General features: G+C 39.4%; 1 protein-coding gene and 2 pseudogenes across 1 annotated transcript; 1 reads left to right on the top strand and 2 right to left on the bottom strand.

The window, feature by feature from the left end:
- The first annotated feature begins 11,797 nt into the window (after positions 1-11,797).
- LOC135272041 (electrogenic sodium bicarbonate cotransporter 4-like) lies at positions 11,798-68,830 on the top strand. The gene is made up of 6 exons (XM_064370180.1): positions 11,798-12,129; positions 15,603-15,763; positions 16,595-16,747; positions 27,402-27,491; positions 66,941-67,094; positions 68,581-68,830. The coding sequence occupies exons 1-4, from the start codon at positions 12,122-12,124 to the stop codon at positions 27,407-27,409; spliced, it is 330 nt and encodes a 109-aa protein (XP_064226250.1). The 5' UTR covers positions 11,798-12,121; the 3' UTR covers positions 27,410-27,491; positions 66,941-67,094; positions 68,581-68,830.
- On the bottom strand, positions 35,064-40,778 carry LOC135272016 (fibrous sheath-interacting protein 2-like; annotated as a pseudogene).
- Positions 40,910-51,431, bottom strand: LOC135272014 (fibrous sheath-interacting protein 2-like; annotated as a pseudogene).
- Positions 68,831-72,089: the final 3,259 nt, after the last annotated feature.

Below are 72,089 nucleotides of genomic sequence, written 5' to 3'. Positions count from 1 at the left end.
TCAGGAGGCTGAGGCAGGAGAATTGCTTGAACCTGGGAGGCAGAGGTTGGAGTGAGCCAAGATAGCGCCATTGCACTCTAGCCTGAGCAACAAGAGTGAAACTCTGTCTTTAAAAAAAAGTCTATATAATGTCCTCTTAGCATCATTTCCCATCTTAATGTGTGGCAGTAGGCATCCCCAGCCCTTTGTCTCACACCCATCTGGAATCAACCTTTTGCTGGAGCCAGAGCTGCCTGCTTAATTTAAAGGGGAGTAGGAAGCTGAGAGCTCCCAGTGCAGAAATCAACAGTTTGTTCATTCATTCAATTAACATTTATTATCTGCAAGCCCTGAGCCTGCTAGAGATATAAAAATGGAACATGGCAAATGCTGCCCCTGCTCTCTTGGGCTCTCAGTCTCATTGGACACAGAGGCAAATAAGGGGGCATTTGGTAATGGGGGCACTGTGAAAGCAGAGCATAGGGGCATCTAATCCAGACAGGAGGGGTCCAGGAAGGCTTCCAGGAGGAAGAGATGTTCACATTGAGACCTGAAGCATGGGTCAGAGTTAGCCAGGAGAGGGTAGGGAAATGGAAAGAAGTCCCTGGAGCAGGGCAAACAGACACATAGAGGAAGAGGCATAAGTTCTCTGTGGCTGGACTATAGACCAAGAGGCTGGGAATGGCAGGGCTGGTGATGCAGGTTCTATGCCAGCCATGTTGTAGTGTTTGAACTTGGTGCTGAGAGCTTCAGAGGACCACTGAAGGGTTCTAGGTGGGAAAAGGACAGAATCATGTGTATGCTTGAGAGAGATCATCTGGGTTTGGTGTGGAGAATGGATAAAAGCGGGCAAGACATGGCCAGTTAGGAGGCTGGTCCAAGGGAGAGATGCTGGCATTGGCAATAAAGAGAAGGGTGGACTTGAGACAAAATGTAAAAGGTAGAATTGACAGGACTTGATAACAGATGACATGTGGGGGCAGATAGTCAGGGAGACTCCCAGATTTCCAGCCTGAGCTAGTGGATGCCTCATGGTAGCAGCTTAGGAAACACAAACGTAGTAGTAGTTTTGTTACATTGGGTATTTTTTGTTTTGTGTTGGGGGTAGTTGATAATGAATTCCACTTTGGATACGTTCTATTTGAGGAGAAACTCCAAGTGGAGATGTCCAGAGGCCATCATGCAGCCACCATGTCTGGAGTTGAGTAGAGAAGCATAAATTTGTGAGGCATCAGAATCTACATGGAAATCAAGCCCACAGAAAAGGATAAGGTTGCCTTTGGGTCTGTGAAGTGAGAAGAGAGCCCAGACAGAGTCCCCAGGAGCTTCAGTGTTTACAGGATGGGCAGAGGAAGAGGAACCCACAGAGGAGACTCAGAAGGGGCAACCAGGAGGTTAGGAGGGGAATGGAAGGAGGGCTTCATTCTGGAAACAAAGGGCAGAGAGATAGTCAAGATGGACCCGCTTCTGCAGGATGGGCATCACAGTCTGGGGAGGGGTAGGGCAGAAGCTAGAAGGCAGTAAGTTGAGAAGAGTCAAAAGTAAAAAACTGGGTTCACTTGGCAGTTGTTCCAAGATGCTTGTCTGTGAATGACAGGAGTGAAAGAAGCCTCTTAAGGGAAACATAGGCCAAGGGAGATCCTTTTGTTTTTGAAGGTCAGCAAAATCAGAACATACTGTAGGCTTACAAAAAGGGGCCGGGGAAAGAGAATGATTTAAAGGGAAAAGCAGCTCAAGGAGGCTGCTGGATGGAGCAAGGTGGCCCTGGGCGCAGGTGGAGAGGCTCCTAGCAGGGAGTTGAGAGAATTCCAGGCCGGTCTCTGGTTTGAGGAGACAGGTGGGGTGGAAAAGCAATTGTAGGAGCTGTGGATGGCTGGTATACATGAGCCAGCCAAGCAGCTCAGGCCTAGCAGCCATCACTCTCCTGTTTTATTGCAGTGGAGTCACACATGGAAATTTGTGGTCAGATGAAGGTTGTTAAGGTTGTTTGACTTCCACCTTCTGCTGATCTACCATTCTGAATAATGATACTCTTTGTCTTTATCAAGCTGCTTTTATGTACAGTATCTAACTTGGTCCTTCTCTCTCTCAACACTAGTCCAACACTGATACTTGAGGCTTATGTTGGCCAAGTAGGAAAAGGGATTTTTATATGAATCAGAACCTGGATCAAGCCCCAGATAAAAGGCTCCCTGAAGCCTCAGAGACCCTGGGTTCCAACCAGTGCTCTCATGGCTGGCAGTGTAAACACAGAATGGGGGCTATGCTAGGGGTTTTCATCCCTCAGGGACTTAGGATAACTTACAGTTAGCACAGCCCAGGGTGGGGCTGCATGAGAGACCATCAAAGTCCTGCAGTTGGACTGGGGAAGCACAAGTTCACACTCATGGGGACAGCCAGGCAGTAATTAAAGGCCATCACATGGTTGACCCAGGATAGAACGATCAGATTAGTTGGCCAGTGAGTGTGATTGGAAGGCTAATTAAGTGGCGAGAGATGGCAGGGGCTTGAGCACTCAGGGAGCTCTTCCCAGATAGGGCAAAACTGGCTGGCAGCTCCTTAGAACCCTTGGAGGTGGTCTGCAGGAGCAAATACCTCCCCCACCCAAGTCATCCCTGGATAGCTCGCTCAGTTGCAGCTGTCAGGAGGGGAATAACTCCACCATTAACCACCTTCATGTCAAAACCCCTACTTGATTTACCTAGTCATATATATATATTTATATACACAAGTATATATTTAAACTTTTTATTATGAAAACTTTTAAACATCAAAAGTAGAGAGAATGGTCCCCATCACCGAGCTTCATGAAAGATTCATATTTATCTATTTTCAACACTTTTTGTGTGTGCTTTTAGGGATTTTTTTGTCAGACTCCAGAGGTGCCAATGGAAGAGTCCTGCCTAAAAATCCTTTGGCAACAGTACTTTCTGTTTTGAGATAGGGTCCCACTCAGTTGCCCATCCTGGAGTGCAGTGGTGTGATCTCAGCTCACTGCAACCTCCATTTCCTGAGTTCAAGTGATTCTCCTGCCTCAGCCTCCTGAATTGCTGGGATTACAGGTACCTGCCACCACACTGGCTAATTTTTGTATTTTTGATAGAGACAGGGTCTCACCATGTTTGTCAGACTGGTCTCAAACTCCTGACCACAGGTGCTCCACCCACCTCAGCCTCCTAAAGTGCCAGGATTACAGGTGTGAGCCACTGCCTCCAGCCAGCAACAGTACTTTATGCTAGAGTCAAGAGCCCCCACCCAGCATGTCGACCTCTGGCTCCCATAACCTAATCTTAAGTGAGCTCTTGGGACCTGTGTGCAATGCCCAAGGGGAGAGAAATGCCAGTTACAGAAGCCCACTCAGGCTAACTCTTACAAATGGAGGGAGCATCACTGGGACACTGGAGTGACTTCATGGTCCCCAGGGGCATGATCTCTCAAGGGCTGGGCCTGGGAAGCTGGCTTGTCCTCTCTCTCTCTCTCTCTCTCTGCTTCTGGTCTCTGCTTCTCTTAGGGCATCTTCTTTACTCTTGTGCAACCAGCTTCTTCTGATTCTCCCTGCCTGTGGCCAATCCTAAGCTTCCATGTTTACATTCACCCTACTCGAGGGACCATCCCACAGCAGGTGGCTGTCTCCCAATCCCAATTCCAAATTCTTCATGGAGAATCTGATCTGTCCAACTTTGATTGTTCTATCACTGGGACCCAGATCAGAGGACTGAGGAGGTATGGGGAGGCCTTGCTACATCCTGGAGAGCACATCCCCATGGAATACAGGCAGAGCAGACACCCCAAATATGTCTTTCATACATTGATAGTAATGAACTTCCTTAATGTAAGCAATCCTTTGGCCATGGTTCTGCCTCTAATACCAACCAGAACTTTCAGAATTCTTCAAGTTGCCTATGAGAGTATAGGTAGTGCGATTTTACAAACTCATCCTCCTCTTGGAGAAGAGAGAGACCACTCCCTATCTTTGTCCATGGAGATCTGCCGATGTCACTGCAGCACTACATCAATCCCTAGAGCAGTGGAAAGGTGGAAGTTCTAGCCTCTGAGTCTAGGAGAACTTTGGAAAGGTTGTTTTACCCACACCTCTCTTCTTTCATTTCAAAAACAGTTGAGAAAATGTTGTGTTAGGTCCTGCGGGAGAATTAAAATGAGTAAATTATGAATCTGTTTTCTTTTTTTTTTTTTTTGAGACGGAGTCTCACTCTGTTGCCCAGGCTGGAGTGCAATGTCACAATCTTAGCTCACTGCAACCTCCGCCTCCCAGGTTCAAGCAATTCTCTCCTTCAGCCTCCTGAGTAGCTGTGATTACAGGTGCCCACCACCACACCCAGCTAATTTTTTTTGTATTTTTAGTAGAGACAGGGTTTCACTGTCTTGGCCAGGCTTGTCTTGAACTCCTGACCTCGCGATCTACCTGCCTTGGCCTCCCAAAGTGCTGGGATTACAGGTGTGAGCCACCATGCTCGGCCTGAATCTGTTCTTAAAATGCTTATGATCTAGTACAGGTATCAGTAAATGTGTTCTGTTAAGGGCCAGACAGAAAATATTTTAGGCTTTTTGTGCACAAATGATCTCTTTCCCTGCCCTTTTATTTTCCCTCCTCTCTCCCACTCTTTTTCTCCTCTTCCTTTTTCTCCCTTTCTCTGCTCCTTTGTCTCCTCTGCCTTTTCTTTCTCCTTCTTTTTTTTTTGAGATGGAGTTTCGCTCTTGTTACCCAGGCTGGAGTGCAATGACACGATCTCGGCTCACCACAACCTCCACCTCCTGGGTTCAGGCAATTCTCCTGCCTCAGCCTCCTGAGTAGCTGGGCTTACAGGCATGCACCACCGTGTCCAGCTGATTTTTTGTATTTTTAGTAGAGACGAGGTTTCACCATTTTGACCAGGATGGTCTCGATCTCTTGACCTCGTGGATCCACCCACCTCAGCCTCCCAAAGTGCTGGGATTACAGGCATGAGCCATTGTGCCCGGCCTCTTTCTCCTTCTTTACAACTCTTTAAATATATAGAAACCATGTTTAGCTAGCTTGCCAACAAAAACAGGCTGTGGGGTGCTTGGAGCCTATGAGGCATGATATTTCAACCCCAATCTGGTATAAAGCAGGCATATGCTTATACACACAGGTAACTAAAACCTAGGTGGATGTACAGAGACAAAGTGGTGGGAACACAGGCTATATAGTCTAAAGACGTCCCTTCAAACCCTGTCTCTTATAAGCTACATGACCTTGGGCAGGCTCCTTATCCTGTAAGGATCTCAGTCTCATCACCTGTACAATGAGAATAGTCACAGATGTACCTCATGAGATAGATTTAAGGATTAAATGAGATAATACATGTTAAGTGCTTAGCATAGTGCCTGGCACATAGAAAGTACTCAGTAAGCTTTAGCTGTTGTAGTGATTAGGAAGTGTTCTGTGATAAATGATTAAAAAAACATGTAATGAGAGTCAGAGGAAGGAGAGGTCTCCTCAACTGGGCCCCTTGGGAAGACATTGTCATGGGAGAGGTGGGCTTTGAGCTTGGCCCAGAATAGCAGAGGTGAGGAGAGGGCCTAGGTGAGGAGAAGGCCTCTCCTGGGAGCCACTGAAAGGAGGTACCAGCAGACTCTGAGGGAGGCAGACAAGTCTGTAGATGACAGTCCCATAGGACAATTACAGGGACTTCTGCATACGCAGTCAGGTGGCCCTCAGAGAGATTTTGGCTTCAGAAGCCTCTCTCTCTGAAGGAGCCTGTTCAGAATTTGCCAGTAACTTTGTCTGATAGCATTCACTTAGCTGTGAGCTCCCCTTCAACTCTGAATGTAAGGACATGATGTGCAGGAGGATGGACCCTTTACCAAATGCATGAGCTTGGGAGCAGAGGCCACCCCCATTCTGTTCACAAGAGCTCCCTGGAATGCCACACCTCTCCCCCATCACCACTAGCTGTGCCACTGCAGTTCAACACTGTCTGGGAAGGAGTGGTTCTCCTGTAATGCCCAAACTGCACTGCATCACCAAAGGTCCTCAGCAGAGGTTCCTAGGCCAGCAAAAGGAAAGACTTTCATTCAGAGGGAGTCAGTCAACCATGGGAGGAAGTGGGGTTCATTACAGAACAATCTAAGATAGAAGGCCTCATCTATCTGGTCCCAGTCCCAGGCATATCTCATCTGTAGATATGAAAGATTCCAGGCCTCTCATCCTGAGTCTAAAAACCCTGGAATAACTTAGCTAATGATTAACTCATTCTGATTCTATATTCAGCAATTTTTTGGTGATAATTTGGCTTATCCTGTATATGTGCCCATACGGAGAGAATGCAAAGGCTAGAGGATGAGTGTAACTAACTCCTATAACTATTGTAAATCTCATTGTAAATTAAATAATTTGGCCTTCAGGTTTATGCATCAGCCTTCATGATCTGGGTTAGCATTAGACAGTGTCACTGAACCTAATCATCTTTGGGACACAAAAAGATATAATGTCTGAGCCTGGACTGGGGTGGGTGCCCCAAGAGGCCTGTGAGGCCTTTCTGGTACTCATCAGCCCCTTCTGGTACCTTCTGAACTTCTCCATATGTGGGCTGACCCTTGACCCATGCCTACCATAATCTTTCAAATTCACTGCCAAATTTGGTTTATAAACATATATACTGGATGCAAAGTCTTAATCAGTTGTAGAAAAAACTTGTACTATCTCACATACATATTTTCATGAATGTGATTTTATGTAGCATGAATTCAACAAATAAATTGTAAGAATGGGCCAAAATTTGCTTAGGTGTTCCCCCCATTTTTTTGAGGTGAATTCTTGCTCTGTTGCCCAGGCTATAGTGTAGTGGCACAATCTTGGCTCACTGCAACCTCCACCTCCTGGGCTGAAGTGATTCTCCTTCCTCAGCCACCTGAGTAGCTGGGATTAAAGGCACATGCAACCACACCCAGCTAATCTTTGTATTTTTAGTAGAGAAGGGTTTTCACCATGTTGATCAGGCTGGTCTCAAAACTGACCTCAAGGGATCTGCCCACCTCAGCTTCCCAAAGTGTTCACAGGTGTGAGCCACCAGTTCCAGCCTCAGGTGTTCCCCTTTTGAAAAACCTTCCTCCCACAGATCATTTCTTGGTGACTCTGTCAAAGACAGATGCACGGGAGCATCTGATGATTCCTCAGACATCTCTAGGAAAATTCGTAATGGGCTTGTAAGTGAATTAATACTGGTCTTCAGTTTCTGTTGGAAAATTCAGTGTCCTGATATGACTCATATGAAGTTAAAAAGCTTTGCTGGATAATGAAGAAAAACTTAACATTTCTTACTTTTAAGAAATAAATTTGTTAGAGTCACAAAATGTATTACAGACAGGCCTTAGGCAGAAAGCACAAACATGTCTTGATGCTTTGTAACTAATACACAGAAGTCAAGCTTTTGGGTAATGGGGTGGCATGGGAGAGTTACAGAATAAAGTCAGTGAGGCCACATAGAATCACCACAGTGTGAATATATACTTTACAGATTTTAGCTGAGTAAACTTAACTTTATGTAAGAAATGAATTCACACAAATGTAATTCTTAAAACAAATGTTTAGAGGCAAGGTAGCCTTAGCATTAAAGGTTGCATACAATGGAAGATTACACTTTTAAAAACATCTTTAAAATTAGAATGTCCTAAGGGGGATTTTGCAAACAAATGAACCAGGATACAATTTAATTATGACGATATTCAAAATAAGTATAGGTAGAAAGAAGCTTCTCTTCAATCACAATGTTTTTATATATATCCTCCAGATTTATTCTTATCTAAACACACAATAATGGGCAGCCTGTTGTTTTATCATCTCAAAGATCTGTGTCTTCCTTTTAAAAAATATTGACATCTTGTCTCAAGAGTTCTGATAAATTTAAAACAAAAAAATACCCACAAAGATATTGACGTCTGATTCTCAGTCCCCTGAGATTCTGATGTAATTAGTCTGAGATTCAGCCTGGGTTTTAGAATTTGTAAAACACTCCCAGATGATCCTAATGCAGCTGTTGGAAACTGCTGATACTTACCCTGCCCCAGCAAGATCAGTGGGAGTTAATTTAAGTTTCCATCTGAGGAGAGAACTAGAATTCAGGTCTCTTGGTTTTCAGCCCTTTCTAGATCCTCCTTGAAGGAGAACCTCCTCTTCTCCCATCCTGTGGTTTGAGCATTGGAAGCCTTGGCTGCACCTGGTAGCTAGCCCCATCATGCTTTCTCCTGCTCTTGTTATTAATTGAACAGCAGTGTCCTCTAATCATATCTCTGACCAAGTTACTAGGCACAGAAAAGGCCTCAGTTCTGGCACTGCTTTGTGTGACAGAGAGTTGCTTTCTGTGACATGTGATATTTTGAGGTTCCTTTTAGCTCCATTCCAGTCAGGAGGGGGGCACCTGGCACCTACCCTGGCATGCACAGAATTGGGAGTCTACACTCAGGCTTGTGCAAAATCCCTAAAATTAAAGCTTTGCTGGATAATGAAGGAGAACGTGGAGATTTTCTTTCCACTTGACCTGCTTCTCCAGCTCTAATTTCTACTTTTTGAAGCCAACCACAGTATAAAGTTAACTTTGCAATGAGTCATTTGGGATTACACATGAACCTTTTTATCAGGCTTCCACAAGTTTTTAAACCTGTCTTTGTCCAGAGGCTTTTTACAGAGGCCATTCCTTTTTTCATTCTGGAAAATGTTTGATTGTGGAAAATTCAAATTTATACAAAAGTAGTATGTAGTGTAATGAACCCTCACATGCCCATCACCCAGATTCAACAGTTACCAGCTAACTCATAGCAAATCTTGTTTCTCTGTCCCCCACCTACTACCCCAGACACACACATTAGATCATGTTGACACAAATCCCAGACACCACATCATTCTATCTGTAAAATATAAGGCCTCTTTCTTTCTTTTTAAAGATAGGGTCTTGCTCTGTCACTTAAGCTTCAATGCAGTGGTGCAATCACAGCTCACTGCAGCCTCAAACTCCCGGACTTAATCCTCCTACCTCAGCCTCCTGAGTAGCTGGGACTACAGGCATATGCCACCACACCTGGTTAATTATTTTATTTTTTGTATAATGGAGTCTTGCTTTGTTTCCCAGGCAGGTCTCCAGCAATCCTTCCACCTCAGCTCCCAAAGTGCTGGGATTACAGGTGTGAGCCACCATGCCCAGCTTCTGAATATTTAAAAATATATTTAAACAAAATGAGCTTCAAGCTTTTTTTCCCCAAGTCATTTCCTCATAGGGAGATCTCACCCAAAGTGATCAGCGAGGTCTTGCTACCCTCAAGCAGGAGGGAGCAAGCATTTAATGAGGTTGATCTGGGCAGGAGACCATAAAGGGGCAGCAGAGAGGAAGTAATGGCACCTGTCCTCAAGAAGCTTAATGTATATTTGGCATTTGTTATATACCAAACCAATCATAAAACAAGATTGACTATAATTATTAATTGAGGCACTGAGCCTGGATTAATTAATTATTTTAGGCTCTGAGCCTGAGAAGTTAGAAATTTTACCTAGAATAGTCTGGAGCACAGAGTTGCCTGGATCCCACCCATTTTTATTCTAATGTCAACTGGTCTAGGATATGACTGAGACATGAAGATTTTAAAGGCATCTAGGGTATTTCTGTATGCAACCGAGCTTAAGAATCACTGTCCTAGAACAGTGTTTCCTAAAGTGTGGTCCTAAAGGCATGTAATTCTAATGCATGCTTCAGTTTGAGAACCATCCTAGTGTGTTATAGGAGAAATAAGCAGAATAACTGGCAGAGGCTTTGTGGAGGAAGGGGCAGTGAAAAACAGAGAGGAAAATAAGACATTCTACAAGATGTCAGAGGTGATCTGCAGACCAGCAGCATGAGCACACCTAGGAGCTTATTAGAAATGTAGAATCTTTGACCTCATTCCAGACCTGCTGAATGAGGATCTGCATTTTGACAAGATCCCCATGCACATTAGAGTTTGAGACACACTGATGTAGTAGTATATACCATAAATGGACTTCCATTATAAAATCAGAGAAAATAAAGCATAGCCTGACTGTGCTAGAAAGGAGAGCCTTTCAGCTGGTGTTCTTGGAGCCATTCTAAGGGAAAGGGGCCATATTCCTTTGTATAATGAGAATCAGACCCATGTGAGCTATGTTTGCCTGCATTGAGACCCCATGTAAGTTGAACTATCCCAGCTGGGTGCGGTGGCTCATGCCTGTAATCCCAGCACTTTGGGAGGCCGAGGCAGGTGGATCAGGATGTCAGGAGTTCGAGACCAGCTTGGCCAATATGGTGAAACCTCATCTCTACCAAAAATATAAACATTAGCCAGGCAACTGCTTGAATCTGGGAGGCGGAGGTTGTAGTGAGCCAAGATCACACCACTGCACTCCAGCCTGGGTGACAGAGCAAGACTCCATCTCAAAAAAAAAAAAAAAAAAAAAAAAAGTTGAACTATCCCTTAGTCACACCTTCCTATGTGCCTACAGAGCAGAGGTTCAGGTGCAGTCAAATAACCTGGGAGTTTCCATGGCAGGGCCACCCTCCTGGTGGGGTAACCATCCAGGCCTTGGTATTTTTATAAATCTCTCCAAGTTATTCTAATGGACAGCCAAGGTTGAAAACCACTGCTATGGATCTTTGGTCCTCCACGTTTCCTTGTTTCATTCAAGGTAAAAGTGAGCTAAATTTCTAGCTGTAGCCATTAAAAACACAAAATTAAGTTCCAGGTGGCAGGCTTAATGGTTCAACATCTGGATTCCCAAAATAGGTATAGAGGGGACTAGAGAGGTGTTCCCAGTTAAGTGGTTTTGTATTCTGGAATTTCTTAAATTCTCTGGATTCTGAGTGTAGTTCTGGCATTGGCTTAAACCTGGAGACAAGTAATTTAGTGTCTCTGCAGGCTGTTCTCATGTGGGTTAGTGCCCTTGTCTGTGTGTGTATGAGGTTAATGTTTGGTGTGTGCCTAACACAGTACAAATAGTTGAAGTCCTGAGAGGTGGAGAGGACTGCTTGTCTTTGCTACCTGCTATCTGGAGTTAGTAGAGGATGTTTCAAAGAGAAAGCATGCTCTTATCACTCCTTCAGGTGGAGTTACATTTGTATAGGCGGAAGACTGAAGAATGGGATGTCAGGGGAGAGAGCTGCCTGAGAATGTCCAGCCTAGGGTGTTTGTGAGACAGTGAAGAGAGAAACTCACCCAGGTGGCCCTGTGCATGGGCCACATCACACCTTTAGGTAGATGGGGTAAGGCCATGGAGTAGCAAAAGAGTCTTTGAGAGCAGGGTGACAATTCAGTTTATCTTGTGTATTATTTTTGAGCAAAAAAAAAAAAAAAAAAAAAAAAGGCAATCTGAATAGGAAGTCAGTCCTCATGGAGAAAGGTTGAGCATCCTCTCAACTAAAACATTTGGACTGGCTGGCACAGTGGCTCACGTCTGTAATCCCAGCACTTTGAGAGGCCGAGGTGGGTGGATCATCTGAGATCAGGAGTTCGAGACCAGCCTGACAAACACGGTGAAACCCCATCTTTACTAAAAATACACACACACACACACACACACACACACAAATTAACTGGGTCTGGGGGCAGGTGCCTGCCTGTAATCCCAGCTACTCAGGAGGCTGAGACAGGAGAATCACTTGAACCCAGGAGGCAGAGGTTGCAGAGCGAAGATCACACCATTGCACTACAGCCTGGGCGATGAGAGTGAAACTCTGTCTCAAAAACAAACAAACAGACAAAAAATTTGGACTTATCCTTCGGTATATTCCTTGTAAACTCTTATGTTAATATACCCTTTAGACACATCTTACTCTCGACATCACATAGTCTTGGATCTGCCATAATTTAAATGATGTTTCCCAAACAGATTTTCCCATGGAAAGGTCAGCTATGACTTGTCTGCCTGGTCTCTGGCTCCAGCCCCAATGTTTTAGTTCTTTACCTCCCAGTCCTTCTCTAATTAAACCTCCCCATCCTGTGTCTGTCTGATCCCCCAGGGTCGCACCAGGTGCCTGGTTAACTTGTCTCAAATAAATGTATGGAATGAAGATATTAACCATCGATAATGCAAAATATACAGTTATGTGAAGAGGAAATCTGACAAAGGAAAAGATGTTCAATCTCACTAGCAATCAGAAAAATGCAAATGTGAGATAATTTTTCAATCACCAAATGAACAAAGGTGAAAAAGAATGAAAATACCAGAGTCTGGGAGACTAGGGAAATGGAGTATCTCATTGGTAGCAGTGGTCAGTGACACCAACTTTCTGGAAAACAGTTTGGTAATGTTTGTTATAAATGTAAAAATGTGCAGACATAGCAATTCCACTTCTGAGAGTTTATCCTGGAAAAATTGTTGAGCAGGGACCAAGGATGTTCAGAACAGCCTTAATTGATAATAAAGAATAATTAGAAATAATCTAAATGTCCACCAATTGAGAAGTGTTCATATCAATTATGGTATGTTCAGACAGTGGAATACTAGAAAGACTTCAGAATGATGTTAGTACTAATAGACATGAAAAGATGTCCATTAGATATTATGCCCTTATGGTCCTTGTGGTGCCATTAATGTAAAGTTAATGCAAGCTTGGGCATGTGTGCATGTATGCACAGGGACATCTAGAATGGCAGTTACCAAAACATCAACCCCTCCTGCTTGGAGGAGCTTTGAATGACTTTACTTTCTTCTTTTTTATTGTTCCTAACATTGAAAATTTTATTTTTAACTTAATAGCTAACATTAGCAGAGTATATCTTATGTGCTGGTCACTGCTCTAATTCCTGTACACTATTATTATTACTGAAGAAATCAAAGGTGATGAGAGATTAAGTAACTTACATGAGATTCTCAGCTAGTAAATGATAGAGCTAGTATTCAAAACCTGATAGTGTTGCTTCATAGACTGCACTCTTAAAAAAAAAAAAAATTCAGTTAGAGTCTTACTCTGTCACCCAGGCTGGAGTGCAGTGGTGCAATATCGGCTTGCTGCAACCTCTGCCTTCCAGGCTCAAGTGATCCTCCTGCCTCAGCCTCCCAAGAAACTGGGACCATAGCTGTGTGTCACCATGCCCAGCTAATTTTTATGTATTTTTTGGTAGGGTCAGTGTTTCAACATGTTGCCCAGGCTGGTCTCGAGCTGCTGAACTCAGGCAATCCACCCACCTGGACCTCCCAAAGTGCTGGAATCACAGTCATGAGCCACCTCACCCAGCCTAACAGACTGCACTCTTGCTACACTAATTAGTTTCAGTAGAGTGAAAGTCTTAAATCCCGCCCAAACAACAATCCTACTCCTCTGCTCAAAGTAGTCATTGTTTACCATTTGACATGGATTCCTCCAAAACTTTTGCTTTCTCCAGACACTTGTGCACACACACACGTGTGTTTTTCTTTTTTATAAAATGGGATGGTAGTGTCCGCCCTGTCAGTATGTAAGTTCACCGTCATATTTTTTATTTATCTCTGGGGAATACTCCACAGCATGACCATACAGAATTGATGTAATCATACTTCTACTGAAAACCTGGTCATTTCCAGTTCTTCAGCCTAACAGACAAAGCTTCATCGAGCATTCTCATATACATATTTCAGGGTGTGGCAGTGTAATTATATTCCTGTGATCATTTCCTAGAAATGGAACCACGGGTCAAAAGGCATGCACACTGAATGTTGAAAGAGGCTGCCCACACCAGGAAGGCTGTGTCATTACACCTGCAGGAGATGAGAGGCCATCTCCCACATTTTCACTGACACAGGAAGTTGTTGATCTTTTTAACTGATGCTAGTATAAGAAATGAAGAATATTATTTCATTTGTAGTAATTTAAAAGTTCGTGATTACTGGTAAAGTTGAGCATATTTTCACATGTGTATTGGCCATCTTCATTTCTTCTCAGAATTGTTTACTTTCTATAGGATAATTTGAGTTAATTGGATAATCTTATGAATTCAAAGGAGCATTGTTGTATTATAAATAGTAGTCTTTTGATGCTTTCTTGTGTTGCAGATATTTTTCTCAGTACATTACTTTTCTTTGAACTTGATTTATATGTTATTTACTATACAGAAGTTTTCATTTATTTTAGTTTTGGGTAATCAAATCTGTCCCTTTTTTTTTCTTTATGGTTTTATACCTTGTTTAGGAAGTCTTTCTCTACAATATTCTCCAAGAATATAAGAATACTCTCCTATAGTCTCTTCTAGTACATTTGCATTTTTGCTTATAGATTTATTTTTATGTTTAGACTTTAATCCATGAAGAACTTAGTATTGTGTTTGGTGAAAAGTAGAGATTTAACTTTCTATTTTTAGGTTGGTTGTCTTTAAGCAACTCCTTCATCAAAACCCAAATTCCGTGATGGGCATGGTGATACATGCCTGTAATCCTAGCACTTTGGGAGGCCAAGGTGGGCTGATGACTTAAGCCCAAGAGTTCAAGACCAGCCTGGGCAACATGAAGAAACCCCGTCTCTACAAAAAATACAAAAATTAGCCAGGCGTGAGGGCATGTGCATGTAGTCCCAGCTACTTGGGAGGCTGAGGTAGGTAGATTGCCTGAGCCCAGGTGGTCGAGGTTGCAGTGAGCTGAAATCATGCCACTGCACTCCAACTTGGGTGAGACTCTGTCTCAAAAAAAACCTGAATTCCCATAGATATGCAGGTCTGTTTCTGGACTGTTGCGCCATTGGTCCCTTGTCTATATCTGACCTGTAATCACACTGCTTTAATTATTGAAGCTTCTCCACAAGTTTTTTCATGTGCTAAGCCATCCCCATTTCTCTTCATTTTTGAATGTACCTCAACCATTCTGATACTTTTCTTTTTTAAGAGGATCTTTAGAGTTAGATAGTCATGGTATAAAAGTCCTCCCTTGGGATTTCAGTTAAAATAGATTGGAGCTACTCATGCATTTGTGGTTGGTTGACATCTTACAAAGGGGAACTCTCTGAGGTCTTTCTTCTTGCACACCTCCACTCCAGCCTATGATTCCAAGGCTTCTAGAAAGGACAGATCACTACACATCATTGATTTAATTTCTTTCCTTCCCCGGATGGCCTGTGGATTTTTACATGAACTTTCAGAGGGAAAAGAGTGAAAAGCATGGAAACCTCAGACCTTGCAGAGAAACTCAGAGAGAAATACTTTTCATCAGGGAATATTTTTTCTGCTCCTGGCAGACCACACTGAACACTCATGTGTGAACAGCCTGGGGTAATCAGGTTCCAGTTGAGGCTTTTTTTAAAAAACAGCTTTATTGTTCTAGAATAACTTAAAATTCTCTCATTGTTAAGTGTACTGGTAAATGATTTTTAGTAAATGTATGGAATTATGCAACCGTCACCATAATCCAATTTTAGAATATTTCCATCACTCCCAGAAGATCCCTTGTGCCCTTGTATAGTCATTCTCTGGATGCCACTCTGTCCTTAACATGACAGCATCAGAAGTGGGGGACAAATGAGGGCATCCCCAAGAGATCCTCTGCCTGTGAGTCTAGGACCAACACCATAACCACATACATAGCATGACCCCACATGATACCACTCTCTTGGGGAGACCCAGGTGGGGCTTCCTCCTGAGGGCCCTGGTCACACTGAGCCCCATCCTTACCCTTCTAGGTGGATAAAGTTTGAAGAAACGGTAGAGGAAGGCGGCGAATGCTGGAGCAAGCCCCATGTGTCCACGCTCTCCCTGCACAGCCTCTTTGAGCTCTGTACCTGCCTGCAGACGGGGACGGTGCTGCTGGATTTGGACAGTGGCTCCTTACCACAGATCATAGGTGAGGCAGGGGCCACTGTGTGCATCTCTCCTGTGGTTCCTTGCAAACCAGGGCAGCTCCCCTGACCTCGTGCCTGCCCTCGAGCCTGTGTGACTGGCCCATCTCTGACACCTGATTCTGCAGAGACCAGCTTTGACTCTGTTGCTCCCAGGGCAGAATCAAAGCTGCCCCAAGTTTCAGTTCCACAGAGACCTCCAGCAGAGAGGAAAAGACCATCCTCCAAAATGCTATCCAGAAATGTAGCAAAAGGGGAGAGGGCCTCTTGGCATGGTCAGAGACACCTCTTGCCATGACAACCTGTTTCTTTTCAGGGTAAAATGGGTCATTATCTTCTTTAGGAAATTAGCTATCATTTAATGGTGTGTCAAAGGGAGGAGGTAGCTTGCCTTAACGCCTCTAAAAATTTTTGTCAGTTTTGTTCCAGCACATTGGGTTTTTCCAGAAGTATTTTACCCAAAATGCTTTTCTAAAAAGAATTCATTTTAGGACTAAAATCATTGAACACAATACCTTTATGCTTCCTAGGGCAATTTCGTATGGACTGTTTATTTTACTTTTCATAAGAACATTGACAGAGCAGAGTCTTACATACACACACACACAGACACACACACACACACACACAGACATGCATGCGCCCTTGAACAGGAGGCCAAGAGTTGGTGATGCACCCAGTTTTCCACAGTTAGTGGCAAAGCCAGAAGTATTTCCACACTCCCGCTGACACCTCCAACTCACATTTAATTCCACTCATAACAGGTGAAACTGAACACCCCCACACCCTGGGGATGTTCTGTCCACAGGGACGAAGTATGTTTGTTTTCCATGCAGATGATGTCATTGAGAAGCAGATTGAGGATGGTCTCCTGTGGCCAGAGCTCTGGGAGAGGGTCAGTTACGTCCTCCTGAGGAGGCACCGTCACCAAACCAAGAAGCCCATCCACTGCTCCTTAGTCGACACTGGGAAGTCAGTCTCCACCACAAGTGAGTTGGGGTTTACGCTGCTGGGCATGGGACATGCAGGGCCAAGTATCAGGCCCTGTTATCCAGGTGAGCCCACTTTAGGGGCTGGGAGTTTCTGGAGAAATTCTGATGTTTGGGGATCCCTCAGCCTCCTTCTCTGGCAGGCCTGCAGGGATCCCAGCCACACTCCCATGTTGTTCCCACCACCAGAGCAGAACACTTTCTAGGAAGAGAGTTGGTTCTCAGCCAGGGCTGCACATTGTAAATCATTTTGGGGCTTGAGATGTGTCCTAATGCCTTGGCCCCATCCTGGAGAATTGGAGTCGGTTGGTCTGGGGTATGGCCTAGGAAAGGAGAGAGAGGTTAGAACATACCCCAGGAGATTCCCATGTCACACAGCATTGGGAAATGCTGGTAGAGATGGCTTGCTTATTCAAAAGACCCAAAAGTTTCACATCAAACCCCCTGGAGAGGTCAAGAGCCTCAGCAGAAAATGGAACACAACAGGGTGATAGAAGGGGCTGGGCTTATCTCAAGAGTGCCAGGGCTTGTAGACCGGGTGGCTGATGTCACTCTGATTAACAGGATCTGGGACCATTTAGAGAGGGTGGATTGTTCCATGCACACATCTGAAATATCCAACACTCCACTATCCTATTTGAGCCTAGATGCCCAGAGACATTAGCCCTGCTGAGCCTGTCAGACAAACACAGTAACCAGAGCTAAGTTGCTAAATTAAAAACACTGAGGAACCTCTTTAAATGAATTACTTAAAAATGGGAAGTGACCTGGGCATGGTGGCATACACCTGTAATCCCAGTACTTTGAGAGTCCAAGGTGGGTGGATGGCTTGAGCTCAGGAGTTTGTGACCAGCCTGGGCAACATGGCATACACACAATCTCTACAAGAAATACATAAACTCTATGGTTTAACCCCATCTTTACAAAACCCCATGGCATAAACTCCACCTCTACAAAAAATTAGCCAGGTGTGGTGCCACACACCTGTAGTCTCAGCTAATCAGGAGGCTGAGTGGGGAGGATCACTTGAACCCAGGAGACAGAGGTTGCAGTGTGCTGAGATCATGCCATAGCACTCCAGCCTGGGTGAGCGAGCAAGACCTTGTCTCAAAAAATCCCCCAATAAACAATGGGAAGTGTTTAACATACCATAATAACAATAGTTACATACTCAGCACTTACCACATTCTGGGCACTATTCTGAGTGCTCTTCCTGTTTTAACTCACTTCATCCTCACAAAAACACTGTGGTGTGTAGGTACAGTTCTTGTCCCCATTTTACAGATGAGACACCTGAGGCACAGAGAATTTAAGTAGCTTGCCTAAGGTCACACAGCCAGTAAGTGGTAGAATCAGGGATGAACCCAAGCAGTCTACTACACTTTGTACCCATTTAATCAATTGTGTAACTATCTCACTTTCAACAGTACAGATATTCTCTCTGTAATTTTTTTTTGTTTTTTTAAATGGAGTCTCACTCTGTCACCCAGGCTGGAGTGCAGTGGCACAATCTTGGCTCACTGCATTTTCTGCCTCCTGGATTCAAGCGATTCTCCTGCGTCAGCCACCCAAGTAGCTGGGACTACAGGTGCCCACCACCACACCTGGCTAATTTTTGTATTTTTAGTAGAAACAGAGTTTCACCATGTTGGTCAGGCTGATCTCGAACTCCTGACCTCAGGTGATCCACCTGCCTCAGCCTCCCAAAGTGCTGGAATTACAGACATGAGCTATTGCACCCAGCCTATAATCTTGTTCAGACTATTGACTTGCTTAAATGAAAAAAAAAAAAAAAAATTCTTCCTGAAAGGGGAAGAGACATGTCTCGTAGCCCAGTTTTATTTAGTTGAGACTTTGCTATACCAGAAAGACTGTTGAAGCCAAGTCCATTCTGATTCTCCTCTCAGTCCTGGCCAGAGTCCTGGTGCTGGTCTGAGTCTACACCACTCCACGGAGGACCTGTGGATGCAGCAGAGTGTGTGCTCTGCCCCTCTGTGGCAGCTTTGTTTAGGCTGTGGCATCTGTGACATGGCCACATTGCCATAGGTGGGGGAGACAAAGCCCAGGATCTGCCAAGAATTCTCAGGGCATGTATCAGGAGAAGCCTAACTTTCACTCTAAACCCAGGCTGCTGTCAGGGCCTCATTTACTACGTTAGTATTCAGGTCATTCCTCTGAAAAATGAGGCTCTCAGTCACATCCTGATGTAATCAATACCCACTTCCATGTTCTAGGCATTTTTATCTCAGTTTTTATCTTCATCTTCACCAAACTGACATTAACCCTGTTTTTTTGGTGAAAAACTTTCCCGGAAACAGAATTAAAAAAAAAAAAAGCAAGGTCCTTTCCTTCAGTTCAGTCAGGCAGCATTCCCATCACTGGGTGGCAGTCTCGTACCACCACATGAAGAAGAAATGTGGGCGGAGTCATGGCCCCTTTTTGCTGGGCATGGATGGTGTGGGGTGGTGGTTTGAGGTGAGAGGTCACAGACAGGCTTTTTACACAGCTTTTCAGGGATACACAGACAGGCAAGCTGGAGGAAAGAAAGGAGCCAACTTAGAAAATGAAGAGAAAAAGAAAAAGCAGTGAAGGACTATTTTCCTTCTGGTACTTTTGCTGAAATGTCAAGATGTTAACAAGTGCAGCCCAGTGCTGTGCCCCATCCATGCCCGAGGAGTGACTTGGGGGCAGTGCAGCCCCTGCCCATGGCCTTGGCCATAGCAGGTGTTTTCTGCAGTCTTCTCTGTCTGTCCTGATGGCCCAAGTCCACTTAGTCTCCCCTGGCCTGGTTATTCCACATAGGGATGCCCAGTGAATGTTCAGTGGGTAGACAGTGGCTTCGGGAAGACCTTCCACTCAGTTGTCATTGTATATGAGGTCACCTCCCTACTGACACTGCTCGGGGGTGGGGAACCACTGGGACAAGAGGCATGAGTGGATGGTTACAGCTTTGTGTGAACCAGGTCATATTCAAGGTGGTCACCTGCCCTGAGGTGGCCCAGCATGCAGAACACAGGGGACAGGAGAAGGATCAGAGAAGAGGAGATGCTGACTGAGTCTTGGAGCATAAACAGAAGTTTTCCAGGAGCAAGGAGGAGGAAGAGGGGGTTCTAAACAAAGGAAACAAATAGCAGGTTGGGGGAGGGAAGAGAAGGAGCTGGAGGTAAAGAACATCAGTTCAGTTTACAGGAAGTGCAGGAGTTAAGGGGAAGAGAAGGTCAGAGAAAAGAGGGCCTTGTACACTCAGCAAAAGAACCCAGATTCTAGTGGGGCATGGTGGCTCACTCCTGTAATCCCAGCACTTTGGGAGACCAAGGCGGGCAAATCACCTGAGGTCAAGAGTTCGAGATCAGCCTGACCAACATGGAGAAACCCCTTCTCTACTAAAAATACAAAAATTAGCTGGGCGTGGTTGTGGGTGCCTGTAGTCCCAGCTACTGGGGAAGTTGAGGTAGGAGAATCACTTGAAACCAGGAGGTGGAGATTGCAGTGAGCTGAGATTATGCCACTGCACTCCACTCTGGGTGACAGAGCAAGATTCTGTCTCAAAATACATATGTATATGTATGTAAATGTAATTTCTATTCCTGCATGTAATTATTCTACTCTGGCTTCATGTAACAGGAAGACCCCTAGCCTGAGAGTTAAAAACTTCTAACTTCTTTACCAAGCACACCATCTGGCTGTCTTTACCCTGGTCTCTGCCACTGACTACCTGCATGGCCTCAGTCACATAATTTCTCTATCAGGGCCTCAGTGTTGTGGCTTGATTGCGTGGTGGTGGTGGTTAGGGTTAGTTTTGTCAATGCCAAAACTCTTCCAAATAGTTGAAGAGATTTATGAACTCTTTTTCCAGAGAAAAAGCACACTCAAATAAACATTTTTCAAATGATTTCCAAGTGTTTACAAACTTCCTAGATTCTGTCTATGGACTTCAGTTTAACATTCCTTGGACTGGCTCCCCATCCTTTTCTTTAAATAGCTCTCTCTGGCTCTAACTCTAATTCCTCTTAGAAATAAAAATAGAAAAGAAACAATTTTGCCAGGTGCGGTGGCAGGTGCCTATAGTCCCAGCTACTTGGGAGACTGAGGTGGGAGGATCGCTTGAGTCCAGGAGTTCTGGGCTGCAGTGCACTATGCCTATCGGGTGTCCGCACTAAGTGCGGCATCAATATGGTGACCTCCCAGGAGCAGGGGACCACCAGGTTGCCTAAGCGGGGGTGAACTGGCCCAGGTCAGAAATGGAGCAGGTCAAAACTCCCGTGCTGATCAGTAGTGGGATCATGACTGTGAACAGCCACTGCACTCCAGCCTGGGCAACATAGCGAGACCCCGTCTCTAAAAAGAAGAAAAGGAACAATTTTTATCTCTGCTAAGAACTCACTTCTGATAAAAATGGCGCTGACATGTCTCAGCCACATTCTGAAAATCAGGATTCTGGAAAGTCTTGTGCTCTAAGACAAGTGATCTAGGCAAGAAAACTCTATACATCTGTTTATTTGCCCCTTAGAAATCAAAGCTAATCACTTGTACAGTTTGGTGGCATTCTCCCGTCGGTAAGAGGTGTCCATCTTTCAATCTCCATAAAATGTAACTGATATATTTAGCAACTTGGAACTCTCACTTCTGGTACATTTAGTGGGGAATGTTGTGTTGAATTTAATAGATATGTTGTTCCTAAGATTTTTTTTTTTTTTTTGAGATAAAGTTTTGCTCTTGTCCCTCAGCCTGGAGTGCAGTGGTGCCATCTCGGCTAACTGCAACCTCTGCCTCCTGGGTTCAAGTGATTCTCTGCTCAGCCTCCTGAGTAGCTGGGATTACAGGTGCACACTGCCACACCTGGCTAATTTGTGTATTTTTAGTAGAGATGGGTTTCACCATGTTGTCCAGGCTAGTCTTAAACTCCTGACCTCAGGTGATACGCCCACCTCGGCCTCCCACTCCTTTCCTCCTCACATCTGGGAAGAGGAGAGGGGACTGAAGGTTAAGTTGATCACCAATAGCCAGTGACTTAATCAGTCATGCTCATGTGAAGCCTCCATAAAAACTCAAGAACCTGGTTCAGAGAGCTTCCAGGTAGTGGAACATATGGAGGTTCCAGGAGGAGGGTGCACGTGGGGAGGAGTGTGCATGTGGGAAAGAGGTTGCACGTGGGGGGGAGTGTGCATGTGGGGAGGAGTGTGCACGTGGGAAGGAGGGTGCATGTGGGGAGGAGGGTGCACCTGGGGAGGAGGATGCACCTGGGGAGGAGGATGCACCTGGGGAGGGCATGGAAGCTGTGTACTCCTTCTATACCTCATCCTCTGCATTTTTTCTTCTGTATTATTTGTGATATCCTTAAAATAAACTCCATCTCAAAAAAAAAAAAAAGATGCTTTTTCATTTTCTGTTTTGGGTTCCTTCTCTGATTCAGTATTCAGGAGTGTGTTGTTTAATTTCTACATATTTGTAAATTTCTGAATTTCCTCCTGTTACTGAATTCTAATTTAAATTTAATATTGTGAGTGGAAAGGATGTTTAATATTATTTCAGTCTTCTTAAATTTGTTAAGACTTGTTTTGTAGTCTAACATAGGATCTATCCTAGAAAATATTTTATGTCCATTTGAAAAGAGCATATATTCTGTTGCAGTTCATTGAAATGTTAGGTTTATATTTGATAGGTTCATTTGGTCTATAGTGTTGTTTAAGTCGACTGGGTCTTAGTTTTCTGTCTACTATTACTGTATTGCCATCTGTCTCCCTGCAGATCTGGTAATATTTGCCTTATGTACTTAGGTGCTTCAGTGTTGGCTGCATATACATTATAATAGTTATATCCTCTTGATGAATTGAAACCTTTGTAATTATGTAATGGCCTTCTTTATCTCTTGTGACAATTTTTGACTTAAAGTCTATGTTTTTGTGTTTTGTCTTTTTTAATTGTACTTTAGGTTCTGGGGTACATGTACAGATCATGCAGGATTGTTGTGTAGGTACACACATGGCAATATGATTTGCTGCCTCCATCTCCCTGTCACCCACATCTGGCATTTCTCCCCATGTTATCCCTCCCCGACCTCTCCAACCCCCTGCTGACCTTCCTTGGCCCCCCACAACAGACCCCAGTGTGTGATGCTCCCCTCCCTGTGTCCACGTGTTCTCATTGTTTAATACCTGCCTATGAGAAATATGTGGTGTGTAATTTTCTGTTCTTGTGTCAGTTTGCTGAGAAGGATGGTTTCCAAATTCATCCATATTCCTACAAAGGAAACGAACTCATCATTTTTTATGGCCACGTAGTATTCCATGGTGTACATGTGCCACATTTTCCTTGTCCAGTCTATCGTCGATGGGCATTTGGGTTGGTTCCAGGTCTTTGCTGTTGTAAACAGTGCCACTATGAACATACATGTGCATGTGTCTTTATAATAGAATGCTTCATAATCCTTTGGGTATATACCCAGTAATGGGATTGCTGCGTCAAATGGAATTTCTATTTCTAGGTACTTCAGGAATCGCCACACTGTCTTCCACAATGGTTGAACTAGTTTATACTCTCACCAACAGTGTAAAAGTGTTCCTATTTCTCCGCATCCTCTCCAACATCTGTTGTCTCCAGATTTTTTAATGATCACCATTCTAACTGGCATGAGGTGGTATCTCAATATGGTTTTCATTTGCATTTCTCTAATAATCAGTGATAATGAGCATTTTTGATATGTTTGTTGGCCTCATATATGCCTTCTTTTGAAAAATGTCTGTTCATGTCTTCTACTTTTAGATGGGTTTGTTTGTTTCTTGTAAATCTGTTTTAGTTCTTTGTAGATTCTGGATATTAGCTCTTTGTCAGATGGGTAGATTGCAAAAATTTTTTCCCATTCTGTTGGTTGTGGGTTCACTCTAATGATTGTTTCTTTTGCTGTACAGAAGCTCTGGAGTTTAATTAGGTCCCATTTGTCTATTTTGGCTTTTATTGCCAATGCTTTTGGTGTTTCGGTCATGAAGTCCTTGCCTATTCCTATGTCCTGAATGGTTTTGCCTAGGTTTTCTTCTAGGGTTTTCATGGTGTTAGGTATTATGTTTAAGTCTTTAATCCATCTGGAGTTGATTTTAGTGTAAGGTGTCAGGAAGTGGCCTGGTTTCTGCTTTCTGCAAACTGCTAGCCAGTTTTTCCAAAACCATTTATTAAATAGGGAATCCTTTTCCCATTGCTTGTTTTTGTCAGATTGTTAAAGATCAGATGGTTGTAGATGTGTGGTGTTGCCTCCAAGGCCTCTGTTCTGTAATTTTGTTTGATATGTGTATAGACACCTATGCTCTTCTTTGGTTACCTTTTTAATGGAAAATCTTATTCTATACTTTCATATTTAGCCTATATGTTTCCTTATAGCTAATGCGAGTTTCTTGTAGGGAGCATAGAGTTAGATCTTTTTAAACATTTATTAAGATTGCAATGTTTTCTCTTTCTCCAAACACAGTAAGTTTGGACTCGATTATTTTTACTTCTCTGGAGGACATTATTTGTCAGACTACAAGTTGGTTGGGAAAATACCAGATATTAACTTTACATTTAATATCTGACAAGTTAACAGTTTCTTACATTTATGTAGAATTTTTCAAGTTTACAAAGTTATTTCACATAGATGATTTTATTTTATCCTCAAATAGCAAAGGAAAGGAAACCAAAAGTAAAAAATACTAAGACATTGCATTTTTATTTCCCCGTTTTACTCAAAGTGTTACAGATTTGGATAAAATAAATAGAAAAAAGAATAAAAATAGCCACTCAATATTGTTTTATATCTGCTCATGAGTATTTATAGTAAAATGAATGCCTTCTAGATCAAAAGCAAAAGAACAAGGTCTGCTTAGGAGAGAACCAAGTCGCTGACCTGTCACTTTAGCATATCATTCTACTATGTAGAATTCAGCTTCTGACCTGTGAGAAATAGATCTCAAAGTTTTCAATGAAAGTTACTTTCAGTAGCATCCAGTTTAGGAGCTGTTGAGACAAGTCCAAACTAGCAGTTGGACGGAAAAAATACATATAAGAACCCATCAATGAAAGGGTAAATAAAACACAGGGATGGAAGGGTTTCTAAACTGGTTAGTCATGGAAAATTAAGGCTGACAGCTCATTTCAGATGTATAACAGATATAAAACAACATTTTAAGGCTAAACTTTGTATGCATTACTTTTCAGTCATTTAACATCACACACACACACACACACACACACACACACACACCCCTACTGAATGAATAATTGGAATACATGAATGAATATAAATGAATAATTGGAAACATATTTGAATAGGTAGAAAATAAAATATAGTGTGCAATAATTTGCTCCTGCAGAGAAAGTTGTAAAAATTTATGTAATGAGAAACCTGCATGAATCTGGAAGGCTATGTGTTATTTTGATGCCAGTTTCTGACTCTGCAGAAGTGGCCAGATTAGAAAGTGATGCTTCAATCACAGAACTCAAATGATCAGATCCATGAGCCAGTGGGTAGAAATCTAGAGCAGAAATCTCAAAATCACCTTAAGAATTGGAAGGGCTCTAAGAAGTCTCCTTGATTTATCAAATGTCAGAAAAATTATGATGTGAAATTGTTTATTTCCTTCAAAACATACAAGTTAAATGGTTGCTAATTACTGGCTTTTGTTAATAACAAAGAAAAGCATGCTTCTTGATGGCAACCATGCAAAAAAAAGGTAACAATAATGAACTTCAGTGCGAAATTAACCGTAAGGAAAGTGAAGGTTGAGGGCTGAAAAATTACTGATGAAGTTCTGATTCAGACCCAGTGAAAATTAGGAAAGAAGTCTCAAAGAATGAAGTGGGGTTACCACCTGATGGGAAACCTATAGCAGGTTGGAATAGGGGGCTAATAGGAGAGGACAAGTAGTGCCGAAGTAACAGATTCATAAATTATTAAATGCATTAGTAGAAGAAAAGTGGGAATGAGTGTGGGCCTAGCAAGTGGGTACAGATGAAAGAAGAAAAAATGAAAATCAAATTAATGGAAAGATTCAGAAAACCAAAACCAAATATAGTAGATATATGCAATGAATTGTCTTTTTACAGGAAACAAATATTTTACAGTGCCTGGTATATAAGAATTGCTCAACAGTTTCTGATATATAAATAAAAGGATTGTAATATAAAGTTTAGAAATTTTCTAGGGAAGCAAGATGAAAAGATTAAGTGAAAGAAATTAGGAAATAAGATGGGAAAACTTCAGGTCAAATCAAAGAGGATAATAACTCCTATTATTCAAACAATAGGAGTTTAAGAAAGAGAAAATGGAAATTGAGAGGATATACATGAGATAATTAACTCAAGAAAATGTGCCAAGGCATAAGTTTCCAGTTTGAAACAGTTCACTTAGTACCTAGGTCAATGGTTGAAATTAGATCCACATCAAAGAAAATCATGAGGACATTTCCGAATACCAGAGACAAAGAGAGATCTTTTGAAGGATGCAAAATTAAAAAAATATCAAATTACTCACAAGGATTGGTAAGCATATCATGTCCCCAGACTTTTCACAGCAGTACTGGAAGTTAGATGTCATACCTTCAAACTTCGGGGAGAAAATGGAAATAAGTCTAAAATTCAGTGCCATGTCAAGCTGTTAATTAAATGTGTCTAAAATCAAGATATTTTCAGATAGCCTGGGTATGATAATAATTACTTCTTGGCTGTGTGAGGTTGTTCAGGCCTCTAATCCTAGCACATTGAGAGTCTGAGATGGGCAGATCATGAAGCTAGGAGACCGAGACCATCCTGGTTAGCACAGTGAAACCCCGTCACTAGTAAAAATGCAAAAATTAGCTGAGTGTGGTGACACACACCTGTAGTCCCAGCAACTTGTGAGGATGAGGCAGAAGAATCACTTGAACCCAGGAGGTGGAGGTTGCAGTGAGCCGAGATCACACCACATCCTTAGCTAACTTCTTAGCTTTTCTAGTGGGATATCAATAAACGTTGTTTAAAATTAAAAAGTATAGAAGTAGCAAAATGAACCTTATTTGGGTTTATGAAGTTGTTGACCTAAAAGGAAGAAGCCAAGGCACAATTAACATAAGTAAGAGAGTTCATTTGGGCCAAGCTTGAGGATTGCAACCCAAGAGCATAGATTCAAGTTGTCCTGAATATACACTGATTACACTGATTAGAAACAGTTGCAAGTGGATTTTCAAAGGCATTAAAAGGGGGCAGGGTGTGGATTGATGCAAAGTTATTTGTCAGGAAGTCTCAGTTTACAAAAATAACATTGATTCATGATTGGCTATACAGGCAGTTTCAGGAAAGGACTACATAGCTCAAAGAAGGAAGTAGGGCATGATTGCTGTCTCATTTTAATGTCTCTCTGGGCCTGGTAATTAAAAGCACTTTATATTCTTCAGATAAGTGTTTTTTTCTTTATTTTCTCAGAGTTTATTTAAGAGAAAGCTACAATTGTTGAGAGTGCATTTCTGTAAGACTTGTGAAATGTAGTGGGAGCATAGGACTACTGTTTCTTTGTAATATAATTTTATAAACTATTGGATGCTTTAAACTATGTGATGATAAGCAACCTCAACAAATGTAAAGATAATGTAACTGAAATATAAGGAATATTTTAATATATATAAAGATAAAATTGTTGTTTTTGTTATTACAGATTCCTAATCTGAAAATCTGAAATCCATAGTGCTCCGAAATCTGAAACTTTTTGAGCACCAATGTGACACCACATGTAGGAACTTGCAGTGTGAGTACTTAACACAAACTTTGTTTCATGTGCAAAATTACTTAAAATAGTTTGTAAAATTAACTTCAGGCTATATGTATAAAGTATATATGAAACATAACTGAATTTTGTGTTTGTTGGGGGTTCCATTCCTATGATATCTCATGTATATGTAAATATTCCCAAATCTGAAAAAATTAGAAATCCAAAACACTTCTTGGCCCAAGCATTTTGGATAAGGATACTCAACCTGTCATTTGAAAATGAAATATTTTTCTTTGATAGTTCTACATGCCACAAGTTTTTCTGATTCCAAACAAGCCCATGTCAACTGTCATCTCCGAGATGTGTGATTTGAAGCTTAGCAGAAAACCTGCCTCCCGCTTTTTCTGGATTGTTTTCTAGGTATAATGCAGATAAAAGGCAGAAATTCTAAACTCTTAAATCTTGCTTTGGGTTCTATCTAAACATGACTCAAGGGCAATCTTAGACAACCTTTATCAATCTTTAGCCTTCCTTTTCTCCTTTTTAATGGTCACCTACTTTAAAACTATTGAACTGTTTTAAAATCAACACTGAAAAAATTGGGAGGCCTAGTGGGTGGCAAATATTTTGAAAATGTTGGGAATGAAGGTAGAAATGTAAGTGGCTATGCTTATAGAAACCATTTTCCCATCAATGAATTATATTTTATATAAAGCAATGTATGAGGCCTCTTTTTCAAGTAGCTACAAGTGTACTCATTGAAGAAATAGGTAGGTTCCAATGAGCGTAACAATTTTGGGCTTTGGATTGAAAGCGTAATACAAGTATCACTGGTGCCATTGACTATAGAAAGTATCATGGCTAGCACTAAATTGTGACTTGAATTTTTTTCTTTAGATTTTTCAAGATTTATATGATTTATTTTGTATCTCTGTCTTGCTGAATTTAAGATAAAGCTGACACACACTCCTTGTTTTAAAATGTGTTATTAAAACATGCATCTCATGCTGGTCTGAGTTACATTTTCAGTATCTTCCAGTAAGTTATGGAAGGTACTATTGTTTAGTTATGTTGAATTTTATGGAGGTATTTTAAAGACATTTCCGACTACATTTATCCTGAATTATTCAGCTTTTTTCTCGAAGTAAATTTCATGATGCCATGAAACATACATGATCTTTCTTGCCTAGATATTCTTTGTAATTGGCAGTTTGGGGTTGATATTGCATGTGCATATTTAACTTCACCTTGATCTCTTAACATCGCTGCAATGATAAATCTGTAATTAGAATCACTTTTCTGTTTGTTAATTTAACAGGCTAACATGACATCCTGTTTTTAATATTTACACTCCCATCTACTTGATGTAGTTTAGAAATCAGAACACCATGAAAGATAGAACACAGAACAGAATCTAACCAAAGAAAGCAGAAGAGATAAATAATATGCAACAGAAATGAGTTGATTATAGTATGGGAAAAAGTGTGTTTCACAAGTTTCTCAAATTGAAGGCTCCAAACGAAATAATTATTTGATCGTTTTTTTTCTGGCAGCCCAGTGCCCACATACAAATCTACAGAGATGAAATTTTTCCCTAAGCAAAATTAGCTCTCTTTTAAAACAGGACATAAAGGACATGCAGAAACCTAATGTGTAGAAATGACATTAAGTCAACCTATAACCGGTGTCTTGAATTGCTATTTTATAGGACTGAGGCAGAAATTCTATTTAATGAGATGATTTTTATGTGTCCTTTCTGTAAAAGGTGGAAGAAAGACTCATTCAATGAAAGCATTATTTGAGGAGTGGGAAGAAGAGGATTTAGTAAATATAGTACAAGCATGATTACTAAGAAAGAAATAATCAGGTTTCTAGTAATAATGAGTGACTAAATATGGAAGCAGATTTGGGTATTGTTTTTCTGGGCCAGGCTACAAAATGTCAAAAAGATCAACAAAATAGACCACTAGCCAGATTAATAAAAAAGAAAAGAGAATAATCAAATAGATGCAATAAAAAACGATAAAAGGGATATGACCACAGATTCCATGTTTACTGTGTCATCAATTTTACCGTGTCACTTCCCTGCTCACAAGTTTTCAGTGGTTCCTTACCTATCTCTCAAATGTTGTCCCCAGCTATTCCTATATACAACCCCTGGACTTCAGGCAAGCCCGTCCATTTCTCCTTGCATTCTTGCAGTCATGCTTTAATCATACAACTGTGCTGCCTGAAATAATTTCTCCCTTCCCTTTGTAACTATTCAAGCTCTAGCAGCTGGCACTTAATACATACTAAACCTATTATTGTTGTTGTTTTTACATACAGACATCATCTCATAACTATAGATCTATAGTGTTGGTCCTCATTATACTCAGAGATTGCTTAAGAATATAACCTCCAGGAGTGCAGAAATCTTGCCTGCCTTGATCACTGACTTAGCTCCAGCACAGAGGAAATATGTATTATTTTGGGAATAAATTAATAGTGTGCTCCAGGAAATTCTCACTTTCTTTTTACATTTTACGTTGTGATATTTTCCACATATGCTCGTATGATTCTTTCCCCTCAACAAAAGGATGAAATATTTTCTAACATCCACAATTGTCAGGAAAGAGTATCAAACGGATTTACTGATTTTTTGAAGGTTTTTTTTTTTGTGTGTGTCTCTCTCTTTCAGTTCTGCTCTGATCTTAGTTATTTCTTGTCTTCTGGGTTTTGAGTTTTTTTAAATTTGCTCCTCTAGCTCTTTCAATTTTGACAATTTGTATATCCCTTTTTTAGGACCACTGTTCATTTGCTCCTGTTTTTAGGCTCATCATAAATTTTGACTCTTGGACCCATCCCACCGCAGAGAACTAGGCACATGAGAATTGCTACTTGAAGAATTCACTGATCCAAAATCAAGATATTTTCAGTACGGGTCCCACGCTTACTCTTACTCACTTCCCAGAAAAGTTGTTTCTGTCTGTTCTCCCAGCTCGCCTAGATTCTCTTTATATATCTTGATTTCAGACGTTAAAATGGTCAAAAGAAAGCTCAGTCTAATAGAGAAAAGTTAGGATTAAGTTTAACAACCATCCCAGTGCCTGAAAGTCCAGGCCACAAATATTGAAATCCTAGTGGCCTTGTTTGGTGGATTAAACAATATTACTCATGTGTGTCTGTTCTCCCCTGCCTTCCTTATTCTCTGTCATTATATTTGTATGCACATGCACGTACATGTGTGTGTGTGTGTGTGTGCATGAGCACATGCAGATAAGTGTACACACAAAAAAAACTTTCACACCTCATATTCTGACCTCGCCTGAGGTTTATGTCAAATCGGTGATTGGAGAGATACAGATTGGCCTCCAGAGAGAATAATTACAGTTTGGCTTCTTGGGCACAAGATGGGATGTGGGGATATCATACTCCCATCTACATGATTAATTGTATTATCAGATTACAAGCAGTCTTAGAAATTATAACTAATGAAACACCTAAAGCTTTAGATTTGTCAGCTGTACAATCTACACAAATAAGAAATGCAGTCTATCAAAAGAGATTAGCATTAGATTATCTGCTGGCCTCAGAAGGAAGAGTCTGTGGTAAATTTAACTGTTGTTTAGAAGCTAACAACAATGGACAGGTAGTTATGGAAGTCACTGCCAAGATGAGAAAGTTATGGCCACATTCCAGTCTGAACCTGGAAAAGGTTGAACTTCAGACTCTCTTTTTGGTTGATGGTTCTCATCCTTTGGACAAATTCAAGACTCTCATAGGGAGCATAGTACTTATGTTAGGTGCTGTCTCGTATTCCCTTGTTTATTGCCACTCCTTTTTAGGAGTATACAGTCAACGGTAGAGGCAGTGGTGACAAAACACACCACATATAATGGCACTAAGTAGATATCGGCCATTACCCACAGAAAAAAGCTTATCTCATGAAAAGGCAGAAGGCTATTAAATTGACAAAAATACTTTATAGGATATTTTCCTTTCCCATCTCTCTCCTTCCTCACCTTCTATGTGACTTACAAGACACAGATGTGTGAGGATGGAGTAAAGAGGCTAAGCCTTCAATATCACTTGTAAAATAACATGCTAGGGTGTAATACATAACTCCTACCGAGGCAAAAGCAAATGGTGCAGGAAAAAACTCTAGTTTTAACTCCGAACTGGCTTACTCATGCTTCTCTCCAAGAGAAAAGCCAAAAATGAGCCCCCGAGGTGGATGGCTGGTTAGCCAATGACGGGTAAGACTCTCTGAAAGATGAGAGCAACCTAAGACAGGCACAGCCGCGGGCGGGCCAGCAAAGACTAAAGTCACAGCAAAAGCCAGTCTGCTGCCTGTGTGCCCCCCAGGTGGATGGCTGGTTAGCCAATGACGGGTAAGACTCTCTGAAAGATGAGAGCAACCTAAGACAGGCACAGCCGCGGGGAGGCCAGCAAAGGCTAAAGTCACAGCAAAAGCTGGTCTGCTCCCATGAAGAATATGAGCAGCGTTAGGAGTAAATACACAGACAAGGTAATTCCCAGATAAGCAAATAGCCTGTGAGGAGACTTGGACTCTGCATTCTGTGCATAAAAAAGGATGTAAAAGCTTTCTGATAATAGTATCTAGATTTTAAAAGAAAGCTTTTAAAGGGCGAAAATGTGGAAGGAAACTAAAATGAAATAGAATAGAATCTGGTTTAAATAATAAGCATAGAAGTGGTAGTTAAATAAAAGTAAAAGCAAAGCAGACTGGGAACCCCCCTCTTTACATAGATAAGCGCACCAGAGCACATCTTTAGGTCTGCAACCAGCATATTCCTGCATTTCCTGTTCTTCTGATCTCCATGGATCACCCCCACACGTTTTTACCCCTTACCTCAATTGCAAGGTTATAGAGTCAAATGACCAGGAAGCTGAATTTTGTAAAACATGATTGACTGTCTTTGTCTGAAACCCACTTCCTGTCTCAATTTCCATTCTCAAACAACATATAAGCTGAACTTCCTTCTTTGTTAGGCTCCCCGACCATTTTAGGCATGAGCCTGCTGCCATCCTGCGTGCCCAGGCATCCAAAATAAAGTTCTCTTCTGTCTCAAAAAAAAAGAAAAAAGACTAGTAAACTTTTATATACCCAATACATCTAGATTCAACAGTTTTCATTTTGTCGTATTAGTTTTATCTATGTCTGTCTATCTTTTTGACTGAACCATTTAAAAATAACTTGCGGTTGCAATAAAATTTCATTTTTAAACACTTCAGGATGTATATTCTAAGAATGTCAACTTTGGTTTTGAAAGAAATCAAGAGCAAATGTGTTTCACTTAGTGATATAGGTAGGCTGTATTAGACCCTTAGGTTGCCTGATGATCAAATACACTTCTTTCCTCCTACCATATAATACCTTCCATATTCATATTTGATAATTATTGCTTGGAGTGTTCAGATGTATGAACTAGATTCATGCAAATAAAAACACTCTGAGTATAAAAGAGGCCTACTGGATAAGAAGAGAGCTAAGAAAGAGGATGAATGAAAACAGAACAGTGGAGCAGAGAGTGTATTTGCATAGGAGAAATTTAATGATTGGATCAAGTGGTCCTTAGTATGTCTGACCATAGCTGATCATATGGCCTCAAAAATTCAGAAGTAGGCCAAGATCATGTTCTGAGATGGATTTTATGGACCACTTCCTTTGTTTTCTTAGGACATACGCATCACTCACTGAAAAAAGCAGTATTTCAGGTTATATATATGCAACATGATTGTGATATTATTTTACTAATAACCTAGTAAACACAAACATATAATTATGAGTTCATGGTAGATATGGGATTTGGGTGAACATACAAGGTCTGTGTCAGTAGAAGGGATTTCAAAATCGCCCTGTGGGCTCTTACTGGGTTACAATTGTGTTGTTAAAGTGCTTTGCAACTTGAAAGAGCTATTGAGAGAATAAAGCTTGTTAATGAGAGATCATTGCAGCTAATGGTTGTTAATGTTGTGACAGTGGAGAACATGGCCTTTTGGGAATGGGTTTCCAGGGACCAATGTATGATGTATATGTTTGAAATAGGGGAAAAAATCCACGAAGTATTAATAGTTGCAGGACAAACTGTGTTAGTTTTAGTATTTTTAGTATATTCACGTTTGGAATTTGTTTTATGTTTTTTGTTAGAGATGGGTTCTCATTCTATTGCCGAGGCTGGAGTGCAGTGGTATAATCATAGCTCACTACATCCTTGAACTCCTGGGCTCAAGCAATCCTCTCACCTCAGCCTCTTGAGTAGCTGGGACTACATGCATGAGCCACTGCACCTGGCTAATTAAAAATTCATTATAGAGATAGGTCTCACTATATTACCCAGGCTGGTCTCAAAATCTTGTGCTCAAACAATTCTCCCACCTTGGCTTCCAGCATGACTGGGATGAGAGGCATGGGCCAGACACCTGGCTGTGTCTTTTATTCTGTGTTCATTCCATATAGTCTAGGTGTTTGGGGAATAAAAATCTGAATCACCTTAACCTTACAGTTCAGGACTTGGACTCCATGATGGATTGAATAGTGTCCCCCACCCACCCCAAAAAAACATTCCTATGTTTTTTCCACACTAAGAATATCAGAATGTGACTTTATTTGGAAAGAGGGTCCTTATGGATATAACTAGTTAGGCTAAGATTGTCATACTAGATTAGAATGGGCTCTTACAGGAAGAGAAGAGGACACACAGATTCATGGAGGTATAGAGAGAATGCCATGTAAAGACATTGGCAGGGATTGCAGTGATGTGCTTATAAGCCAAGAAACACCAAGGATTAATGGCAAACACTGGATATATATAAAGAGAGGTATGGAACAGATTATCCCTCAAAACCTCCAGAGTAAACAAACCTGCTAGCACTTTGATTCTGGGACTTTTAGGCTCTAGAATTTTGGGAGAGTAAATTTTTATTGTTTTAAGTTACCTACTTTGTGATTATACATATTTTTATTTAACAAAATTTTAAAAAATTTGTACAAATTTATGAGGTACATGTGAAATTTTATTACATGTATATAATGTATAAGTCATTCAAGGATATTTAGGGTGTCCATCACCTGAGGACAATACAGTTCTGTCAACTATAGTAGCCATATTCTGCTATCAAGCATTAAATTTATTCCTTCCATTTAACTATATGTCTGTACACCTTAACCCAATTCTCATCTTCCCCCTTTCTCTCATGTACCTGTCCCAATATCTATCTCTTTCCACTCTCTACCTCCCCTGACGTGACGAAATGTTTTAGCTCCGGCTTGTGAGAACCTGTGATACTTGTATTTTTTCTTGTTTTCTTGAGATGGAGTCTTGCTCTGTCGCCAGGCTGGAGCACAGTGGCTCAGTCTTGGCTCACTGCAACCTCTCCCTCCCGGGTTCAAGCAATTCTTCCACCTTAGCCACCTGAGTAGCTGGGACTAGAGATGCGTGCCAAACACCCAGCTAATTTTTATATTTTTAGTAGAGACGCGGCTTTTTACACTTGTCTTCAAGTCTGATGAGGTCACGTTTTAATTGTTTGAATAGCTTTCAAGATAGCACTTGATACCTTCTTTGCAGGCATGTATAAAGCAGACAGAAATGATTCCCTTTGTCAGGAGGGCCATGCGGGGGCCGTGGGCAGTGCTCGCTGCGCCGGGCGCCAATTGATGCGAGCAGCCCGGCCGGCCATGCCGCGGCTCGCGGACACCGGCGGCACGGGCGCCCGGCGCGAACCAACAGTATTTTTTATTAAGAGTATAAAATGCTGAAGTTAATTTGGCTCTCTTTAAGTCTGTTCTTGGTGTATAGGAATGCTTGTGATTTTTGCACATTGATTTTGTATCCTGAGACTTTGCTGAAGTTGCTTATCAGTTTCAGGAGATTTTGGGCTGAGACGATGGGGTCTTCTAGATATTCAGTCATGTCGTCTGCAAGTAGAGACAGTTTGACTTCCTCCTTTCCTAATTGAGTACCCTTTATTTCTTTTTCTAGCCTGATTGCTCTGGCTAGAACTTCCAGTACTATATTGAATAGGAGTGGTGTGAGAGGGCATCCTTGTCTAGTGCCAGATTTCAAAGGGAATGCTTCCAGTTTTTGCCCATTCAGTATGATATTTAACAGGACAAAGTTTTAGAAATTACTTAAAAGATGGATGAACCCTATAATTCTAATTAAAAAGTGTCTTTGAATATAATTAATTTGAAATAGTTCAGTGAAGATTACCCAAATTGTGATACTAGATTTTGAACAAATTTTAAACATAAATCTAGAACAATGTTGAAATCTACCTCTAAACTTTAAAAACATTTAAAATCATATATTATGGGGTTCAAAAAGAGGAAGAACACAGATACAACTCTGATCAATTAGGTATCTTGCCAGATCAGTCACCTTAACACATATTTTGATCTATTTGTTGCAAAGTCATGTGTACTTCTGAATTGAGCAGTGTTATATTTCTGTTATTTTCTGTAGTTCATCTAAGCTTTCTTTTTACCTTAGAATCACATCAAATGGATAATCAAGAGAATGTCCTCATCAGAATATTAAAAATAATATATTCTCCAAAAACATGTTACGGTATAGATTTTTGGACAGGACTAAACTCAAAAGGTCATTGAGACCCAGACCATCATTTGAGGGTTTGGAGCCAGCAACAAGAGATGTTAACCATGCTGATAGCAGAGATTATGGGCTAATTGTAAGGGTGATATTTAAAATATATAAATTATCTTGTTAAGGTTGGGTAAGTTGGTTATATAGCTTACCAAAAGGTCACCTAGCTACTAAGAGTCAGGATTCAAACCTAAGCAGTCTGAATCTCTGTGGATCTTTTTTTCTTCCTCCTACTCAGAGCCAATCTGCTGCTGCTGTTCTAGTGGCATTAGGCTCGCCACACAAAATGTTCAATGAGTACTTACCAGCAAAAATACAAAAGGGTGGAAACCAATTGTTTTTAATAATTAGTTTACATTTTTCTTAACGGTTTCATTTTCTCTTTTCTTTGAGATTCTAATTAATCTAGTATTTCCCCTATTATCTGCTTTCCTACAGTTGAGATTCACAGCTGTGCCTGGTAATTATTTCCCTCATTCTGTAAATATCACCAGGCTTGAGACTGAATTCATTCTTTTCTGACTAACTAAGATACATTATTGGGCCATATTTGTGAAGCTATCTCCCCTTTCTTGTCACTAACTGTCATGCTTCTCACTTACCTCACACAGTGGCTTTTCCTCCCAAAATGAAGAGGCTGTTTCAGACATGGCTTTTTTTATGGCCATGTCAAGCTCAGCAACAGCTCTTTTAGCATGTGTCTCCTTAGATTCTATTACCTGATTTGAGGTTGCTTCAGTACTTTCAATATTTGCACTGGCTGTGGTCTGACAACAGTTAAATAGTGACAAAAGCTTTTTCAGTCTGCTAGTGCTTCGTGTTGACTTAGGAGAAGCTTTGTTTTCTTCTGGCTTCTTGACTTCTTTTACTTGATCTTTAAATACTTTGAAGCCTTCTTCTGCCACAGTCTCTCTTAAAACAACTTCATCTTCATCAGAATCGAGTTCTTCATTTATGTAATTTTTCAAATCCACTCGATCAATATCATGAGCCACTAATTGAACAATAAGATCTTTGCTTTGCACATCTTTTAAGAGCTCCACCCTTGTAATATCAGGCTTTCTTATATTCTGAAATGAATTACTGCCAACAGCCTGAAAATAAAGGTATAGCAAATATTAAAAACAAATGTCTAAATCACTTTTCCTGTAGTTTGATTATAATGTAGCTATTTTCTTGTGATTTCTAGTTTTGATTTAAGTAATATCTTCAATTATCAATTATATATTAGCAATATTTTTAAAAGAAATAAAGTCAAATAAAAAAATTTGTTGGCATGCATCACTTTTTTACATTTATATACATTAATCTAATCTAACTTACTCCAAAAGTCAGAGCAAGATCTAACATAATTAAATGACGACTTCTTTGTCATTTATATTGAACGTTTTGTGACAGAAGGAGACAGGGTAACCTATGTTCCAAAAATCCTAGGTAAGGAATTATAGAAAAATCTAAATATACATACTTTCTTTTCTTTCTTTCTTTTTTTTTTTAGATAGAGTCTCTCCCTGTTACCCAGGCTGGAGTGCAGTGATGCAGTCTCGGCTCACTGCAACCTCTGACTCCCACGCTCCAGTGATTCTCCTATCTTGGCCTCCCGAGTAGCTAGGACTACAGGAGTGCCACTATGTCTGGCTAATTTTTGTATTTTTTTGTAGAGACAGGGTTTCATCACATTGGCCAGGCTGGTCTTTCTTTCTCTTCTCTGCTGTGCCCTTTGTTGAAGATAGATAATATTGGTAGCCAGACTGGGGCAAATAACATGCCTTAACTGAGTTGCCCGTGTCTGCTGCTTTATTGTTTTGTTTTTAGGATGGCTTTTCCTTCCTTGAACAGGACAGTGGTATTTGTTTTAGTTTAAATATTCCTTTCTTGCACTCTGTGGTTATAAATGACTCAAGTAAAGAAAGCTTGTAACTAAGAGTAAGATTTGTGGCAGATAATTCTATAGATAATTAACTGAGTTTAGTTAATGTTATTTTAGTCTGTTCATTTAATTTTTTTCCCAGGCAATAATTTATATATGAATGAAGACTACCAAGTATATGCTAATATAACGATGAGAACCCAGATTAAAAATAAAATTTCAGAGTTGGAAGAGACCATCATTTCTTCCAAAAAAGCAAGAGTAAAGAAGATTAAAGAAGTTTTAGACCATGATAAGCTAAGAATTTTGGTGTGTGTTAGGTCACTCTTGCACTGCTATAATTACCTGAGACTGAGTAATTTATTAGAAAACACATTTAATTGTCTCTCAGTTCTGCAGGTTTTACAGAAAACATAGTGGCATCAGCTTCTAAGAAAGCCTCAGGAAGCTTCCAATCATGGCAGAAGGCAAAGGGGGAGCAGGCAGGTCACATGGAGATAGCAGGGGCAAGAGAGAGTTGGGGGCAGTTGCCACACAATTTTAAATGACCAAGTAGCATGAGAACTCACTCATTATCATGAAGATAGCATTAAACCATGAGAGATCCGTCCCTCTGACCCAAACATCTCCCACCAGGAAGGAAATCACAGAAGAACCATGTCTCACTATCCACTCATTTTCCTGCCATTACTTTTGCACTTACCTCTAAGGGTTTTACATCCAATCTTCGAGTCTTATCTAATGAGGCATGTCTTTCTCTCTTTCTATTTTCTAAATTAGGTGATTCTGAGGAGTAATTTCTCCCACTTACTGATGCTCTTCTCAGTTCTGCTATGCTTAGTCCAGTTCTTTTCAAACACTCCTGCTTAAGTTTCTTAGGAGGTTGAGTTTTTATAGAAGTAACTGCTAAGTGTTATAATTTTTGGATCTATTTTGACTGTTTTTTTCCCAACATATGGAACTATTTTAATAGGATATTCCTCTTCAGATGAGATCTAACTGTTCTTCCCCCAATTCAGGAATCATATTAATAGCATGTTCTTGTGCCTTTTGAACAATTCTGTTATTGTCTAGCTCGCCAGAGAGATCAGCATTTGAAATTGTTGAGCCAATTGTGTCTAATGGAAAACTTGAAACTTCATCAATAATTAAACTAGCCACTTTTTTAGGAAAGACTGTGTTTGTATCTTCTACATCATAATAAAATTCTTTGTTGGTTCCTGATTGTTGTAGTATGTTATTATAAACAGAATTAACAACCTGATAAACACTTTCTATATTTTCTGGATTTAAACAGTGTTTTTCAGGATCAGAAGCTATTAGATTAATGCTACTTCTGGAAATTTCAGCTGTTACAGATTTTGTCAGTTGAGATGCAATTTTATGTAACTCAGGCTTTGATAAGTTTTTTTTCATCTTTGCTTGAGGAACTTGGCAACCTTACTAGTTTAGCCAAGAACAAGGCCAACACCTCTTCTAAAAGTTTGGCATCTAATATCAAACCTTTTCTGGATGAAGACTTTTCCTGAGAGTTAAGTTCATCAATAATTTTGGTCACTTTTTCCATAATTTTGACAGCTTCCAGAACTAATTCTGAATTTGATACTTCTTCCTCTACTTGAGGTTGAAATTCAGAATTGGAAATACCATTCACCAATAAAAATCTTTATTGTATCTGAGAGGAGACTACCTTTACCCAATAAATCTTTAAATATGAAGTAAAAGAACCAAAGTGCTTTAAAACACTGGTAAAAACAGAATTAACTATGTTTTCAATAGTTGTATTATCAGCTACAGGTACAGTAGGTGATTCCTTGGTGGGTGTTACAAGTGTAATCTTACTTTTGAAGATAAATTCTTGGACTGAATTTAATACTTTTGAAGTTATTTTTAGCGTTTCAGTTTCTAAGGATTTGGTTCTTTATGCACGTTTGGAAATACAGATAAAAGCTTTGATAAAAATTTCACAACAATTTCTTCTATTATAAGACAGCTTATGAGCATGTGATGGTTTAGGTAAGGGCACATCAGTAGTTTGGAAAACATCTTTAAGGATATTTTCAACCATGTCTTCCACTTCCACACACTGATGTGGAGTTAGCCCTCCACAAAAATAGCTCTGTAACTGATTGCCAGCCACTTCTCATAGAACCAAGTCAACTATGGTTTCTGAAAGGATTTTGCATCCACTGGTCACACAATTTTGTATGATCTCTTGTGATCCAAACTGTGGCAAGAGATTGTTATAAACAGACTGAACCACTAACTGAGTAATTTCATGATCATCAGATTGTAAGGATTCTACATACTGTATAATCATATGTTTATTTTGGGAGATCTATGTTGCAACTGCACTTACGAACTTAATTTGAAAGAAATCCAGTTCTGTGAACAAATTGTCCTCAAGTTTTCTTGTTTTTGTGCTGGATATTGTTGAGAAAATTTTAGATAAAAGAGCAGAAATCACATTCTCTAAAAATTTATGAGGTAATATAATTGTATATGGTGATGAAGTTTGACATTCTTTGCTGGCTGTTTGGGTCAACTTTTGGACTTTTTAACAACATCCTTAGTTAGATTCCAGAGGCAAACATGCTGAAACTGAAACCTCATCACAAAATATCAAGTTAAGCTGATCTTGAAAAATTTCATTTATCACTGCACTAGTCTTCTTGCTAAATTTTCTCCATGACTGTTTATATTCTTAAAAATGGAGTCTTGAGAGCCATATTCATTTAAAATATTACAAACAGAAGAGTGAACAACTTTATTGACCAATGTTTTGTCAGTTGATGGTATCTTAACTGAAGAAGGTGTTTTAGTCATTTTATCGACAGGTGGCATTTTATCTGCAGATTTTATCTTAACGCTGGATGGTGCTTCATCTGTTGTTGGCTCTTTTCCCACAGGTGGGAAAAACTGATTCCCCGTGTCTGTTCTGGAAACCTTAATTTGAGCATCTGAAAACTCCTTTAACAGTGAAACGATCTGAGTTTCATAGCAGTGTCATAGAGTTTAGCTTGATTTTTCTCATCATGGACATTTTGACCTCTATCTTGTATTTGTGTTTCTGGTATGGAAGAAAAGATCAATTTTTTAACAATCTTGGTAATAATATCTTCTAAAAATTTAGCGGGAAAAATTCCAGGTTTATTTTTTGGTTGATACTGTGAATCTGTGGAGCTGCTTGCTTTCCCAAATAGCTTTTGTGAGATACTGCCTTCAGGGAAGGAGTTATTTTCTTTCATGATCTCTTCAAAATGACCAAAGTTAGATTTCCCTGGGCTGTGGTCTTGTTCTTTGGTTCTAGAACATGATGGCATTTCTGAATCGGGTCTTTTCATGGGCTCTGAGATTTTAAATGTGTCTTCTACAGAGGGTCTGACAGAGGTGGGTAAATTTGATAAAACCCTGTACTTTTCTTTCATATCTTCATCTGAACAAAACAAAGTCAGTTATATTCACTTGTGAAGGATTAATCCCCAAACTACATTCCTTTAACTGAGGTGAATGTTTTCATATTAGTTGCTAATTCAAGCTGATTAACAATGTAGGCATTTTCAGCTCCATGGAATAAACTTTCCTTTGAAGGATTTTGTTTCAAAGGCTCATTGAAATGAATACACTGGTGTATTAGTGTGCCAATGATCTCACTTGCTACAGTGTTCTCTTTCAATATGCTAATTGAAGATGGTTCTATTTGGCTTATTTCGTTGTCTAGCTTGTTCTTAATTACAGCAAGCATGTCACTGATGATATTAACAGCATATGTCAGTAATTCTGAATGGAATGAATGAACGCGTAGAAGGATATCCTGTATGTTTTCCTTAAAAATAATAGTATTTGACTTCGATTCATCAGGGAACACTTCAAGTGGTTGTAATTTTGGCAACATTTTTTTGTTTAATAGTTTCTGTTGGGTAGAAAAAAGATTTTCTATAGGCATTGTCACAATTTCAGAAAACTCATATTTGGAGATAGGTTTAAACTGCAAGTCTACAAATGACTCTAACATGTTTAAAACCCTTTCTACAATCTCTTGAACAGTGTAGTTGCTAGAGCCCATAGAAATTTGGTCTTTTATCTTTGTGTTATAGATTTTGGTAAACTGCTGAGGCTATGCTTGTTTTGAAAACTATATTTACTTTTAGCAGTAATGTATTCCTTACTGTTTCCTAGAGTCTTTTTACTATCTGGAGTGGAAATTTGGGACAGAAAGCATAGCTGTAATTTTTCAAATAGCATTTGAACAATTTCTCTTCCAAACATATTAATTTGTGCTTTGCTATCCTCAGCTCTAGTAGAAGCTCCTTGAAGATAAAGCCTGCTTTCACAATTCTCAAGAGGTGGCAAATTTAAAAGTGAAAGAGAATATACAAATTCTTTTGCTTTTATTGAAATTTCAGTCAAAATATTTTCAGCTATCATCAGTAGCTTACATTTTTCATTTACCTTGTCATTTGATTCTGACACTTGTCAATTTTTTAAGTATACCTTCTCTAGGAAAAATGTGTTCTACCTGTGAAGAAACATTCTCCAAGTAAAAACATTCATTCTTGTTTAGCAATACTTTTAGAAATCCCAACGTTGTCAGTTAAGAAATGATTTTTTTTTTCTTTTTTTTTTTTTTAAAGAAAGAAAAAGAATAAAGAAGAGGAGGAAAAAGGAAGAGAAAGAGAGAGAATGGGAGTATTGCTTTCTTGCCCAGGCTAGAATGCAGTTTAGTAATGGGTATTGAAAACCTCTTTTATACCAATAATTATACTTGATGTAAACAGGAAGGAATAAGGGAAGAAAATAACAAACGAGCAGCCAACCAATATTTCATTTAAACCTATGAAATGCTATGCGATTACTGAGGAGTGATTTACTTCCAATTATGTAGTCACTTATGGAATAGGTGTGAGGTGGTAATGTATGTTTTATGTATTTGAAGTGGAGAGTTCTATAAATGTTTATTAAGTTTACTTGTTCCAGGTCTGAGTTCAAGTCCTGGATGTCCTTGTTAATTTTCTGTATCGTTGATCTATAAAATCGTGAGCTCTTCTTGTTACATTGATCCTTTTGCCATTATGTAATGTCCTTCTTTGCCTCTTTTGCTCTGTTACTTTAAAGTCTACTTTATCAGAGGCGAGAATTGCATCTCCTGCTTTTTATTTGTTTATTTTTACTCTCTGGTTGATAAATCTTCCTCCTTCTCTTTGTTTTGAGTCTTTGTGTATCGTTGCATGTGAGATGCATCTGGATGCAGCATAGCCATGGATTTTTGCTTTTTATCCAATTAGAATATATATAACTTTAATACTAGCATTTGATACTAGCTGGCTGTTTTGCCTGTTAGTGTAAATTTTTCGTTGTGTTAATGTTCTTTTCTTTTTGATATATTTTTGGAAAGGCTGATATTGGTTGTTCCTTTATATGTATAGTGCTTCTTTCAGAAGCTCTCGTAAAGCAGGCCTGGTGGTGGTGAACTCTCTAAGTACTTGTTTGTTCGCAAAGGATTTAATTTTTCCTTCGATTATAAAGCTTAGTTTGGCTGGATAGGAAATTCTGGGTTGAAAGTTCTTTTCTTTAAGGATGTTAAATATTGGTCCCCACTCTTTTCTGGCTTGTAGGGTTTCTGCTGAGAGATCTGCTGTAAGTCTGATAGGTTTCCCTTTATGGGGAACCTGACCTTTCTCTCTGGCTGCCCTTAGTATTTTCTCCTTCATTTCAACCCTAATAAATCTGTCAATTATGTGCCTTGGGGTTGGTCTTCTTGAAGAATATCTTTGTGGTGTTCTCTGTATTACCTGGAGTTGAATATTACCCTGCCTTGCCAGGTTGGGAAAATTTTCCTGAATGATATCCTGAAGAGTATTTTCCAACTTGGATTCATTCTCTTCATCACATTCAGGTACACCTATTAAACGTAAATTAGGTCTTTTCACATAGTCCCATATTTCCTGGAGACTTTGCTCATTCCTTTTCATCCTTTTTTCTCCAATCTTGTCTTCTCGTTTCATTTCACTATGCTGGTTCTCGACTTCTGATGTCCTTTCTTCTACTTGATCAATTCAACTGTTTAAACTTGTGCATGCTTCGTGAAGTTCTCGTGTTGTGTTTTTCAGCTCCATCAATTCACTTATATTCCTCTCTAAGTTGTCCATTTCGTTAACATTTCGTCAAACCTTTTTTCAAGGTTCTTAGTTTCTTTGCAATGGGTTAGAACAAGTTCTTTTAATTCACAGAAGTTTTTTATCACCCATGTTTTGAAGCCTGCTTCTGTTATTGGAACACACTCGTAATCTATTAAGCATTGTTCCATTACTGATGAGGAATTGCGATCCCTTGTAGAGGGAGAGGCATTCTGATTTTGAGTATTCTCTGCCTTTTTACGCTGATTTCTTCCCTTCATTATATATTTATCCATCTGTTGTCTTTGAAATTACCGACTTTCTAACTAGGTCTCTGAGCAGACGTCCAACTTGTTGATTCCCAGCACCGAAATCTGAGCAGTCCACTGCGCCAGCCAAAACAGCGGTGTTAAGATTGATGGTGCTTTTCCGCCCAGGAATCTCCGGACTCTGCACCAAAAACTGGCGCGCTAAGACAGCAGCAAAACCGCCGCGCCGGCCACAAGAGTCACCCTGGCGACACGTGGGGCTCCTCTGCTGGGAATCTCCTGGTCCGTGAGCAACAAATATTCGTCTGAAAGTGTGGCGTCCTCTTGTTCTCTGTGCTTTCACTGGGAGCTAGGAGCCCAAGCTGCTAGTGATCTGCCATCTTGGATCTCTCTCTCGATTTTCTTTTTCTTTATCTAATTCATGTTTAATTTCTTGTAAATTTTTTCTAGCCACTTGTTGTGCATAAGTATTTAATTTAGACAAAGACAGTTGGCACAAGTTGGTCTCTCCTGACTTAGTATGATCTACTGAGCAATAGGAAAATTGCTCATCAAAATATGGATCTTTGGCTGATAATGCTTTGCTCAGTGTACTCTGATCTTGTTGAATAGGTAAGGCCATTTGCGCTGTAAAGTTGACTTGGGAACAAAATACAGATTTTACTTTGGAAATAGCAAACGTTTCCAAATTTGTTAATATTGCCTGTACAATATCTTCAGCTACATTTACCTTTGCCTCTTTGTCAGCAACACTGAATCTAGACTGAAAAGTGCATGGATTTTTATCCAAGACAGAGGACTTTCCTTCATAGCTGTGTTCATGAAAAGAAACATTAGCTTAAAAATTGATAGTTTCATACCTATTTTTCCATACATTTCTTTCTGTCATGGCAGCTGAATAAAGTTTGTGAAATACAGTGTTAACAATACTTTCTGTTACTATAGTTATATCTGCTTCAGAAATTAAAGGATCTATCATTTTATCCATACATTGTACAGATGTTTGGGCAATTGGCTCATCAACATTGTAAGGCATGCCATTAAAATCAGAGTGGGAGAGACAAAGCACATTTAATTGATTGATTAAAGTACTTGGAAAAATTTCATTCAAAATATTTCTTATGATGGGAGCAATTGGAGATATATTTGGTTCTTTGAGTTTTACTTCAGTTTTGTTTAAGGTTTTTTCTAGAGCCCATTGTTTAAGAGAATGTGTTTTCATTTCTTCTCTTTGTAGTGACCTATCATCAATAGTTTCCTTTTCTGTATATGCATCATCTTCTAGAAATGAATCTGATACAGCTCCTCCAGGAAGACTTCCATATATTGGCCTGTATCAATAAGTTTCAATGCTTCCCTCTTCAGATTCAGTTTCATTTAACATATCTGAAGATACTGCATCTAAAATTAGTTTGACTACATCTGTAAGAATCTTAGTCTCAGGTGGTGGGGTTTTTACACTTGTCTTCAAGTCTGATGAGGTCACATTTAATTCTGTTTGAATAGCCTTCAAGATAGCACTTGATACCTTCTTTGTAGGCATGTATAAAGCAGACAGAAATGATTCTTCATGTGTGTCTCTGGAAATATTGGTGCTTTCACAATCCCAGCCCATCTTATTGCTTTTCTTTTTTTCATCATTAATAGCATCGAGAATTTCTAAATATCCATTGGCAAACCCTTTCAGTTTAGCAAAAACCATATTAACAATGTCTGAAGCTACAGTTCTCAGTTTATTTGGATGCATTTCTTTTGTGTTCTCTGCTTTGGAAGACACAGGTGCAACAGGTTTTGCTTTGCTTTGAGTCCCCTCTTTATTGCCCTCCTGAACTATTCTGGAGACTGTGCTGGAGATTATTTTGGTGGATTTGGCCATTTTCTCAATAATTGAAGTAAATGATGGGATGTCAATGTCAAGAGACTCTGAAATGGCTTTTAATCCACAACTTGCAAAACTGGTATCCATGTCAACCCCAGATAATTTTGTAAGGATATAATCAAAAATTGCTTTGGAAATTAACTGAATATTAGACTGCAATGCAGCAGCCATTTTCTGATTCTTATTGGTACTGTCTCTTGGCTTCCTAGGAGCTTGCTTAACATTTCATTTAGTGTTTCCCCAATTCTGTCTAACACTTCCAATTTTGCATTATTTTGAATATCTTTTTCATCATTCGCACTGTGGAGAGCACAAGGAGTTGCCATGTATTTGTGAAAAGATTTTTTATCCTGCCTATTTGGCAAAATGCTTTTTTCATCAACACTGTCATTTACAGACTTTGGCATACATGAAGAAAGTGAAATGTTTCTTTGATCTGCATTTTTGCTGGATAACATATCATAAATACGTGTTAATAATGGACTTGCCAAAATGTCATCATCAATACTTGTGACAAGAGATTCTAATTCTTTATTAGTATTAGCTGTAAGGGATTTGGTATGGTCAATCTCCATAAGATTTAGGTTTTTCTTATGGAGTTCCAGTTGATTCTGTATAGCACATACAACAATGTTCTCTATTTTAGCTGTGTACTTACTAAGTTGAGGTTGTAGTGAAGATTTGAAGCCCATATGCAATTTTGGACAAATAAAAGACTTCCGTCTTTTATGAATGATCTTATCATTAATGTCATCTACAGGTTTAAGTTCACTTTTTCCAGATTTTAACCAGGAAGACTTTTTAGAATCCATATCGAATGAAGATAAATATTGCATTTTCTTTTCACTGACAAACCATGTTTTTAATTAACATTTATTTGGTGCTTCTTTGACTCTGTATGCAGTGTCAGAACTATCTAAGGAAGTCTGATGAACTGTTGATGAAATGTAACTTTTAGTGGTATTGGAAATGTAGTTTGGTGCCTTATGAAGTATGTTTAACACAGAATCTCTTATTTCTTGAGCCACTGTATTGATTTCTGAAACAGAAAACAGCTGGTCTATCCATTCTTGATGTGACCGTCCTTGAGGCTTTTGTTAAACAAGAACTGAAGCTTCATTGCCAGTTTTGCTGTCTAAGTGACCAGGAGAAACAGAAGATATGTCCTTGAGCATTTCTTTTAAAACACTTGTGACTGTGTTTTCTGAAGCCTTGTGTATTTGATGCTTTTGGTCTTGGCTGAAGGTTGAAATAACTTTATTCAAACAAAGTTTTTTCTTTAAAGTATCTTTATGATTAAGAGATGGTGGCTCAGTCTTTAATTCCCAATCAGGAAATGTAACTTGGCTTCTAGAAACAGGCTTTGTAGGTGGTTTGATATTTCTTTTGTATTTAAAACCAGTGTTTCCCTTTGTAAATGAATCATTAGGAATCTGTTCTTGTGATTTTACTTTTTCATCTTTGAAAGTTGAATCAAGCACATTTTTTACAATATTGTCTATCTCCTCATCTTCAGAATAAAGAACCATGCCTGGAACATTTATAGGTAGAAATGGACTTCTAGATCTAGGACTATTAGATAATCTAGTGCCAGTGAGTCTGTACTTTTCTTTGGTGTCAGAAGAACTACTCATTCTAGGTTGTCTACTTTTTTGAAAATTTTCCTTTGCTGGTTCTTGATGGAGCTGAACAAGGATATCATCAAGTAGCTGAAGGACTACTACTGTTTCTTCAGATGCAATAATTCTCTCATTATTTAGTTCAGTTTGTATATAACCTAGTATAGCACTAATTGCTTCCCCTGTATAACCAACCAAAGAGGATTGGGGAAAAATATTTGATAGTAAATTTTGTATTTCTTCACTGACAATTAAACTAGCTTTGTCAGATTCAAAACTAGATTTATTTTTGCCAGCTCTCTGAAGGAACATGCATACTGGGTCTGTCTTATGTTGCTGGCAGGAAAGCTTAGTTGAATCTTTAAGATGAAGAAATTCATTTTGCTTAGAAGTAAGAGGCCTCAACTTTTCTCAAATGGTGTGCACCATGTCCTCTGCAATATCATACATTGGGTCTAAAGTATGAGGCATTGAATCCGTCAAAGGTTTTTTATTTGATGATGGGGGATGTTCATCACTGGCTATTAAGCTTGGTTCAATGTTGACTGGTACATCTTCTTGTGAAAATATCTCAACACATTTTTTCTCCACAGCAGACTCTTCTCAAGCATATTTTCCACAATCTCAGAAGCAACTGAGCAAACATCAACATTGGAGGGCAAGTCTTCTTTTTCACATTCACATTGTTCAACAAAAACTTCAGCAGTAACAGAAGAGAGAGAGTGAATGGCCTGGGTTAAATCAGACATTATTTTGTGAAAAATGCTTTCTAAAATCACTTCAGTTTTTCTCTTTCAAGTGACATTTAAAGTTAAGAAAAACGTTTTTTAAATTCTTCATTTCACCTATGGCTTTTGCTTTTTTATCACAAGTCGATAAACTCTCCCTAGGCTCTCTGTTTCAGTAGTAGCATCCTTACACTTTGTTGTGCTTGTTTCAAATGATGCTAAAAGATGACTGTTTGATTTACAACTTCTGAGCTTAGGATATTAACATAGCACTTTGGTTTTATTATATTTAAGTATAGAGGTTATAGATTGTCCTTTTGAATGATACGTTTTCCCCACAACAATTCTTTCCTTATGTGCAGGAGAAGGTTGTATCGGTGTGGTCGGTCTCCTTACTGACAGGTCAACTGCAAATGCACAGGGTTCTGCCTGAAATGTTTTAGTTGTTGAAGATATATAGGTTAAATATGTAAAGTCTTCACTGCATGTGCTACAGAAACTTGAACTATCTGAAGAGAGGATGGAGTTATCAGACGCTAGGTATGTATTATTTGTCAATCTTTCTTCATACTTTGTGATTGATGGGTACAATATACTAGTCACTGTAGGCACAACCCAGGTCATTATATTCCGCATTATAATATTCATTTCTTCAGAAGTTACTTTTTTTTTGCAAGCAATTTTGCGGTGAGTTCTGTTGCATATTTGTGTTAACAGGAGAAGAAAATACACCCGGGTCTGTAGCCTGAGCCTGAGGTCCTGATTTGTAGAGATAGCTTGATCTCTTGGTTGGTTTTCCCTTACAATTAGCATTTGTCCCCTCTTCTTTTGAAGGATCCAAAAATACCGGTGAAAGTCTGCATAAATTTCTTGTGGGTGACACCTGGGCTGAAATAATTGAACCTTGGCCTGAAATGTTACTCCTCTATCATCGACAATACTTGAGTGTTTAGATATCCCGTCTCTCTTTTGATTTATACCATTATCCTGTTCCTTTGCCTGAACAGCAGAAGTTGAGGTTTTTTCCATAAAATTCTCTGGACTATTTTGATTCTGATGAGCAGCAGCTGCTGTATTTCCAGATATTTCTTCATATGTATTCTGGTCTCCAGCAGGATAAACTAATATGATACCTTCAGAAGTCTTCCTTTTATTCTTTAGAGAAGATTCACCATGTGTTCCATCTTGACCTTTGTACTTCAATGTATTTCCCCCGTATCTTTTCCTTTAAAGCCATTATCTTGCATTTGTGGTAAATGATGGGCCATTTTTTTCTCTAGAAGGTGTTGTTTCTACCTGTCACTCTCAGAGCTCTGTTTCTGTGCCATTGTTCTTGTCTGGCAGGAGACCCTCGGGCCCCCCTCTCACCCCACCCAGGTCCCAGCCACGTAGAGAGTACTCTCGGCTTCTCCACTTAAAAGGCCCCTCTTCCTTTTCTGCCCAGCAACAGGCCTGACCCATCAGCTCTCCAGCAGCTTCCCGCCCAACTAACCCCTGCCCAGCAAACTTCCCGCGTGACATCCCACCTACCCAATCGCCACCCGACACGCCAGCTTTCCCACTCCCCCAGTCACTCTACCTCTATAAAAGCCGCAGAACAAAGAAAGCCGGTGCGAGACTGCTGACTCTTCCCCCGGCACGAGTCCAGTCCGCCCGGAGATTCTCCAATAAAGCCTGAACTCCTCTTTCATCTGGTCGAACTTGGTCGCCCCTTGGGGTCCAAGTTATGAGGGTCCGGGCGGGTCAGACAGTTCTTCTATCCTCTCTTCCCTTTTAACATCTTCTACCATCTTTGTCAGAAGTACCATCTCTTTTGTCTTCCATTCCTCTTCAGTTTTTCTACGAAGAGTAAGTTTTCTTTTTGTGTATTCCCGTTGTTGTCTTTCTTCTCTATTCATCATGTATAGGCGTTGTTCTGCTGTGCGTTCAAATTGTTCTAGTTTTCTACCTATCATACCCAAATGACTGTGCCTTATTAACCATTCCTGGTCCTTGATAGATTCAGTGCCCTCCTTTAACAACCAGTTCTGGACTTGGGCAACATCAGAATATTGAGGGATTTGATTGTTTTCCGGTATGTTATGTAGTTGTTTTGCAAGTATTTTCTATTTAAGAAATGTGTATATTACCTATATATAATGTTTTTTACAATTACCAGAAATAAAATCATATAAATTCCTATATTTTATAAATGCTTAATTCTGTTTAATTGCATTTACATCTATTTTGAATCCATTAAAGACACAGACAAGTAAAACAAAATTTGGATCGCTCCATTGTAGAGACCCCAAATGTCTCCACCATAAAGGAGTTTGGGCCCAGACACAGTTCTCCCCTCCTGGACGCAGTTGAGCTAAGGGAAAGAAGGAAGTGCAAGAAGTTTGATTTTGCAGAAGTTTATGTCTGGTTCACTGATCTAACAGTTTGGCTGGGTAAAGGCTGTGTGGTTTCACCACGCATTGTATTTCTTGAAGTTTCTGTTCTGGGCTAGTTTTTATGACTCTTACCAGGTACTCACTGAAGCTTGTAACTATTCATATGACATTTGAAATTGTTACCTTTAAGATTTATACCTTGGTTTGACCGTTGTAAAATGTGATCTTGTTTCTGTGTTTTTGATTATCGGATAAGTAGAAAAGGTCACCTGTTTGTTTTATGACTTCTTGATCAACCTTTATGACAGTTGATTGTATGCTTCTCCTTTTTCTAGTTTTGTCTTAAACCTCAGGCTTGCGATGTTGTAACTTTCCCTTCTCCTTTGTTGTAGTAACCTCACTAAGATACTTGACGTCAGCCACTGCAGGCTAAAGGGTATATAATGAGACCCTGTGCACAAAATTAATTGCTGACTTGGGCAGTCCTCGTCAGTCCTCCAGACCCCATTCTATTCTATCTCTCTTTTCCACGCAGTCTCTCTTCCAGGTATTGGGACCGTCTTGCTGGTCAAGAGACCCCTGGTAGACATGCCGATTTCACGGACCACAACATCTGGCGACCACGATGTGTGGCCTGGACACGGGATATCAAAGTGATGCTCAATTCAATTATGTGGTGCCGGTGTTCAATAAGCGAGTTTTTGGTTAATTTTTAATCTTGTATATGTAAGTTTTGGTTTTTAATTCAAGTCTTCAATCTGGAGTAAAAACATGGGGAATATTGAGTCAAAGGAGCATAACATATTTATTCAGTTGTTACAGTCTATGATTAAGTCTCATGGTCATAATGTTAAACAGAAAACTGGAGGAATTTGTGCACATTATTCGTGAAATTTGTCCCTGGGTACCTGAGGGTGGATTTCTAGATGAAGCCGCTTGGCTTGTCATTGATGAAAAGATTGATCAGTTTTGTTTCTATACTAAGTCTTTACCTCAGTCTGAAATTTTACTTTCTGTTTGGAGTAAACTCCAGGGTTGCGTTTGTCCTTCTCAGACTTCTCTCCCTTCTGTGCAACCTTATACTTCTACCACATCCATTTCACATCCTGCTCCTGCCTTATCTCCTACTGTGTTACATTCGTATGCCGGGAGCCTCATCCAGCGCAGCAAGATGACGCTTCTGACCAACGCTCTCTCAGCTCCCACAGTCAGTGCCAACATACAGATGATTTGTCTCCCTTAACAGAAGTCATTGTTCAACAGCCTGTAACCAAGACTGCCACTCAGTGGGTCCCTGGTCCGTTTACATTTACTTCACCTCCTGATCTTGCTCGTCAGTTTCAGGATTTACTTTCACTGTGCTCCCGCGCTATCTCTAATCATCAGTGCTTTCCTGTAGTACAAGGAAATGAAATGGGTGCGGGAAGCTATTCTACTGGGAGTGTGCCTATAACTTAACAAGCCACAGATGCTGTTTCAATGACTCCCCTAACTCATGCTTTATTGTTTAATAAGAAAGAATTTGCTAATGTAAATAGTATATTCCCTTCACTTTTCCCTATTATAGAAGTTCAAAATGCTCAGGGACAAATAGTCTGTAAATATCTGCCTATCCCACCTGAAACTTTGAAAGAATTAAGAGAGACTGTTGCTCAATATGGCCCTACTGCCCCTTATACTATTTCTTTATTAGAAGATTTGGCTAAAAAAGCCTTACCCCCGCATGATTGGGGCCACCTTACAAAAGCTTGTCTCTCAGGTGGAGATTATCTCCTTTGGAGAGCTAATTATGATAATCGTGCTTTAATCAGGCACAAAGAAATCATACTCATCAAATGCCAGTTTCTTTTAATATGCTTACTGGCAAGGGTCAGTTTGAAGATCTTCATTTACAAGCACAACTCCTTGAAATAGCCTATGGGCAGATTAACACGTTAGCCTTGCAGACTTGGAGGCAGCTCCCGGCAACCAGGGTTAAAACGGAGTAGTTGGCAAAAATTAAGCAGGAACCTGATGAGCCATATCAAGATTTTGTGTCCCACCTTATACAGGCAGTAGGCAGGTTGGTTCAGGATGGAAAGGCTGGCACTTTGTTAGTTAAACAATTGGCATTTGAAAATGTTAATCCAGGCCGGGCGCGGTGGCTCAAGCCTGTAATCCCAGCACTTTGGGAGGCCGAGGCGGGTGAATCACAAGGTCAAGAGATCGAGACCATCCTGGTCAACATGGTGAAACCCCGTCTCTACTAAAAATACAAAAAATTAGCTGGGCATGGTGGCGCGTGCCTGTAATCCCAGCTACTCAGGAGGCTGAGGCAGGAGAATTGCCTGAACCCAGGAGGCGGAGGTTGCGGTGAGCCGAGATCGCGCCATTGCACTCCAGCCTGGGTAACGAGAGAGAAACTCCGTCTCAAAAAAAAAAAAAAAAAAAAAAAAAAAAAAAGAAAATGTTAATCCAGCCTGTCAAGCAGCCATTCGGCCATGGAAGAAAAAAGGCACTCTTGCTGATTGCATTCATTTGTGTGCCGATATAGGGTCTGCCTATCAGCAGGGGCTGGCTATGTCCACAGCTCAAGCCGGTATGTCTGTAACTGCTTATGTTAAAGATCAAATGAGCAATGCTCACTATCAGCGCAGCAACCAAAAATGTCTTCAATGTGGTAATACCTCAAAAATGGAAATTTGTTGTTATTGATTTAAAACACTGCTTTTTTACCATACCTCTTGCCCCACAAGATTGTAAAAGGTCTGCTTTTAGTATTCCATCTACTAATTATGAACAACCTTGGGATAGATATGTATGGGTAGTGTTGCCTCAGGGCATGGCTAACTGCCCTACCCTTTGTCAGACTTTTGTTGCAAAGGCTATTCTTCCAGTCTGACAACAATATCCTGACATTCTTCTTATTCACTATATGGATGATATTTTAATTGCTACTTCGACTGATGTTCTTCTGCCGTCCCCTTTTGTGCAATTGCAGAAATGTTTGACTAATGTTGGCCTTGTGGTTGCTCCAGAGAAAATCCAATCTTCTGTTCTTTATCACTATTTAGGATGAGTAACTGAGTCACAAAAAATATCTTATGAAATTCCAAAATTAAATACCTCTCAATTAAAAACTCTCAATGATTTTCAAAAATTTTTAGGTGATTTACATTGGATCAGACCTAGTCTCAAACTTACCACCGGAGACTTAAAACCCTTATTTGATATTTTAAGGGGACCTTCCAACCCTGCTTCCCCATGCCAGCGTACTCCTGAAGCCATACAAACACTCTAGATTGTTCAAAAAGCCTTGGCAGAACAAAAATTAAATTGAATTCAAGACAAGACACACTGGAACTTTTGTGTGCTACGTACACAGTACACACCCACAGGTGTTTTCAGCAGCAGGGGATATTAAAATGGCTACACCTCCCTGCTAGTCATGGAAAGGTAGTAACTCCTTATTATGATTTAGTTGCAGCTTTGGTTGCTAAATGCAGGACTCGTGCCCTTACTCTGTTTGGATACGAGCCTCCAAAAATTGTTCCTTATTCAGGCCCTCAACAAACTTGGCTTTGGCAATTCTCAAAAACTTGGCAAATTACTTTTACTGGATTTCCCAGAAACATTAGTTGTCATCTTCCCAGTGATAAAAGTTTGCAATTTTATACTCTTAATTTGCTCATTTTTCCTCAGATCTTTGTCAAGACACCTTTAACACAAGCACCCCTGCTTTCACGGATGAATCTTCATCTGACATTGCTGCTGGCTCAGTTAATAACCTTTTTCTTTTCAGACTCAGGAAACCTCAGCCCAATGAGTTTAACTCCTTGCAGTGCAATTTATCTCATTGGAATGTTCCTCTTAACATTTACTCTTATAGCCAATACATTGTTCAACTTGTTCAGCACTTAGAGACTGCTCCCTTGTGCTCAACTGATTCCTCCTCTATCATTCACCTTTTAATCCCTCTGCAGGAATCTCTTCAACAGCACTCTCATCCCTTTTTTATAGGTCACATTCGAGCTCATTCTAATCTGCCAGGACCTCTTAGTGAAGGAAATCAACAGGCTGATCTTCTTGCTCATTCTATTTTTTCCAGTGTTAACTCCTCTTCAACAGGCACAGGCATCTCATGCTTTGCATCATCAAAATGCTCACAGTCTTCATTTACAATTTAAAATTACTCGATAACAGGCTTGACAAATTGTTAAACAATGCTCTGCATGTCTTCCTCACTTGCCAGTTCCTTTTCATTATGGAGTTAATCCTTGAAGACTACCGAGTGGCCATGTATATCAAATGGATGTCACTCATTTTACACTTTTTGGTAAATTTCAATATATTCATGTAACTATTGATACTTTTTCTCATTTTTTAGTGGCTTCTGCTCATAAAGGTGAAGCTGTTAAAGGTGTTATAGCCCATTGCTTATTGGTCTTTTCTATTTCAGACCCTCCTAAAATCCTTAAAACAAATAATGCTCCTGCTTACACCAGCAAACGATTTAATCATTTTTGCTTTCAGTTTCATATTCAACATCATATAGGTATACCCTACAATCCACAAAAACAAGAAATTGTAGAACGTGCTCTTGCAACTTTAAAATTAACTTTTCAAGAAATAAAACAGGGTGAGTCAGGAGCTGATTTACATAAGACTCCTCATACTTGGCTTAGACATGCTCTATATATTTTAAATTTTTTGACTTTTGATCCAGAAAGACATTCTGCTGCTGAGTGTTTTTGGCATTCTAGTCCCAGAGCACAAGCTGAGGTGCTGTGGAAGGATGTCTTAACTAACAAGTGGAATGGACCTGATCCCGTCCTAATATGGGGACGAGGACATGTTTGTGTTTTCCCTAGATCTGCTGAAAGCCCGTTGTGGGTACCGGAGCGGTTGGTGAAACATGAACCTCCTGTCAATGGGAAAAACCAGAACCTTGATCCCGAGCTTCAGACGGCTGCGTCTAACACCACCACCTCCACCTCGACGCCACCGAAGAAAGTGTCACAGAACACCCAATGTCTTCCCTTGCCTACCTGGGGCCAGATGAAGAGTTTTTGCATTGAAGCATCCCAACTTGTGAACTCAAAGGAAATTTCAAAAACTCCGACTATAATGTTCATAGCCATGTTGGCTATTTTGACCTACAAATCATTTATAAACAGGCTTGTGTAGCCTCTCCTTATGCTATTCTATTTGGGAATACATCTATAGTTGAGAAAAGTGGACATTATTTTATAACTTGTCCCAACTATGTTCTTACTAACTGTATTGATTCAACTGTATTTCCTACTTCTGTTATTATGATTGTACATCAAGCTCCTTATGTTATGCTTCCCATTAACATCTCTGGTTATTGGTATGATGAACACAGCATGCACATCCTCCATCAAATTTGGGACCTCATTGTCCATCCCAAACGTTTTATTGGTCTTCTCATTGCTAGTATTTTGGCTATTTCTATTGTAGCTACTGCTGCTACAGCTGCAGTTAGTCTAGCTCACAGTGTTCAAACTGCTACCTATGTTAACCATTTGGCTCAAACTATTTCTGTTTCCATAGGTACTCAAATTGATATTGTTAAAAAATTAGAAGTCAAACTTAATGCTTTGAAGCAAACTGTTACCGTTTTGGGAGATAAAGTGTACAATATGCAATCTCGCCTGCTACTACACTGCCATGTTGATTTTAAATATATCTGTGTTACCAATACACCTTATAATGACACTGAATGGTGTTGGCCTTTAGTCAAGGCCCACTTACAAGCTATTTGGAGTCATAATAACTTGTCCCTTGATGTTCTCAAGCTTCAACAACAAATTCATGCTATTGATTTTTCATGCCAGGATCTTCTGTGGGATGACACTATCGCCTGTGATATTGTTAATACTTTGTTTTCCTGGACCCGTGGTTTCCACCTGCCATCTTTTTCCACCATTCTGGCCAATTCTTGCTGTGTCCTTCTGCTTGTCATCCTTCTGCCCTTTCTCTTTCGCCCTGTGTTCTCCTCCCTCCAGCGTATGCAGCTCAAAATATTTGAGCTTCATTTAAAAAATAAATCGGGTAGATGTGGGGATCGCTCGAGCATAGAGACCCCTAAGTGTCTCCGCCATAATGGAGTTTGAGCCCAGACACATTTCTCCCCTCCTGGACGCAGTCGAGCTAAGGGAAAGAAGGAAGTGCAAGAAGTTTGATATTGCAGAAGTTTATTTTTGGTTCACTGATCTAACAGTTTGGCTGGGTGAAGGCTGTGTGGTTTCACCGTGCATTGTATTTCTTGAAGTTTCTGTTCTGGGCTAGTTTTTATGACTCTTACCAGGTACTCACTGAAGCTTGTGACTATTCATATGACATTTGAAATTGTTACCTTTAAGATTTATACCTTGGTTTTACCGTTGTAAAATGTGATCTTGTTTCTGTGTATTTGATTATCGGATAAGTAGAAAAGGTCACCTGTTTGTTTTATGACTTCTTGATCAATCTTTATGACAGTTGATTGTATGCTTCTCCTTTTACTAGTTTTTACTTGAACCCCAGGCTTGTGATGTTGTAACTTTCTTTTCTCCTTTGTTGTAGTAACCTCACTAAGTAACCTGACATCAGCCACTGCAGACTAAATGGTATATAATGAGACCCTGTGAACAAAATAAATTGCTGACTTGGGCAATCCTCATCAGTCCTCCAGACCCCATACTGTTCTATCTCTCTTTTCTTGCATGCACTCTCTCTTCCAGGTATTGGGACCATCTTGCTGGTCAAGAGAACCCCGGCAGATGTGCCGATCTCACGGACCACAACAAGTTTGGTGTTTTTCTTCTGCTGGATGGCAGAAGGTTTTCTTCTTGTTCTTCAGGCTCTGGAGCGGCTGGGTCTCACTGGTCCTCATCTGAACTGCCACTGCTGGTGCTGGGGCTCTCATCATCAGACCTTTGCCTATCACTGGACATCTTGGTAAAGTTATCTCCTGGAAAATTTCTGCAAAGCTCCCAATGCCACCAAGTTTCCTCGCTCAATTTTTACATCATGGGCCGACATTTTGTCCAAAATAACGAAAAAAATTAAAAACCCAAGGGAAAAACAAAGCCCCAAGAAGTGCAACAAATTCCCACACCTGTGAACGCAAGCCACAGCCGGCGGCAGCAGCCACACAGCTCTGCGGCTCTTTGTCGGGAGGGCCTTGCGGGGGCCGTGGCAAGCACTCATTGCGCCGGGTACCAAGTGATGCGAAGAGCCCAGCCAGCCCAACCGCAGCTCGCAGACACCGTCAGTGAGGACGCCCAGCGCGAACCATCAGTATTTTTTATTTAGAGTATAAAATGCTGAAGTTAATTTGGCTCTCTTTAAGTCTGTTCTTGGTGTATAGGAATGCTTGTGATTTTTGCACATTGATTTTGTATCCTGAGACTTTGCTGAAGTTGCTTATCAGTTTCAGGAGATTTTGGGCTGAGACGATGGGGTCTTCTAGATATACAGTCATGTCGTCTGCAAATAGAGACAGTTTGACTTCCTCCTTTCCTAATTGAAGACGCTTTATTTCTTTTTCTTGCCTGATTGCTCTGGCTAGAACTTCCAGTACTATGTTGAATAGGAGTGGTGTGAGAGGGCATCCTTGTCTAGTGCCACATTTCAAAGGGAATGCTTCCAATTTTTGCCCATTCAGTATGATATTGGCTGTTGGCTTGTCATAAATAGCTTTTATTATTTTGAGATACGGTTCCATCAATACCTAGTTTATTCAGGGTTTTTAGCATAAAGGGCTGTTGAATTTTGTCGAAGGCCTTCTCTGCGTCAATTAAGATAATCATGTGGTTTTGGTCTTTGGTTCTGTTTGTGTGGTGAATTACATTTATAAACTTGCATATGTTGAACCAGCCTTGCATCCCCGGGATGAATCCTACTTGATCATGGTGGATAAGCATTTTGATGTGCTGCTGCAATCGGCTTGTCAGTATTTTATTGAAGATTTTTGCATCTACGTTCATCATGGATATTGGCCTGTAGTTTTCTGTTCTTGTTGAGTCTCTGCTGAGTTTTGGTATCAGGATGATGTTCGTCTCATAAAATGATTTGGGAAGGATTCCCTCTTTTTGGATTATTTGGAATAGTTTTAGAAGGAATGATACTAGTTCCTCTTTGTATGTCTGGTAGAATTCGGCTGTGAAGCCATCTGGACGTGGGCTTTTTTGGGTGGTAGGCTCTTAATTGCTGCCTCAACTTCAGACCTTGTTATTGGTCTATTCAGGGTTTCGACTTCTTCCTGGTTTGGGCTTGGGAGGAGGCAACTGTCCAGGAATTTATCCATTTCTTCCAGGTTTTCTAGTTTATGTGCATAGAATTGTTTGTAATAATCTCTGATGATGGTTTGAATTTCTGTGGGATCTGTGGTGATACCCACTTTATCATTTTTTATTGCATCTATTTGGTTATTCTCTCTTTTCTTTTTTATTAATCTGGCTAATGGTCTATTTTGTTGATATTTTCAAAAAACCAGCTCCCGGATTTATTGATTTTTTGAAGGGTTTTTCGTGTCTCTATCTCCTTCAGTTCTGCTCTGATCTTAGTTATTTCTTGTCTTCTGCTAGGTTTTGAGTTTTTTTTGATCTTTCTCCTCTAGTTCTTTCAATTTTGACAATAGGATGTCAATTTTAGATCTCTCCTTGCTTCTCATGTGGGCACTTATTGCTGTCTATTTTCCTCTAGAGACTGCTTTAAATGTGTCCCAGAGATTCTGGTATGTGGTGTCTTCGTTCTCATTGGTTTTGAAGAACATCTTTATTTCGGCCTTCATTTCATTGTTTATCCAGTCAACATTCAAGAGAAAGTTGTTCAGTTTCCATGAGGCTGTGCGTTCTGGGTTGGTTTCTGAATTCTGAGTTCTAACTTGTTTGCACTGTGGTCTGAGAGACTGTTTGTTATGGTTTTCGTTCTTTTGCATTTGCTGAGGAGTGATTTACTTCCAATTATGTGGTCAATTTTAGAGTAGGTGTGATGTGGTGCTGAGAAGAATGTATATTCTGTGGATTTGGGGTGGAGAGTTCTGTAAATGTCTATTAGGTTTGCTTGTTCCAGGTCTGAGTTCAAGTCCTGGATATCCTTGTTAATTTTCTGTCTCATTGATCTGTCTAATATTGACAATGGTGTGTTGAAGTCTCCCACTATTATTGTGTGGAAGTCTAAGTCTCTTTGCAAGTCATTAAGAACTTGGCTTATATATGTGGGTGCGCCTGTATTAGGTGCATATATATTTAGGATCATTAGCTCTTCTTGTTGCATTGATCCTTTTACCATTATGTAATGTCCTTCTTTGTCTCTTGATCTTTGTTGCTTTAAAGTCTATTATATCAGAGATGAGAATTGCAACTACTGCTTTTTTTTTGCTCTCCATTTTCTTGGTAAATCTTCCTCCATCCCTTTATTTTGAGCCTTTGTGTATCCTCGCATGTGAGATGGGTTTCCTGGATACAGCACACTGATGGGTTTTGGCTTTTTATCCAATTTGCCAGTCTGTGTCTTTTGATTGGGGCATTCAGTCCATTTACGTTTAGGGTTAATATTGTTATGTGTGAATTTGATCCTGCCATTTTGATGCTAGCCTGCTGTTTTACCCATTGGTTGATCCAGATTCTTCACTGTGTTGATGCTCTTTACCATTTTGTGTGTTTTTGGAGTGGCTGGTACTGGTTGTTCCTTTCTATGTGTAGTGCCTCTTTCAGGAGCTCTTGTAAAGCCGGCCTGGTGGTGATGAAATCTCTGAGTACTTGCTTATTCACAAAGGATTTTATTTTTCCTTCACTTATTAAGCTTAGTTTGGCTGGATTTGAAATTCTGGACTGAAAGTTCTTTTCTTTAAGGATGTTGAATATTGGCCCCCACTCTCTTCTGGCTTGTAGGGTTTCTGCTGAGAGATCTGCTGTGAGTCTGATGTGATTCCCTTTGTAGGTAACCCGACCTTTCTCCCTGCCTGCCCTTAGCATTTTCTCCTTCATTTCAGCCCTGGTGAATCTGTCGATTATGTGCCTTGGGGTTGCTCTTCTTGAGGAACATCTTTGTGGTGTTCTCTGTATTTCCTGGACTTGAATATTGGCCTGCCTTGCTAGGTTGGGGAAGTTTTCCTGGATAACATCCTGAAGAGTATTTTCCAGCTTGGATTCATTCTCTTTGTCACATTCAGGTACACCTATCAAATGTAGATTAGGTCTTTTCACATAGTCCCATATTTCTTGTTGACTTTGTTCATTCCTTTTTACCCTGTTTCCTCTAATCTTACCTTCTCGTCTAATTTCATTGAGTTGATCTTCGACCTCTGATATCCTTTCTTCTGCTTGGTCAATTTGGCTGTTGAAACTTGTGCATGTTTCGTGAAGTTCTCGTGTTGTGTTTTTCAGCTCCATCAATTCACTTATATTCCTCTCTAAGTTGTCCATTCTCATTAGCATTTCATCAAATCTTTTTTCAAGGTTCTTAGTTTCTTTGCATTGGGTTAGAACATGTTCTTTTAGCTCACGGAAGTATCTTATTACCCACTTTCTGAAGGCTGATTCTGTCATTTCATCACACTCATTCTCCATCCAGTCTTGCTCCCTTGCTGGTGAGGAGTTGTGATCCCTTGTAGGAGAAGAGGTGTTCTGGTTTCGAGTGTTTTCATCCTTTTTGTGCTGGTTTCTTCCCATCTTTGTGGATTTATCCACCTGTCGGCTTTGTAGGTGTTGACTTTCTGCTTGGGTCTCTGAGTGGACGTTCTGTTTGTTGTTGATGAAGTTATTTCTGTTTCTTAGTTTTCCTTTTAACTGTCTGGCCTCTCTGCTGTAGGACTGCTGAGGTCCACTCCAGGCCCTGCTTGCCTGGGGATCACTTGCAGCAGCTGCTGAACAGTAGAGGTTGCTACCAGTTTCTTCTTCTGCTTTGTCCCAGAAGGATACCTGCCAAATGTCAGTCTGAGCTCTCCTTTATGAGGTGACTCTTTGGATATACAGGGGTCAGGGAGCTGCTTGAGGAAACAGTCTGTCCTTTATAGTAGCTCAGGTGCTGAACTGTGAGCCCCATTGTTCATTCAGAGTTGCTCGGCAGGTAAGTTTAAGTCTGCAGCAGCAGAACTCATAAACCCCTTTTTTTTTCCCCAGGTGTTCTGTCCCAGGGAGTTAGGGCTTTATGAGTTTCCACTGTGATGCTGCCTTTTTTTTTTTCTTCAGGGCTGTCCTGCCCACAAGGAGGCAGCCTAGTCACTCTCAGCCTGCAGAGGCTTCGCTGAGCTGCATGGGCTCCCCTCATCTGCCATGTGAACTTCCCTGCAGTCCTGTTTATATGGGTGTGATTAGAACTGCCTTGGCAATGGTGGCCTGCCTCTGTAATGAGCGACTCTCTCTGTAAAGGCGGGCTGCCTTGGCAATGGCAGGCTGCCTCATGAATGGTGGACTGCCTCCATAGTGGTGGAGTGCCTCGGTAATGGCAGACGCCCCTCCCCCATGGAGCTGGACCATCCCGGGTTCAGCTGTGCTTGCTGTGAAACTCTCAACCCAGAGCATTTCCAATTGCTGTTTCTTTGTTTTTGTTTTTTTTTGTGTGTGTGGGAGTGGGATCAGCAGGGCCTGATCACCTGGCTCCCTGCCTCAGAACCTTTTGTTTTTTAGTTGAACAGTCTGCTCTCTACCAGGTGTCCTGGTTGCCTGTTGAATAGTCACCGGGATATGTGTCATTTCCCATGCGGTGATGCACTGCACTGGCTGAAACCATGTCTCTGAGATTCGTGGCACTTTTTTGCCCAGAAATCTCCTTGCCTGGCTCCCTGTTTCAGCTCCCCTTGCTGGCTAAGTGGGGACACAGTCCCGTTTACTCTGCACTTGGAACCACTGCATCAGGATGCAGGCAAAACAGCCACACTGGCCAAAACAGCCACCCTGGCGACCCGTGGGGCTCCTCTGCCTGGGAATCTCCTGGTCTGTGGACAATAAAAATCCATCTGGAAATGCGGCGTCCACTCACCCTCTAAGCTTTTACTCAGAGCTGGAATCCTGAGCTGCTCCTAACCAGCCATCTTGGATCTTCTCCTGGAATGTTTTATATATGTCTGTTTGGTTCTTGTAGTGTATAGTGTTATTCAAATTAACTGTTTCTTTACTGATTTTTTTTTGATCGGATGAAATCTCCCTTATTGAAAATGGTTTATTGCAGACCCCTACTGTTATTATAGTGCTGTCTATTTCTTCCTTCAGTTCCCTTAGTATTTGCTTCACACATTCAGGTGCCTGCCCAGAGATTCTGGACAGACTGTCTGGAAACATCTGTAGGCAGACTTGCTGCTGAAGTTTTTGAGCAAGTCTGGACTGGTGCCTGAGTACACAAGGATGGATTTGTACCCTGAATCTGCTGAAGCCTGGGAACATCGGAAGCAGCCTGGAGCCCGGGGCTGTCTGGCAATGGGATGGGCTTGGAACCTGGGTCTATGAGAACTAGAAGAAAGCCAGAGTCACTGGTACTGGTCTAGTGCAAGTGTCAGCCTAGTTAGTGCTAGTGCAGAGCTGGAAGTTGGGTCTGTAGGTTCTAACCTGGAGCCTGGGGCTGCAGATGTCAGCGTGGTGGCGAAGTAGGCTGAAAGTCTGTGTTGACTGGAGCCTGTCTCTAACCTGAGGCCTCGGGACAGCTTGGCAGTTATGTAGACCTGGAATCTGGGGCATCAGGCCTAAGCTTTGTCATTATTTATTCTTACCATTTGAAATAAAATAAAGATTTTTAACTACACATCAGTATTATTTATAGGTAAGTATTTTATAATTCTCATTTTCCTAATACAAATCCAATATTAAATGGCTTTTTATTCATTAAATGGGTAACAAAGAAAACATGAATTTATCAATCCCCAAATAAATCGACTGTCTACCATAATGGATTCAATATTCTGACCATAAATTTGCCATTTTATTAAATTGTTAATTCTAAAAAAAATTAGAAATGTACACTTTTCCCTGGTGATACAGTTTTATCACTTACATTTCTATAGGTTTGTTAGTAAAGCTTTACAATTTTTACCACTATTGAAAGAACCTCTCAATTTGTTTAATAATCATACATGTTGACTGTGGTCTTACTGATCTTTGCATGATAGATCACTATTAAATCACACATCTCTACTTGATCATTATTATCACATAGATTAATTTTAACCTCTGCATTTATATCTTATAATTTCTTTAAAAAACAATGAGCAAAATGGTTTGCTCTTTCATATTTGTCTATTTTGTATAATTATTCCTTCATCAATGAGCCAGAGGTTTACAAATAAGCAGAAAATAAACATATTTCATACATATTCTATTATCATGTAGACTCAAAAGATTCCTTCTGCTTCATTTTCCTCTAAAAATTCCTCAGGGATATGTAGGAGCATTGTGGAGAGAACTAGCTAGCTTTACCCTCTTGACATTTAATTGGATGGTTATATTCTTTGCCAGCATAAGTGTCAGCATCACTCAGCTCCAAGGTTGAAGACTTCCCAGATCACAGGCATCTGCCAGGTAATATCATTTATTCCCAAAGGATGTCTGGAAGAAGTTTCAGGAGCAGACTGCAAGGAAATACTCCAATTCTCTGACTGCTCAAAGCTCTCCATTCGCATTGTTTTCTTTATTCATAGATGGAGCAACTGAGATTTGGCAAAAAGAATCGTTGTATTTTTCAAAAGAAAGTTTCTCTAGCTGTTAGACTATGACTCCATAAATAAATTAAGCTAATTCTAGTCCCTAAAAATATTCAAGCTACCAAGTTGAAGTAAAATAACGCTTTGCTGGAAGGTTGCTAATTCTTAAAAAATGGCTGGCTATATTGTAATCTTGATTTTTCTCTTTACAATTATTTATCCTTTGAATTTTCATGATCTTTCATGGGTACCAGTATTATTAACTACTAAGCAGCTGCAATCATTAATTAATTCAGAAAAAGCAATATTAAAATATTAATGGCAATTGTGGGATTTTTCATCTTGTTTTGAAATTTAATCTGAATATTAGGGGAGATGATTCTGCAGTCTGACATTAATATTCTTGGTTTCTATATATGTATTTATTAACATGGTAAGGGCATATTCATATAATCCTCTGTAATACGGACTTTTACAATTAAGAATAGATTCTCAAATTTGTCAGATTCTTTTTGACACCAATTGCAATTTTTTTCTCACTTAAAGTGTTTATATAACTCATACAATTTATAATTTCAAATTATATTTGAAAATATACCTATCATATATATAAATATAAATATAATTCAAATTATATATATATATTATATGTAGGTATATATATAAGTATACCTATATTTAAATACCTATCATATATGCCTATAATATATATAATATATCTATATATACCTATATTTATACCTATAAATATACCTATATTTATATATACCTATATATAAATATACCTGTATATAGGTATATAAATATGTGTATTTATAATATTTATATATGATAGATAGTTCTAAGATAGTTTAATATCTTCACATATGTAGCTTCAGAAATGTGCTTTTATAACATATTAATTTTTGAGCTATCTTTTAAAAGTTTTGTTTCAGATCATTTTAATTATATAAAATATGTTTTAAAATATTTATATTTTCTATGCCCATAAATGTTATAAGTGATACTGTAATTATCTGCTTATGAAGTTTTGAACATATTTGCTTGCAATCCCATCTGCCACTGAATCTTTTTTCATATTACTTGTGTAGATCTTGGTAAACTTTCTTAATTTCTTCAAATGTAATTTTATTTTTGTTCATGATTTTATATCCACCATGTCTTCCAGGCAAACTATTGATAAAAATAATTTTTTAGTCTCATTCTAATATTTCATCATATTAATTTTGCAAATTTTCCCCAAACATCTTTTACATTGATCTCTACCTCGGATATTTTTCTCAATTATAATTGAAGCTATGTGTATTTGTGTTTTATCCTTCGTTATTTTTATGCTTCAATAACTTAGCTAAGAACTAATTGTTTTATTACTTTTGTTTCCTCTGCCACACCTCTCTCAAAAAATGTTCTAGAATTTATTTAACAATGATCATGTTTGTATTTTAAAATTTTATTTCCTATTTTGGCAACTCTTTTGATTAAGATATTTCCTCTTTCCTGTCTTAAGGGTTTTTGTTTCAGTTGTAGATAATTGGTGTTATTTCTTCCTTAAATGTTTGGTAGAATTCACCAGAGAAACCACCTGGGCTTGATGCTTTCTTTAGAAATTTGATAACTACTGATTCAATTCTTAACAGATATAGGCCTATTCAGATAATTTATCTTTTCTTTAGTAACCTTTGGTAGATTTTTTTTCCAAAGAATTGTCCTGTTTTATCCAGAGTATCAAATTTGTGAACAAAGAGTTCTTCATAATATTTACTATCTTTTTAATGTCCATGGGATCAGTAGAAATAAAATCTTTTTGTGTGTCTGTATGGTGTGAATAATTTTTGTCTTCACTATTCCTTTCTACATTAGCTTGGCTAGAGCTTTATCACTTTCGCTGATTTTTTTTTAATGGGCCACTTTTGATTTTATCAACTTTCTCTATTGATTTCCTGATTTAATTTTATTGATTTCTCCTTTAATTTTTTATTACTTACTTTACTCTGTTGTTTTTAGCTTTAAGTTTAGGTGCTTTTCTTCTACTAGTTTCTTATGGTAGAAGCATAGATTAATGATTTTTAGATCCTTCCACTTTTCTAATATATGCCTTTGATGCTATAAATTTCCTTCTAAGCACTACTTTTGCTGCATTCTAGAAATTTTGATGGTGTATTTTCGTTTTCATTAGTTCAGAATATTTAATTTCCCTTTATATGTATTCTTTGACCCATATGTTTTCTAGTATTGTGCTGTTTAATCTATAAATTCTTTGAGATTTCTCAGCTATTTTTCTGTCATTCATTTCTATTTTAATTCCATTGTGGCCGAAGGGCATATTTTATAAAATTTGTATTTTTTAATTTTGTTAAGTTGTATTTTATGATACAGAATACGATCTATTTTTTCAGAATGCCCCATGTAAGCTTGAAAAGAATGTACATTTTGGTGATGGATTAATTTTCTTCAAATGTCCAGGAGAACTAGTGCTTTGATGGTGTCTTTCAATTCAGCTGTATGCAAACTGACTTACTCCATGCCAGATCTGTGAATCATGGATAGCAGGTATTAAAGTCTTCAGCTATTGTTATGGGCTTTTCATTTTATTCCCAGTTCTATCAGTTTTTGTATCATGTACTTTAACTTTCTGATTTTTAGGTCGATAACATTAAGAATTTTTATATCCTCTTGGAAAATTGACATCTTTATTATCATGTAATGTATGTCTTTATCCCTGATAATTTCCCATGTTCTCAAGTCTGTTTTGTATGAAATTAATATAGCTACTTCAGCTTTCTTTTGATTAGTGTTAATATATGTTTCCCAACAATTCTCCTTAATGTATGTCTTTATATTAAAACTGTATTTCTTGGCCAGGTGCCATGGCTTTTGCATGTAATTGCAGCACTTTGGGAGGCTCAGACTGGCAGATCACTTGAGGTCAGGAGTTTGAGACTAGCCTGGCCAACATGGTGAAACCCTGTCTCTACTAAAAATACAAAAATTAGCTGGGCATGGTGATGGACACCTGTAATCACAGCTACTTGGGAGGCTGAGGTAGTAGAATCACTTGAACCCAGTAGGTGGAGGTTGAAGTGAACCAAGATAGTGCCACTGTACTCCAGCCTGGGCAACAGAGTGAAACTCCATCTTAAAAAAGAAAAAAAAAAGAAAGCAAACAACTATATTCTATATTTCTTGTAGACTCTGACAAACTGTTTTTAGACACCAATTGAAGTGTTCATTGAAACATTTAAAGTACTTATAATTAACATCTCATGCTTTTTAACTGCTTTCTGTTCATTGCACTTTTTTGTGTGTCTTTTTCATCTTTGTCATTTTGTCTGCCTTCTCGTTTTAATTGTGTGTTTTAGCTATAACGTCTGCTATTATACTGGTTTTCTTAATGTGATGGTATATGTCAGAGAAGGGGAAGCATTATATACTCCTTTGAAATTAAGTATTAGCTTTGGGCCTCTAATTTGAGTTTTGACTTTGACTGATGGATGATGTTGAATCCATCTTTGTAGCTAATCTTGTCTCTCTTAATTTTATCTTCTTTATTATTTCCTGAATCTGATAGTTTTAATCAAATGATATAATATACATCTGCCCTACTCAAGGAGGAGAAGGAAAAAGACAAGGAAGAAATAAATTTTCATGTCTTCAAATATGAAATATTAGAAATGGGCAACCATAATTTTTGAAAATATTTTCTTCTTCCTTGACCTAAATTAGGAAAAGACAAAATCAGTTAAAAAATTTAATAATATTTTCTATTAGCTTCATTTAGATTCTTTGATGGTTAATATTAAGTGTCACCTTGATTGTATTGAAGGATGCAAACTATTGTTTATGGGTGTTTCTTGGTATTGCTGGAAGAGATTAATATTTGAATCAGTGGACTGAGAGAGAAAGACCCACCCTCAGAAATGCTCACCCACATTCCTTAGGAAGACCCACCCACAATGTGGGTGGGCACCATACAATCTACTGCTAGTGTGGCTAGAAAAAGCAAGCAGAGGAAGGTGAAAAAAGCTAACTTGTTGAGTCTTTCAGCCTTCATCTTTCTCCTGTGCTGGATACTTCCTGCCCTTGAACATGAGACTGCAAGGTCTTTGGCCTTTGGACTCTTGGACTTATACCAGTGGTTTCCCAGGGGCTCTCAGGCCATTGGTCACAGACTGAAGGCTGCAGTGTTGGCTTCCCTACTTTGGAGGTTTGGGGACTTGCACTGAGCCACTACTGGCTTCCTTGCTCCTCAGCTAGCAGATGGCCTATGGTGGGACTTCACCTTGTGATCATGTGAGTCAGTTCTCCTTACTAAATTCCCTTTCATACATACATATATACTATTAGTTATGTTCCTGTAGAGAACCATGACTAATACAGATTTCATTTCATTTACAGCTTGTTCATGATTTTCTCTTGGCTCATTAAATAACCCAGGATAATGAATTATTCTCTTGACAGAAAAGTTACTGTTTATAAAGTAGTGGTTCATGATCATTCAAAAATATGTTCAAAATTTCTTTATCAAGTTTTAATTTTCTTTTATCATTTAAGGTCTTCGTCTTATGTCTATGTTACTCCTTTTAAAAGAAAAAATAGGATCTATTATTTGACAAATTTTAAAGAGTTGGGAAGAGTTGTATAGGTATAGAGTCGGTATATTTGAAGTATATGGAAAGTTAGAAACAATTACCTTTACTCAGACTAAAAAGCATTCCTTTACCACATTGGTATGAAACTCCCTCTCTTAGGCATTAAATAAGCATCTCATCTACTTCCAAGATGAGATCAGTAGTTGACCAGAACAGAAAATGAAGACTGTTAAAAAGTCATGAGAAAAATCTACAGTACCACTAACAGTGTAGAAAGACAGGTTTCACAATAGGTGTGTTGTCATGTAACTGTTACTAGAGAGCAGTATTTCTCTCTTCATGCACAAGAATGGACCAAAGAATGTTTGCTTTGATGAAGAGAAAGCAAGCATTTTAAACATGATAAATGAAATTGGCAGGGACTCTCTCTTTTTATCCAGCAGAATTTTGGACTTTGGTGACTTAGCAGCCTTTGGACTCTCTGTGTGCTTTCAAAGTGTTGCTGATCCTTGCCTATCAAGGCAGACTGGAGAGGACATAGTATTTAAAGGCAGAAGCAGGTTCAGATATAGAGTGTACTCCTGATGCTGCATCTCTTGAGTATGTATGGATGATGGCTAACTAGAACCCCTGGAAAGTAGGGTAAAAAACAATTTTATTTCAATGACTAACTTGATTTTTCTGGGTTATCATTCATAAATATTACCAATTATTCTATTTTTAAATTTGTTGTTGTTACTGTTTTGGAGATGGAATCTCACTCTGTCACTTAGGCTGGAGTGCAATAGCATGAACTAAACTTAATGCAACCTCCATTTCCCAGGTTCAAGCAATTCTCCTGCCTCAACCTCCAAGTAGCTGGAACTACAGGTGCGTGCCATCACATCCAGCTAATTTTTGTATTTTTAGTGGAGACAGGGTTTCACCATGCTGGCCAGGCTGGTCTCAAACTCTGGACCTCAAGTGATCAGCCTACCACAGCCTCCCAAAGTGCTGGGATTATAGGCATGAGCCACCACACCTGACCTATTTTTAAATGTGATATTTTCTTATAAGAAATATTTAAAGTGAAAACTTACATACAATCCATAGAATAAAATATTAACTATAATGCACAGATCTTATTCTTAGTAAAGTTTTTTGTTTTTTGTTTTAAATGTTCTAGGAACCCATATGCTGTAATTTCATGTTTTAACAGAAAGTGTTGTCTTCAGGAATGCTGCTCAGTTGACAGTCTGGTTATATTTGAAAATCACATTAATTTTTTCTATAATACTAAACTCAAGAGAATTAAAATCTTATAAAAGTAAATTTTCTAAATGCTTTAAGAAAAGAAAACTAGACATATATATTTCAGAAATACAATCATTAAAAATGGAAGAAATATTTAGTTTAAGAAAACAAATTTATTCATGGTACATATAAAATTTATCTTCAATCACTAATACTAATATTTACATACAATTATACACTAAAAATATTTGAAAATATATAAGGAATTCCAGTTCTCTATGAAAATCTCTCAGTTTAAAAAATCATCTTCTTTTTATATGGCTCTTATTTCCATTTTGTTTTGAATATATATGCAATCACATTTTTCTAATACATTCACATGTAATATTTAGGATTCTCAAAGATCCAGAGACATACTCAAAAACAATTTCAGGAGGGTTTAATAAAGTCTATCCACAAAGATGTAATCAACCAAAAACCATATTGTATAGTATTGTACCCAAAAGGTAGTGATGGTAGGATTTCATTAAGACACTGGGTCTTCAAGAGATGAGACTAAGGATATTATTGATTTGGCAAGTCAAGACACATTATTATAGTGTAAAAAACAAAAATGGCTGTAAGGAGAGGGTCATCTGAATGCTGAAATCTGTCTTTGAAGGGATGCTGCCAGACTGAAGCAGACCTATACGGAGGGGCGGAGTGGAGACTGAGATAATCAGTGACTTAAATTAGCTCCTCTTCCTCCCCCCTATCTCATGCCAAGACTTCTTTTGGCCCAAAGCATCATGAAACCAATGGACAAGTAAACCCCGATGCAGTATGTAAATTTCAGCCTCTCAGGGCACAGAGCAGGGAGTAGTAACATGAAAAGTGGATCTATAGAGGCAAACAGGAGAAAGTCAGCATATATAGATCTCTTTGTGTCATTTTATGTATTTCTATCTGGAATCTTCCAACTTTTTAACCAAAAAGACTAAATATTCTACAACTATGGAAAAGGAGAAGAGGAAAGTGTTATGGTTTTTACTTATGAATTACGGGTCAAGCACTGTGTTAAGCACTTTACAAATAAAATCAGTAAACATAATTTACACTTCAGATATGGAAATAAGAGAGAGAAAATACATATCTTGCTTGGGGCTATAAAGCTAGTTAGGGTATAAACTCAATTCCAATCTTTACTTAATTCTGAAGGACTTGCATTTAAAACTTTCATGTTAAACCTCTAGTCCCTGCAGCATCCCTGCTCCTTCCTTTTGTTTCAGCCAAATTTGATCACTGTTTTCTAGACCACTCCTGACAGTTCCAGTCTTTGTGTGTGTGCATATTTTTCACATATATTGTACATATACATATTTTTTGCATGGAATGCTGTTCTTCTTTATATCTAAATATTTAAAAATTCTACCATTTATTTTAAATTTATCCACCAGAATTTCCCAAGACAAAGACAATCAATCTCTTCCTGGCCCAACAATATCTTTACTTTTATATATATTTCATGACACAAAACTTGGTCATGTTATAAAAGTAAATGTTTATACCTTATTCTTATTCCCAGTGCAAAGTGTGCTTCTGGAGTGTAAGCCCCAGACATGACCTTATGAGCAGGAATGATTCTGATGTGCTGGGTATCTGCTTTTGTAGGATTGCAAGGGGTAGATAAAGTTAGCTTGCTTTTCATGATAAATAACTATTATTTCAGGCAGTGGTAAAGAAT

Source organism: Aotus nancymaae, unplaced genomic scaffold (assembly GCF_030222135.1).
Source record: "Aotus nancymaae isolate 86718 unplaced genomic scaffold, 86718_ANA_hifiasm-v0.15.2.pri h1tg000102l, whole genome shotgun sequence".
Taxonomy (NCBI): Eukaryota; Metazoa; Chordata; class Mammalia; order Primates; family Aotidae; genus Aotus; species Aotus nancymaae.
This window is presented reverse-complemented; position numbering and strand designations above follow the sequence as displayed.

Bases quoted from the DNA above. Each gene is read 5' to 3' on its own strand.
- LOC135272041 (XM_064370180.1), top strand. The intron at 15,764-16,594 runs GTGAGGCAGGGG...TTTTCCATGCAG, and splicing joins CTCCTTACCACAGATCATAG to ATGATGTCATTGAGAAGCAG.